The sequence below is a fragment of the Perognathus longimembris genome, chromosome 6 (assembly GCF_023159225.1).
Source record: "Perognathus longimembris pacificus isolate PPM17 chromosome 6, ASM2315922v1, whole genome shotgun sequence".
NCBI lineage: Eukaryota > Metazoa > Chordata > Mammalia > Rodentia > Heteromyidae > Perognathus > Perognathus longimembris.
Window position 1 is genome coordinate 78,885,132 of NC_063166.1, and position 70,606 is coordinate 78,955,737.

General features: G+C 51.9%; 1 protein-coding gene across 2 annotated transcripts; it reads right to left on the reverse strand.

Moving 5' to 3' along the window:
* Positions 1–9,023: 9,023 nt before the first annotated feature.
* Positions 9,024–54,914, reverse strand: B4galt5 (beta-1,4-galactosyltransferase 5). 2 transcript variants are annotated; one of them, XM_048349607.1, is made up of 9 exons: positions 54,765–54,914; positions 18,756–18,890; positions 16,394–16,507; positions 14,210–14,334; positions 13,343–13,459; positions 11,805–11,992; positions 10,595–10,717; positions 9,572–9,673; positions 9,024–9,368 (listed from the first exon to the last, which is right to left on the reverse strand). In XM_048349607.1, exons 1-9 carry the CDS (start codon positions 54,877–54,879, stop codon positions 9,221–9,223), a joined length of 1,167 nt encoding a protein of 388 aa, XP_048205564.1. In that variant the 5' UTR covers positions 54,880–54,914; the 3' UTR covers positions 9,024–9,220. The 2 variants fall into 2 exon arrangements, with proteins under 2 accessions (XP_048205564.1, XP_048205565.1); XM_048349608.1 differs by lacking the exons at positions 16,394–16,507; positions 18,756–18,890; positions 54,765–54,914 and adding exons at positions 14,876–14,877; positions 15,500–15,636 and having other exon boundaries at positions 14,210–14,396.
* Between the last annotated feature and the right edge of the window lie 15,692 nt (positions 54,915–70,606).

Below are 70,606 nucleotides of genomic sequence, written 5' to 3' on the forward strand. Positions count from 1 at the left end.
CTGAGCGCATGCAGGCTGCGCTGGCCACGCGCACACAGAGGCTGAGCGCATGCAGGCTGCGCTGGCCACGTGCACACAGAGGCCGTGCACCGAGGCTGCGCAGAGGCCTCTGTGGAGGGGGCTGGGCTCTGGGTCTGATAGCCTCATCACACTTCCAGATTACTTGTGACCAGCCGGGGTTCCTGATCACTCCGGGACCCTGCGGCTGCTTAGGCATCGAGGTGCACATAGCACCCAGACACTGAGTCGCACACAGTCAGCACTCAGTAAATTTGAGTCAAAGATCAACTGTCAACGGCCGGTGGATGCCAGGGTGGCAATCTCCCGAGAGCCGGGTGGAGATGAGAAACGAGCACCAGGCTGGGTGGCACTGAGGCGTCCTGTTCCCCCGGTCACCCAAGCCGCCAGCCCTGATTTCTCCAGACAAGCCAGATATGGCGAATGTTACAAGAACTCTCAAGTTTTAAGTGTTGGCAGCTGACTTCAAACGCCGAAGCACATTGTGGGCAGGATGTGGTCGTGGGCTGGCTGTTTAAGATCCCTGCTAAACCCCTTTCCCCGGGGGAGGGGGGAGGCCCAGAGTCGATGGGCGGCACTGGGCTAAAACCAAGATGTGGGCAGAGCCGGTGTGCCAGCCCTCCAGTTCCAGGGGATGGGGACGTTCTAGGAAAGAGGCCTTATGCCACTGAACACACACAGGTACACCACGTACACGTGGCACACACTCGTGTGCACATGTAAGATGTGTGCACGCACACACGTGCAATGCCTAAGAACAGCGGCACACAAGTACACGCGTGCGTACACAAAACGCGTGCACGATGCACACCACACATGTGCACACCTGTAAATGTGCACAGGAAACACATGCACGTACGTGCGCATGCACAGACACACACGGCTCCCTCCCACGCCGGCTGGGGAGGGCATGTGTTTTGCTGCTTCGTGCACGGCCCTGGCGTGGTAGGTGGCTCTGTGGCGGCGCCGTAAACACGTGGTGACAGCCTGTTGTTAGGGAGGGTGGAGGGCGGAGGACGGGGGGGCTGGCCAGGTGACTCAGAGGTGACCAGTGCAGAGGCAGCGGTTCAGGGAGAGCCGCCATGCGGGGCGCCGGGAGCCGGGACTTCGGCCCTGGCCTCCACAGCGTGGCTGGCATGGCTGCTCCCGGCCGGTCACCTCCCTTCCAGCTTCCGGGCGGACACACAGCAGAGGCGCGGTGGCCTTGCCGGGGTGGCCGGCCCGGAGCCCCTCGGGACGCCCTTCCCTGTCCTGACCCCGTGCCGGGCCGTGCGCGGCCGGCTGACCTGTTGGGCCCCGGGCAGGCGGTGGCCGGCAGGAAGGGGATTAGTCACCGGCGGCCTCTCCCACCCCAAGTCTCCCCCAAACAGGCTCCGCCGTAGGTTTCCTCATGGCTGAAGAATGTTCCGCCCCAGGCCTGCCAGAAGGAATCAAATAAATAGCTTTCCCACCTGGCCCGGCCGGGCCTCCGACAGCAGCGAGCAGCACATTCCCAACGTGACCCTCGATGGACCAGGCCACGCGGATGTCGGACACAGGCGTGGGGCCTGGGCACGAGGGCTGAAGGAGAAAAGAACGCCCAGAGACGGGGAGCCCGCAGCCACGAGACGGTGGTACCGGGAGCCCCTTCCACCAAGGCGGGGCGTTCCACCGGGGATGCCCGCCTCCATGCAGAAAAGAGGCAGAGCCCCGAAGGCTCAGGGCGCCCGGTGCCTGCCAGGCTGGGGAACGCAGACACCTCCCCCGAAGCTCCGTGGGTCCCCAGCTGGGCCTTCTGCCTCACCCCAGGGTCTCCCGCCCCCAGCCCTTCCCCCTCTCTGGCTCCTCGCAGCCCCTGACTTCCTCCAGCCTGGCTCCCCCTCCTCCCCCTGCGCCCCGGCCGCTTTTGCTTTTGTCAGGCTCCTGTCACCTCTGCTGCCACCCTAATTTGACTGCTGGCCGGGCCAGCTGTGCTCTGCTCTGCTGTGCTGTGCTTTGGCTCCGCCTCTTCTGCCAAGGCCACGCCCACGGTCATGGCTGCCGCCTGGTCACCAGCCTTGAAACCCCAGCCCACCCAGCCTCCAACCCCTTCCCCAACACCCACGCGTCCACCCGCCTCGCTGCTCCCGGGGTCTCCCGGGCTCTCCCTCCCGTGGGCAGTCCCGGCTATCACTGTCCCGTGTGGTGGGCTGAGACTTGATCCACGTAGGTGGTTTAGCTTAGCGTGTACCAGGCCCTGGGTTCCATCCCCAGCACAGACAGACAGACAGACGAGGGGAGGGAATGGCTGCTAAATGCAGCCAACCGCCAAAGCAAGGCTGTGGCAAACACTCCAGCCTCCCACACTCTGCTTCAGGAAAGTTCCAGGGCACGCTGGTTGGTCCTGGTGGGGGGCGGCGGGGGTTGGGCGGGTGGGGGGGGGAGCTGGCAGCACAGTAGTCTGTAATTCCAGCCATTTCTCTGCCCTAAAATTATTTCCCATCTGGAAATGGTTTCCCAGCTCTGCCAGGGAAAGAGTGGATGGCAAGGGAACATCTTGCTATTACAAACAAACTAAACTAAAAAAAGTCACCGCACAGACACTGGGGCTCGGCCGGCCAGGCTGAGCGCCAGCTGGGTCCCCTGCCCTGAAAGGGGGGGGGGTGTGGGGGAGAGGGGGGGAGAGTGAGCTTGAACCCAGGGTTCCGCACCCCGCTCTGCCTGGGTCACCGAGAGGGGCCGGGAAGGTCAGTCTGGGGTCGAGGGCCCACAGCCCCGGATGCCCGGGGAACACCAGGGGGCTTCTGGCCACGGGGGCCCCGAGTGCCCACAGGAAGTTCTTCCTGCCAGGAGCTCTGTGCTGGGGCTGCAAGCAACTCCAGGGAGAACACCCGCTCGCTTCTAGGTTCTCAGCGCCCCTCTAGCCTCTCACGCACGGGACGATGTGACGGAGCTGGAGTTCCCTTGCCCCCTCCTGTCTCTGTCACACACACACACACACACACACACACTATGCCAAGCAACAGCTCAAGAGCTCACTGCAGTAACTGGCTTTAGCTCTTACTACTATCCCGATTATTTCACAGACTTTCCTGCCTGGGCTGGCCTCGAACCCTGATCCTCCTATCTCAGGCTCCTGAGTAACGAGGATTATAGGAGCGAGCCGCCTGTACCTGGCAAACTTCTTTCTTTTGTGTGGCACTGCCACCAGTCCTGGGCGCTCGCAGCTCCCGCTCGCCCCCTTGTGGTCACTCCGTGGAACGACAGTACCACAGCAGGGGCCCCAGGGACCTGGGGAGGCTGGGGCCTCCCAGCATGCAGCCAACACCCCATGTCCTTCCCCCAACGCCAGCACTTGGCGAGCACCTACTACGTGCAGCGGACTGAGGGTGACTGAGAACAAGCGCCCCCTTCCAGAGGTGGAAGAGAAAGATGGTGGAAGATCCTGTCCCCATTGAGCACCTACTTACTGTGTGGTCCCAGAGCAGCCACAATCGCCTCCCTGGCGCCCGTTCAGTTATAGGCGCTTACTGAATGCCCACGGTGTGCTTGTGCCTGGGCTTAACTACAATCTGCTGTCAGAACGCAAGGCGGGGGCGGGGCGGGGGGGGGGGGGAGGCAGCTGGAGCCAAGAGAAGCTCACTAGCCTGTCTAAGGCTGCACAGCTTAGAGGTAGTGGCAGGCCTAGAACCCATGAAGTTCGGGTGTGAGGCTGGGACCTGTCGTGCTGGCTGAGCAGACCACAGTGGGCAAACAGACCACACGTTGGGCGGGGGGGGGGCAGGGGCCCTCCCCGACCCCAGGAGCTGCTTCCACTGACACATACCAAGAGCCAAACCGGCAGGTGAGATAAATGCCACGCGGGGAGTACCAGGACTTGAACTCGGATCACCGCTGGTGCTCTACCACTTGTGTGACGGCACCTCTTTGGGCTTTAAGGGAGAGCCCCGCCGACACCTGTGCAGGCTTGGCTAGGAACCTTGGTTCTCAGACTTCAGCCTCCCGAGTAGCTGGAATTACACCGGTGTCTTGCCCCTGTGATTCTTTTTTTTTTTTTTAATTTATTTATTTTTTATTTTTTTTGCCAGTCCTGGGCCTTGGACTCAGGGCCTGAGCACTGTCCCCGGCTTCTTTTTGCTCAAGGCTAGCACTCTGCCACTTGAGCCACAGCGCCACTTCTGGCCATTTTCTGTATATGTGGTGCTGGGGAATCGAACCCGGGGCCTCATGTTTAAGAGGCAGGCACTCTTGCCACTAGGCTATATCCCCAGCCCCCCCTGTGATTCTTGTGTGTAGAGAGAATGCAGTGCAACAGGACTCACTTGAAATGGCAGAGCCCCACCCCGGGTCCTGGGGGGGAGGGGGGACCCTCCCCACCAGTTGCCTCCAGCAGGGTCCCTCTGACACAGGAGGCTGTGGGGGACCTGGGTGGCTGGGAGCGGGGGAGGTGACCCCCACATGCGGTTGGCGGCCCCGGGGGTTGTAAGGGACACTAGGACTGGCGGGCCACTCCGATGGCTGTAATGCCTCCGGAGGCCACAAAGGGGCGTCAGCGCCCAGTGGCGGGAGTGGAACTTTGCTTCCCAGGTCCCTTCCATTCTTTGCACGTGATGTCATGTTCTTCTTCCTAATGGATGTGTAAAATTCCATTGTGTGCATACATGGCGCGTCTCTTGATCCATTTATCCAGCCGAGGGCGCTTGGCTATGGTGAAGAGCGCGGCAATGAACCTGATTGTGCAAGTGTCAAATCTGTAATCTGAGCTGCTAGTGGAGATCACAGTTCCAAGCTCAGGTGGGCAGAAAAGGGTGAGATTCCTATCTCCAATTAACGGGCAAAAAGCCAGGAAGGGAGGTGTGGCTCGAGCGGTAGAGCACCTGCCTTGAAGGACAGAGCCTAGTCCCTGACCCCAAACCCCAGAATGAGCACACACATACACACACGCACACGCACGCAAGCACATCATGAAACCTCCAAGGGTCCCCAGAACGGCCCAGGGGGTCCCCCAGGAAGCTGGGGCCATGATCAGCTCAGCATGTCTGTCTGTCTGTCTGTCCTTGGTGCCCTGCCCAAAGCTAAGTACATTCATGCGGTGTCCACACCCTTTCTACAGCCACTGCCACGGGGCCAATGCCCCACAGGATTAAGTGACAAGCTGCCATCTTAGCTGCCCTCCTCCCTTTGCTGTGTGGCGTCAGGCAAGCCCCCTGCCCTCTCTGGTCTACAGAAAGCGCCCATCCGCAGCTCACTCCCCACTGCGCTGCTTGAGGTCTGGGCCACCTGCTGATACGGGGTTCAACGGGAAGGACAGAAGGTACCAGAGATAAGCAAGGGGCTAGGTTCCTGTGGGTGGGGCAGAGCCCCAGAACCCAGCCCAAGATAAGCCCTTGTCTGACTGGCATGGCCTCCATTTGGGTCTTCTAAGTAGCCCACTAAAAACAAAGCAAAAGACTGAAGCTCCCAGTGCCTCTGGCTGCCCTCTCCAAGCTCTGACCCAGGCCCGGGAGGCGCCCTCTGCCCGCCCAGGGTTCCCTCTCTCCAGCCACATTGGGTCCCTTGCCCTTTTCCCAACCCAGGGAATTGGCTGATGCCTCAGGGCCTTTGCACTTGCTGTTTCCCATGTCTGACACTGAGCAGAGGCCCACCCTCCTGGCTTGCTCGCTTTCATAATCCTCAGCACAGTCTAGAACTCCTCCTTGCTGACCTGTGCCCATGCCCACCCCAGGGCGGTGGGAGACATGCCTGTTCTGTTCACTGCTGCCGAGCGCGGCCAGGGCGGCAGCCCCGTACCTGGGTACTTGCGTGGATGGATGGACATCAACAAACCTGTCACAGCCGCGCTCGCCAAGCTACCTTGGCTCCCCACTGCCTACAACACCCAAATCCAATTCTTGGAACCTTCAAAGTGTCCAGAGCTAGTTCCAAATGAGGTGCTCGTTGCACCCCCAGAAAAGCAGCAAGTAATGCACGCTGAGGCACTGGAAGACCTCCGGCCCCCAGCCTCCCCGCCTGCCGTAAGTCATCACGGGGCTCTTCCGGGCCACAGCAGGTGAATGGAGTGGGGGGGTGGGGGGGGAGTGGGAGGGTGAACCAGGGGCTGGAGTGACAGCTGCACTTGGAGGAGTTGAAGCAGGTGGGGGCTGGGGGTAACCCGGGCCTTTCAGGGTTCTGGTTTCCAGTGGGTGGCCACTGCGGGGGCAGGAAATTGAAACAGAAACCCAGCAGCCGGGCAGCATGCGGGGGCGGGGGGGGGGTGGGGGGGCGGGGGTGGGTGGGGTGGGTGGTGGCTCGCGGCCCTGGGCGGCGTCTCTTAGACAGCCAGCCACTTCCATCCTTGCCCTGGTGCCCTTTGTGTGCAGGTGGGGGTGGGAGCAGAGCTGGGAAGGGCTGGTGGCCCCATGACCTTGGGGGGGTGGGTCCCCCTGGAGAAAGGGCAAGTGTCCCCCTCAGGGGAGGTGGGGGCTCTCGGGGCTGTGGCGTCGGAGCTTGGGGGTAGCTTGTGTGAAGCCTCGGGCACCAAGAGAGAAGCGGCCGCAGCGATGGCAGGGCCGGGTCCCGGTGGCTCAGGGCCGGGTCCCGGTGGCTCAGGGCCGGGTGCCGGTGGCTCAGGGCCGGGTCCCGGTGGCTCAGGGCCGGGTCCCGGTGGCTCAGGGCCGGTGGCTCAGGGCGGGGTGCCGGTGGCTCAGGGCCGGGTGCCGGTGGCTCAGGGCCGGGTCCCGGTGGCTCAGGGCCGGGTGCCGGTGGCTCAGGGCCGGGTCCCGGTGGCTCAGGGCCGGGTCCCGGTGGCTCAGGGCCGGGTCCCGGTGGCTCAGGGCCGGGTGCCGGTGGCTCAGGGCCGGGTGCCGGTGGCTCAGGGCCGGGTCCCGGTGGCTCAGGGCCGGGTGCCGGTGGCTCAGGGCCGGGTGCCGGTGGCTCAGGGCTGGGTCCCGGTGGCTCAGGGCCGGGTCCCGGTGGCTCAGGGCCGGTGGCTCAGGGCCGGGTCCCGGTGGCTCAGGGCCGCCCGCCCAGCGGTTCGAGGGACCGTGGCAGATGGCAGCCCGGGCAGGAAAGTGTCTCATCTCCGATTAACCGGCAAGAAGCCGGAAGTGGAGGTGAGCGCCAAGCTCCGTAAGGGGCGGCACCCAGGCCCCCCACATCCTCCCAAGCCCGCTCTAATCCCACCCCACTGCCCCCCCACCAAACCCACAAAGAGCCAAGATGGGTTCTTGAATGTGTTTTTACTGAAAAAATCATTCATAAATTAACATACAAAAATGTACAAACACATGAGTAAATAATGTAATGACAAAGGACTACTCCTGTGAAAAGTGTTTAAAACATCCGTAGATTTCAGTGCAAAAATGTACCCCTGGCACCTCTTCACACGTAAAGGCAAGCTCCAACACTAGAGACGGGGCGAGCCGGCTGCGCGCGGGGGCTGCTCCCCCCCCCCCCCCGTCGGGGAAGTCCCTCAACAAGAACCCGGGCCTATCAGAACGAGGACTTTGTAAACACCCCCAAAAAGAAAACGTGTGAAGGGGCGCGCCCGGCCCCTGCGGCCCGGGCTCCCCACGGTGGACGCGAGGAGCCCCCGCGGCCGCGCCCACTCCCGCTCCTCCGCCAGCACCGACCCTGGACACCGTCGGGCTCCCCGAGGGGCTCTGGGCGGTGGGGAGGGCTCCCCTGGGCCCGCCTGTGGAAGCGAGGTGCCGGCCCTGGCCCCGCGCGGGACGGGGGAGGTGGGCAAAGGCCGGGCGTCCGGCGGGGTCACAGCGCCGCGGGCCGCGTGGCATGGGGGGGGACAGACTCTTATTGCTCTGTGCACCCTAAGACAAAGGAAAAGCGAGTGATGGTGGGGGCGGCCCGGGCCGAGGTGTTGGAAAGCCCGCGAGGCTCCCAGCGTCCTCAAGGGCGGCGCCCGCCCTCTCATCCCGGCTGGGTGGCCTTCCTGCGGGGCCGGGGCTCCGGGAGAAGCGCGGGGCCTGGCCGGTCCCTCCCGCCACGTGGGGGTCATACGTCCAGAGAGCGGCGCGCGCAGCAGGAAGCCCCGCCCGCCCGCCCGCCCGCGCCCGCCCATGTAAACCATGAAAATCCACAAGGTCCAAGGCAAACAAGGCAATTAAAAAAAATACGAAGCACTCTCCAGAAAGTACTCCAAGTCACATCGATAGCCTTACGGAGGAGGAGGAGGGGGATCTAGCATGTTCCGGAGTCCCGCAGGAGTGGGCTGACGGGCACTGAGGTTTGGCTCAGGGGAAGAGGCACAGGTTCGAATGCAGCGCAGAGTCTGACGTCAGAGGCAGAGGGCTCCGCCGGCCTCCGGTCGCGGCCGAGGCCCGGTCCCCGAGCAGCCGGCTCCGCCGTGTCACCTGCTGTCCGCCGGGCACAGGGCAGAGGACGCGGCGAAGGAGCGCTTCAGAAGTCGGAGGGGGACACGGGAGGGCTGGGCTGGGGACCGGAGAGTTCACCCCAACACCCCCGCTCTCCCCACAAGTGGGAAGCCCAGGAGGCAGGGTCCGCACAGACAGCTGCGAAGGCTCCGCTTTGTGGGGGGGAGACTTGGTCTGCATAGCCCGGGATGGCCTCAAACCCCCATCTTCCCAGCTCAGCCTCTGAGTGCTGGGATTCCGGGCATGCACCACCGCACTGGCTTCCGGGGGGCCTGACGTGGGCATTCTACGCGCTCCACGGCAGCTGCCTCCTGGGTAGGAGGAGGGGGATGAGAGGTGTGGCCGCAGGAGCAAGGAAGCCACAGGGGAGGCGCGAGGCAGCGCTGAGGAGGGAGGGGCGGCCCGTCACCTCTACCCCCTCCCTTTCAAAGGGACAGCCAAGCGAGCAAGGGCACCCTCGTCTCACTGCAACTGAATGTCCCTGCTTGCTAGCCAGATGAGTGACGGGATGTACAAATCTTCACTTTGAATTGGAGCCAGCTACAAAAATTAAATTTTACAAAGGCATTTTACACGCTTATTTACACTTAGACTTCTTCAAGAAGTGATTGTGATGTGTCTACTTGCCGCCCCAAGCCCTCCCCTCCCCCGGTCCCCACCCAAAGCAGGACATTCAAAAAAAAACGAGAACCAAAGAGCACACCGGAGGCGCAGAAGATGGCTGGCGGGGGGCTGCCGGGCAGGGTCGCCCCTGGGCTCCGGGCGCCCTCCGAGGGTCTGGGGGGGGGAGGCTCCAGGGGCCACGCCGGCCGCGCCCTGTCTCTCCCGGGCCGCAGAGGGCGTCCCCGCGAGCCCGGCGGCGTCCGGAGGTCGCGTCAGTAGTCCCCCACCTGGGCCAGCTCGGGGGTCAGGTTGACGGTTATGTTCTTATACAAGGCGTCGTACGTGACGTTTGCGAAGTAGTTGAGGTTGTTGAGCCCGTCCAGCGCCTGGCGCTCCTTGGACTTCCTCAGCAGCGCGTACCTGGGCGTGTGGGGGGACACAGCTGGGGCCGCCTCTCCCGCGCCCCCTGGCCTCCCCTCCCCGAGCCACGGCCGGCTCACCCCTCGCTTCCCGGGCTGCCGCGTCAGCTGCCCACCGCAAACCCCACCCGAGCCCCAAGGAAGTCCCGCCCACCCCGGCGGTGGGGAGGGGCGGGGGGGGGGGGGGAAGCAGTCGGTACCCACCTTCCAAGGAACTGCACTTCCCCGCGGTGGTGGTGGGGGATGGAGCGGTACTTCCCCGTGTCCCCTTCGGGCCGGCTCACAGAGTAGCCCGCATTCTGCACCCTGTCCACAAGAGACACACGTGGGACTGGAGGCGGAGAGGACACGCGGCAGGAAGGCAGCCAGAGCCTCCCGGGGCGCGCCTTCCGTCAGCGGGCGTCCCCTTCTGGGGGTGTCTAGCGAGGAAGGTGGAACCCGGCCCTCAAGGAGGTGCCACAGCTCAGCCTGGCTTTTCCCCATTTTACAGCTGTTTCTGCCTAGGCCGCCTTCAAACCTCGGTCCTCAGCCTCCTGAATAGCTACAATTACAGATTACGTACAGTGTCATTTAATTTTCTTTCTGCTTGCCAGAAGAGAATAAAAATAGCGGCTTTGGCGGGGTGTAGATTCTGTTTTGTTTCTAATGACGAGGTCTCATGACACAGCCAGCCTAGCCTTTATCTCATATCCCCCTAAATGCTTGGGTTACAGGTGTGTGCTATCGCTTCTGGCGCTATAGTTGTGGAATTTGAAAGACAAATCATATAAGTTACGTCTCAGAGACAGCTCATGTGAACTGGTTCAGCATCACCACTGAAACTGCACACACTGCTCAACACGTGTGTGTGTGTGTGTGTGTGTGTGTGTGTGTACCGACGTGCCAATCCCAGGGCTTGAACTCAGGGCCTGGGCACTATCTCTGAACTTTTTATGTTCAAGCCTTGAGCTCTTGCCATAGGCCACTTTTAGCTTTTTGATAGTTAACTGGAGATAAAGAGTCTCATGGATTTTCATGCCTGAGCAGGGTTTGAAACGCGACCCTCAGATCTCAGCCTCCTGAGCAGCTAGGGTGGCAGATGTGGGCCACTGGTGCCCAGCTCATTGAATGGATTATGAAACCCAACTCCGCCCCTCGGTTAAGGACACTCGGATGACACGCCCGGCTTCACCTTCCTGGCTGGCCTGTGCAGGAAGCTGCAGGCCACGGGGCCCACGGGGGCCGTACCTGTTCCAGAGGTCATCATCCTCTCCGCCCCAGCCCCAGAATGCATTGGGAAAGCCGTTGATCTTCCGGAACTGCTCCACGGTGAGGCCGCTCACTCCACCAAAGAACTCAGTGTAAGGAAGCCTGGAAGGGAAGACAGTGAGGCCCTGTGGAAGGACGGATGGGCAGCGAGGCCCTCCGTGCTGAGGGTGAATTTCCTGTAGCCACCCCCTCACTGCACACCCCCCCTCCTCCGCCCCAAGAAACTAACAGAATTCTCGTTTTCTTGGGTGCTAGGACGAAACCCGTGGTGTGCTAGGTAAGTGTTAAGCTATGCTCTCAGACCCTGGCTTTTGTGAGGAGGGAAGCAATACCGGGACTTGAAATTCAGGGCCTCGTGTTTGCCAAGCAGGTACTCTATTATGGCTCGGCCACACCCGTGGCCAGGGTTGATCACCAGGGTCGGAACTCGAGGACTCTTATGTGCTCAGCTCCCGCTGGCTTTCTGCTAGTTACTCTGGTGATGGGAGTCTCATCGACTCTTCTACTTGGGCTGGCCTCCAAACATGATCTCCCAGATCTCAGCTTCCTGAGCAGCCAGGATTGTAGGTGTGACCCACTGGCCTCTGCGCCCTGGATAATTGTTGCATGTGTGCCAGTCCTGGGCATTGTCCCTGAGCTTCTTTTGCCCAAGGGTAGTGCTTTACCAGTTTCACGTCTAGCTTTTTGCTGGTTAATTGAAGGCAAGAATCTCACTGACTTTTTTGACTAGACTGGCTTTGAACCACAATCCTCAGATCTCAGCCTCCTGAACAGCTAGGAGTACAGAGGTAAGCCACCAGCACCCAGCCCTAGGTGACTTTTAACAAGTTTATTGAGATAACAGCTACTCCATATAATTCACTCAATGGTCTTTCTTCACTGAGCTGTGCAATGTGACCATCATCATTAGGACACTTCACTCCCCACAACCACGTCGCCCCCACTCCATAGCTGCACCCTGAGCCATCCCTCTTCGACTTTGTGCCTTCATCTGCCGGCACACCGGAACCGCACAGCCTGGGGGCCCTGTGCCGGCTTTTCTCCTAGCAGCGTCTCCAAGGCTCACCCAGGGCCCCCGTTCTCTGCTGAGAGAACCCCACACCTTGTCCATCAGCTGACGACCCCCGGGCCGCGCACGCACCTCGTCTCGGCCACTGTGCCCTGCTGACGGGGAGGGTGTGATACTCACAGGTACATGTACTTGTCCAGTTTAGGCGCAAAGTGCCTGGGCATCTGCCCACACCCATAGTAGTTGCGATCGCTTTCTGGTATGTGGTCCACGTCATGGAAAATAAGACAGTCCCACTCCAAGTCCTTCATTGCTTCTTGGAAACCAACGTTGAAAAGCATGGCTCGGTTAAAGGGTTGGGTGCCAACCTACAAGAGGCAGAATTCTTTCTTCAGGTGATTTTTGAATAAAATCTTTGCGTCTCACCATGCCAAATCAGCACCTCCTGGAAGGGGCCCCTGTGTAGGTGTGTTTGGGCCCAGCCCCTCTCCGGGGACACAGCCAACAGGGTCACCCGCTCTCTGGCCTGGATGTCCTCGGATAGAGAACAGGGGCAAATCCGAGCTCTCCTCTCCATGGCTGCTAAGGCAGAACCAGAAGTGAGGCGCAGAAGTGAGGGGGGTGTCAGAGGAACGCTGGCCGCTTCCGGTCCCTGCCACCCAGCAACACCTGCCAGCCACTTCCTTCAGCCACTGACCAACGGTAACTTCTGCGGCCTAAGGCAAATCTAGTGTGAAGAGGGGTGTGAGCGTGAGGGACAACAGCACTGAGCTTGCCAGGACTCAGGCCTAGCGACTAAGAACTCGGCAGCTCCAGAAAGCAGCCCTCGCTAAGCTGAACTCTGGTCATTGTTACCCCTGCCAGTGACCATATAATACTCAGCCTAGGCGAGGCACGAGCACAGTGATGTTGGCTCTTCAGGGGCTCAAGCCCGGGGAAGCAGGAGCGGTGACTTCCACAGAGCTTTGGGGTGCTTCACCCCACTCCCAGATGCTCTCGTCCTCTCGCACCCCGCAAGCAGCGCAGAGAGCCTCCAAGTGCTCTCCGGAGGCAGGGCTGGCACAAGACCCCCACCGTGGAGCCCAGAGGACCAAGGGGACTCAGCCAGCTTTGTGTTCACCTGTGGAGCCTCTAGTTTGAGGGTCATGGGGTAAAAGTTGAACGTGTGCACACGAATGTGGCAGTGTGTGGCAAACCCCATCACTCGAGTTTGAGGATGGCCTGTACTGAGTGTAACTGTGTGTCACTAAACCAAGATAAATAAAAATCAAAAAGGAATACCAGGCACCAATGGCTTACACCTGTAATCCTAGCTACTCAGGAAGCTGAGGACCATGGTTCAAAGCCAGCCTGGGAAAGAAAGTCTATGAGGCTCTTATCTTGTTAACTACCAAAAGGCCAGAAGTGGCTCAAGTGGTAGAGCCTTGAGCATAAAAGCTAAGAGACAATGCAGACGGGCAGGAAGGCAGGCACACATGCACGCACACGGAATACTACACAGGACCAACAGCACCAGCACGGGCGGGAGGGGACGGGGGGACACACACAGATGTGCCCTGGACTCGGGTCTGCCACGTTGGGCAACACCGCACACCAAGGGCCAGCACTGCCGGTCCCCTCCCCACCCAGAGCAGCCTGGTGCTGCAGGGTCGGCCCAGTCCCCGCATCCCCCTGCTGCCTCAGAAGAGCAGGAGGAGGGGCAAGGGCCGCCTGCTCACCTGCTCCACCACGTAGAAGGCGAACTGCAGGCGCTGGCGCTGCAGCATGGGCAGCAGGTGTCGGAGCAGGACCGGCAGGTGCTCGTGGCGGTTCCGGAAGGGGATAAGGATGGCCACCTACAGCAGATCACAAGACCAAGCCACCAGGTCAGTTCCCTGCACCGCGTAGAGCCGGGCACCCCTGCAGAAGGCGAGGGAAGGCCTTGGGGAATGCCACATCCCGTGCTGCAGGCCTCGCCAGCAAGCCCAGCACCTCCCCGCCCCACTGCACTGCACTCTTCCCCACCTGCCCACCCCCGCCCCGCACGGCACACCCCATGCCCCATCCTGCCCACCGACACTGCCCCGCCCAGCGCACACACAGCACGGAGCCCAGCCCCACAGGCCCGCACACAGGACGCACCAACTTGCTCACACCGTGAGGTCTCTTGACTGAAGCCAGGTAGCACGGCCTTGAACCAACCTGGTGCTGAGTTGAACTCCTATCTATTCCATTCTATTCCTTAGCCTATGCACTTGTGATTTAGGGGTTTGGAACCCAGGCCTTGTACTAGACAGTCGCTCTACCACTTGAGCCACGCACACACACGCACCCACCCACCCCTGCGTGGGTCTTACAGTAACCTGGAGGACAAGGTACGCAGTGCCGGCCGTGGACCGACCCCGCTAGGCCTCCTAACCCCCCAGGTTTCCAAACTCAGACTCCTGCCCCATCACCAAAATAATGCAGGTTTCTACGGCAAGGGAAGAGCCCACGGACGCTACCCAATGCAAGTACAGTGGGGGGGCGGGGGGGGCGCGGTTGGGAGGGAAGAGGAGGCCTGATTAGGAAGTGGGCTTGCCGGCCCTGGGCCGTGCCCGACGCACCTTCCACCGGGGCACGCAGTCGGAAGGCCTCCAGTGGCCTCCGAGCTTGATGGTGGGGTCTCTGGAGAAGAGCTCGTGGATGCTGTCCATTCCGATTTCGCTCATGTTCACATCTATGGGGCCCTCTGAACACACAGGACAAAAAGGTCAAGGCGGCATACAAGGCCAGGCCCCCCCCTCCATCCCCCTCAGTCCCCGGGGAGTTCAATGCTCTCTTCGCTGGTGCTTTACCAGGGGCCAGAGCCACACCCCACTTGCTGCTGCATTTCCAGGCATCACTACTATCGGGTAAAGAAGCAGAGGGAGGGCTAAGGCCTGGGCCATGTGCTGTGCCGTGGGCTTTATTAGTGCTGGGCTTCTACACAGGAGAAAGTGGCAAGAGCAGCCAGCTTCTCATGACGTTAAGCAAGACACCAGTGCCGGCCCAGGTCTAAGGGCAGAATGCTAGTCCGTGCTGTCGGCCAAGAAGCAGAACCCGGACAGTGAATGGAGATTTGATAGCGCTAGCCTCAGTGTTGTCAAACTAAAACTGAGGCTGCTAGGAAGATGACAGAAGGATGTGGGGAGATGTGATGAAAGGGCAGGCCTCCAGCAGCACCTGCACGGCCACACCCAGGCATTCACGAGGGGCAGATGCATGCTCAGATACCACACACTGTGGCCAACCACTACTGACACTGGGCAAAAAGTCAACTTATTGGCCTTAAAAAAATGAAACACTCGGGGCTGGGGATATAGCCTAGTGGCAAGAGTGCCTGCCTCGGATACACGAGGCCCTAGGTTCGATTCCCCAGCACCACATATACAGAAAACGGCCAGAAGCGGCGCTGTGGCTCAAGTGGCAGAGTGCTAGCCTTGAGCGGGAAGAAGCCAGGGACAGTGCTCAGGCCCGGAGTCCAAGGCCCACGACTGGCCAAAAAAAAAAAAAAAAAAATGAAACACTCGGGCACTGGTGGCTCACGCCTGTAACCCCAGCTTCTCAGAAGGCTGAGATCTGAGGATTGCAGTTCGAAGCCAGCCCGGGCAGGAAAGTCCACAAGACTCTTATCTCCAATAAACTACTCAGAAAAGGCTGAAAGTGAAGCTGTAGTTCAAGTGGTAGAGAGCTAGCCTTAGGCAGAGAGGCTTAGGGACACCACCCAGGTCCTGAGTTCAAGCCCCAGGACCAGCAAAAATAAAAAATAAGGAGGGGAGGGAAGGAGAGAAGGAAGGAAGGAGGAAGGGGAGGGAGGGAGGGAAAGAAGGTGGGTGGGCGGCCAGGCAGGCACCAGTGGCTCATGCCTATAAAACTAGCTACTCAGGAGGATTAGATCTGGAGGCTCACGGTTCGAGGCCAGCCCAGGTAGAAACAAACGTCTTCAAGACTCCAATTGACCTGGCTACAAAGTGATAATGCACCAGCTATGAGGGAAAAAAAACAAACAAACAAGATTGCAAAGCCCTCACTTCAGGCCCTAGTACCAGCAAAAACAAAACCAGAAACAAGGAAGCGTAACTAAGCTGGTGTCAGTGGCTAACGCCTACAATCCTAGCTACTTAGGAGGCTGAAATGTGAGAACTGTGGTTCAAGGCCAGCCCGGGCGGGAAAGTCCATGAGACTCTTTATCTCCAATGAAATGGCCAGAAGTAGAGCTTCAGCTCAAGTGGGAGACCACTATCTGGGTGAAAAAAGCTTAGGGCCGGTGCCTGTGCCCTGAGTTCAAGCCCCAGGATCTGCACGAGGAGAGGAGGGGAGGAGAGGGGAGGGGGAAGGGAGGGGAAGGGAGGAGATGGGGAGGAGGCAGAATTAAGAAGCCGAAGTACAGAAACATCATTTGTTTGCTGTCACGTTTTAGATCACACATGGGATTCCAAACACAACACAGAAGGACGAAAGTGTGGATCTAGAGATTTTTCTTTTAAACAACAACAGGAATCTCTGTCCTATCAAAGTAGTTATCATCAGTGGTTTGTAGTTACAGACAAAGCTCCAAAGTTACAAAGGAGGGGCAAGTGTAAAGGATGGACTGAGGTGTAAACGGCAGGCAGGAGCGCAGCCAGCCTTGCAGAGTGACTTCCCAGACACTGCTTCTAGTGGCAGAGCGTCATTTCCACCCTCCAAGGAGGCAGAGATGCAGACAGCCTCCCCTTTCTTCTCATCAGAGACAGGCCCACTCCAAAGCCGAGGGGCAGCCTGGTACTCACTCATGGAAGGGAGCCTCTCTGGGCAGGGGTGGTTGGCGAAGTAGGTGAAGTCTTCAGGAAGGAAGGTCGTGGTTGGGGGGGAGATCTCGCTGTGGTTCAAGTCAAGAGGGTAATCTATGGAGTAAGGGACAGAAAACTCAGACTGGTGCGTGCCACCAGTTCCCACCGGCCTGCTGAGACCCCTCCCTCCCGGGTCCCCCTGGTGGGCTCTGGGTCGGGGCTCAAGTCATGAAGCCACGGAGCAGAAGGTAAGGGAGGTGCTGGGGACAGGGTTCTGGTCCACTCCCGGGCACCATGCGCTTCTGTGCACTGCACGGAAGGGAATGCTTCTCCTCCCACTAAGCACCGGTCTCCTCACGTGCCGGCTGCCCCAGCAGACCCGGTGCGCTTCCACGCACCTGCTGCCATGCTGTGCTGTCTTCTCTGAGGCTCTCCTCCCCTTCCTTCTCCCTGTTCCCATCCTCACCGCCCTCTTCTCTCCACACTGTGCTTGGACTAGCATCAATCTTTAGGATGACCACGCCACAGACACCGATCGCCTGGCACGAGGCCTCTGAGACATGGACTGCCACCAAGAATGAGGGCAGCAGAGTGTCCTCCAGAACTGGAAGCACACGGACTCCTCCCCAGGGAGACCCAGCTGGTCCTAGCATGAGGACATGTGAAAAGTCTCTCCCTCGCTCTCTGCAAACCTGAGGACGGACGGATCAAACTTATCAGCTGTTAACCACAGCCCTTTGTTGCGCAAAGCTGGCTAGCAGGACTAACTGATAAATAAGGATGTGGTCAGTTCTTTCAAGGATTTAACATCTGTCTTTTAACTCTTGATTTCCCAAGCACAAGAGTTAAGTTTCGGGGCTGGGGATATGGCCTAGTGGCAAGAGCACTTGCCTCGTATACATGAAGCCCTGGGTTCGATTCCCCAGCACCACATATATAGAAAATGGCCAGAAATGGCGCTGTGGCTCAAGTGGCAGAGTGCTAGCCTTGAGCAAAAAGAAGCCAGGGACAGTGCTCAGGCCCTGAATCTAAGCTCCATGACTTGCAAAAAAAAAAAAAAAGAGTTAAGTTTCATTTTCACAGCTCACAAACAGTATAGCAAAGTACTATACGTTGTTTTCTATGAGGTTTGGGTAAAAATCAGTAAGAAAAGGCCACAAGAATTAGGGAAATCACCTGTGCTTTCCAAATGTAATCTCAGAAATTCTCTCTCCCTCTCCCCCCGCCCCCCCCCCGGTCTTTCTCTCCCATCTCTGGTCAGGTAGGGAAAAGTGTGACAGTCGAAGCACTTATATACAGCTTCTCAGTCAAAAGAACAAAAGCCAAGTGTGGTGGTACACGCCTGTCACACTGGGACCCCAGCATCTGTACTCGGCAAGAGTTCAATGCCAAACAGGACTAAATAGCAAGACCCTGCCATAACACAACAAAGCAAGATGGGGGATGGGAGCAAGCTGTATAAGGAACAATTCTAACACAATGCTGGGCAGGCGACCTGCCATGCAACTTCTGGGTTCTCTCTTCCTTGTACACTTAAATGTTCACAGGGTAAGAAAAGCCACAGGTGTGAGTTCCAAAGACAGAGAGAGAAGCGTGTGCCTGTGTATCCAGCACTACAGGGGAGAGTGACATGGTCTAAAGAACAGCACCCTCACAGGATGAGTCTCGCACCTGCTAGGGCTTGGATCTGGGTGTCCTCCACCTGCCCCCGTGGGGGAGGCTTGTCCTCAACTCACACAATTGTGAAGCAGTGGGAACTTCAAGAGGCAGGGCCTAGGAGGTCTTCAGGCCCCTGGGATCTAGCTTCTTCCTCTCCTCCCTTCTGCTTTCTGGTCCTGAGGTGAGCAGTCTACCCCGCGTCCCCAAACAAGGGGCCATCTCACCACGGACTGAAACTCTTAACACTGTGAGCCAAAAGAGCCTGACTGCCACACCAGCGGCTGAGGTTAAACACCGAATAAACAGCCAGGATGAGCAGGAAGGAAACCCCTTCTTCCACAACAACTGCAACTTCTGCGTGTTGATTCCCCAATCACACGGTGGTTATGAAGTGGAAATCTGCTGTGAGATCCTAGCAAAGCATCCGAGAACAACATGAAGTCCTCCCCAGAGGCCACCATCGGCAGACCCTCTCTTCCCGAGCGGCCCCAGGGCTGGCTGGCGCTGTAAGCAGAACCTCCCATGGAGGACCAGGAATGAGGTCCGTGTATGCAGCCAGTCAGGTGAGCCGTGGACTCGTGGGCAAGACCGCTCGCTCTGTAGGCGGCGGCGGCAGCCAGGCTCCCCCTCTGTGGCCACCTTTCTCCTCTGCAAGGGACTCGAGCCACCTGAGTTCTGAGCGGACAGCCTGCCTTCCACCTACCTGAGTCGTTGAGGCTGCTGTTCCTCTTGGCGTAGGCACTGCGGACCACCTGCTCATACACCTGCGCGCCGATGGTCCGCACGTTGTCCCGCAGCAGGATGCCTTGGGCCTGCACCATGAAGAGGTAGGTGTTCACTGCAGAGAGAGCACAGGGGTGAGATCAAAGCCAGCACAGACAGACACATCCCGCACACAACCCTGGGGTTTTCCTTTCTGGCTGGAATTTTAGAACCTGCTTCCCGAACACTAATGCCCAGGAATGTCTGTCATTCATTACCAGGCAGCTGAAGTAAAGCCTTAAGCTTTCAAAGTTTCATCCTTTCCAATCTCCAAATAACCAATCTGATTCTAGAACTGGGCTGATCTAAAAGATCTTTACAGGTGGGTGCCAGTGGCTCACGCCTGTCATCCTAGCCACTCAGAAGGCTGAAATCTGAGGATCACGGTTTAAAGCCAGCCCAGGCATGAAAGTCCATAAGATTCTTAGCTCCATTTTACCACCAGAAAACCAAAAGTGGTGCTGTGTCTCAAAGTGGTAGAGCACTAGCCATGAGTGAAAAAGCTCAAGGACAGCAGCTAGGCCCTGAGTTTAAGCCTACAACTGAATAAAAAAAAAGAAAAAGAGAAAGAAAAGAACTTTTATGAGTAAACTGAAACATTGTAAAAGGTTTCTGCCCTCTTTAAATCCACCTTCTCTGCATTCAATGTACACAGAGAGCAGACACTGAAATCCTGCCTGTGCTGGCAACCTGTGCAGACAAAGCTTCTTGCACTTCCACCGGGAGTATGCAGAGAAAAGGAGACAGCGAGAAAAGGCAGGCTAGTCCTCACGCCCACCCAACAGTCTGGAAGTCCAAGAGATTAAGGAGCACATGGGCGGCTGCTCTGAACACCCGCTAAGCCGCCCCCAAACTACCATGCATCAGAAAGAGCTCTTGCCATCTACCTGCCGCCTAAGCTCCACGTGCGTGTGTCTGAGCTCCATCACGGAGCATTACGTGCATGTACCGCGGCACCACAGGGAAACCCTCTGCAACTGGCATATGCTAACTTAAAAACAGAAGAAAGCACTGGGTCACTGCTTTGCTGGAAACTGCAAAGCCACACACGGACTCACTTTCCTTCTCCATGCGCAAGAGGATGCCTTATAAGGCTGGCTCATTTACAAATCTGTGTGTGTGTGTGTGCGCGCGCGCGCGCATGTGTAATCCTCTGAACACTTGGCTGCCCTCCAACCTCGCTGCAGGCATGTGGACAGTGTCCTGGCCATTCCTGCGAGCAGAACACATGGCCTGGGGCTGTCAATTCTGGCTCTTTAAGAAGGTAAGTCTTGTTGATACTAGTCATTATGATCTAGAGTTCTGTACAAAATGAGCAGTAAATGAGGGCAGGCTGGATGGCTAGTGGATAGGCACGTGTGTGTGTGTGTGTGTGTGTGTGTGTGTGTGTGTGTGTGTGTGGAGGGGGGATGGATGATGGAGAGATGGTTGGTTAGATGGATGAATGGATGGATGAGAATATAAATGTATGGAAAGATGGATGATGGGTGGATGAATGGATGGTTGGATGAATGGATGAATTGGGTAGACCAACGTATGTATGTATGGATGTGTTCATGCATGTATGTATGTATGTGTGTATGTGTGTGTGAGTGGGTGGGTAGGTGGATGATGGACAGATGGGTGCATGGATGAGTGGATGGGTACATGGATAAATGGATGGACAGATGGATGGCTGATGGCTGGATGAGTGGTGGAAGGAGTCCTGCGGTTCACTGACTTCACTCAAGCGTGGCAGAGATGATGAGGGTGGACTTGGGGATAAACCAGCTGGCCCAGCTCTCGGGCCAGCAAACAGAGAGGGGGTTCCAACTCCTCCTCCAGGAGCCCTCGGGCCAGGTTCAGTTGCTTCCAAGCAAGGCACCTTCCCTGCTGCAGAGGACAAAGCTGACACAGCTTAGTCCAGAGTGGGTACTAGAGATGCTCAGAAGCATAACAAGATGGAATCCCTCAATGCCTGTGAAACAGTAACATCACCTTTTCCATTTCCAGCTAATAGCACCATGCCCAGTCATGGTAGATCACAGCCCATAAACATCTGTTAAACACAAGCCTCAAACTTCCTGTCCAGTTGCCGCTTTGCTTCTGTGGCCGGGCGCCTGGCCATCACTTGGGTTGTAAAGCTCTTCCTGTCCGGAGGCTTCCCTTTCATCTCCAGGCATCGCCACACCAGTCCTGTATCTGCATGTGTGCCAAGTGGCTCCCACCTTCTCAGGTGTAGGTGCCCATGAACGGTGCCCTCCCCCCCCCCCCCAGCCCAAGGCAGAGGCAGAGCTTCCTCCCACACCTGAATGTTCTCCAGAAAGGGCTCCAGAGGGCTGCCTGCTCTTACTTCCTGCCTTTCCCTGCCTTCATCCCCAGCTGCCACGGACCGGCAGCGGTCTGGGCTCTTTGCGTCAGGCAAACCCTGAGCCCACATAGTTCAGAGGAAGTCACACACGTCTTCCCCTTCCTCCAGCAATCATCACTAAGTCCGCCTCTGTTTTACTTTTATTTTTTTGGTCTGTCTGCTAACAGTGCCGCCTGTTAGACCATTGGGCATGGTCGGTGTGAACTAAGAAACTCGCTCCGATTACATATCACGAATGCTGTTTCTAATTACTCACGGGAATGAGCCTAAAATGCTGGAAGAGAAAGTAAATATTGCCAAACAGAGGAAATCATGACAAATCCACAGACGAGGCTGGATGGGATCCAGTGCTTCCAACTGCCCAGAAACAATTTCCAAGAACAGAGATCACAATCTGCAGGACGCGCTGCCATCTGCAAAGAAGATGCTACTTCAGGAGGAAGACGGTTGTGGAAGATGGGCTCAAGTTCCATCTTTGTGTGGCGGGCAGGTCTATGCCATATTTCTTTCCTAATGAACTTTCCTATCACCTTTATTAAATGAGAAGGAGGGAGGGAGGGAAGGAGAGGAGGGAAGAAAGGCAAGAAAATTCTGCTTTGGGTTGGCCCAAAATGTGTCCCGGTCTATCCCCCTGCAACCTTCTGCAGTCACCTGAGAACTTCACTTCCACGGGCCCCTCCCCACCCAGACTGTACTCTGTGCAAAATCGCCCAGCTGTCGGTCCTGGACAAAGCATGGTGGTGCCCATGCTGGCAGCGTGGGCGGGTACAACCACACAAGCTCAGAGACAAGCAAAACCACTAGCCGCCCTCTTCACCTGTTACCAAGTGACTGTCACCTCCGGCCCCTTCTAGAGTCCCAATGTGCAACAACTCAAGACCCAGAACCCCCCAGAATAGGGAGGTTTGGGAAGCAGCAGGTCACTTATAAACACCAGTTTTTGTGTGTTTTTTTTTAACTAGGTTTCAGTGTGGTCCAGATGGAAAGTGGATGAGAATGTAACGAATCTGAAAATAGTACACAGTTGTTATATCCCCCATGGCTTCAACAAGCTGGAGCTGAGAACCTACTTTGTGCAATATTAGGAGTGGTGAGAAAGCACACAGTGAGAATATAATGAGTCAGCACCAGGAGCGCACTCCTGTAAATCCTAGCTGCTCAAGAGGCTGAGATCTGAGAATCAAGGTTCAAAGCCAGCCTGGACAGGAAAATCCATGAGACTCATCACCAATTAACAAGCAAAAAGCCAGAAGTGGTAGAGCACCAGCCTTGTGTGGAAAAAGCTAAGGGATAGTGTGAAGCCTTGAGTTCAAGCCCCAGTACTGGAACAAAAGAAAGCACTAAGAAGACAAAACAGGAGTGTGTAAAACTCAGGAGAGAACTGCTAGCACAACGCCCAACACAAGTTCAAGCTTACTGATAATCTTCTTTGCATTCATTAGGCATTGTGGTTATTATCCAACCTTGGTGTCCAGACTGAGAGCTGGATTATAACCATAATCCAGCTGAGAAAAATAAGCCCAGTTAGGCTTACAAGCAGAAACCTCTCTCCAGATGCCGCCTCCTGCCCTGCGTTCACCTCTTGATAGGGCCTTTCTTCCTTTGGTCCTCGATTCTGACAGAGGAGCCTTGCTTCGGCCTCCACCAGCCTCCAGACAGCCTCCACTCCTTCCCAACCAAGCAAGGCAATTTTCACTGAGCACACACTTATAATCGCTATCATTATGACGGGAATCCCCCCTAAAGTAAGGAAATTTCACTTTCTAGATTACAAATAAAATAATTTGGCACAACAAACCCAAGAAAGAACCAAGAGTCTATGCACTGCAGAATTTAGGACTGGGCACCTGTGGCTCAAGCCTGAAATCTACTCAGGAGTCTGAGATCTGGGGATCATGGTTCAAAGCCAGCCTAGGCAGGAGAGAACCCAAAGTAGAGTTGTTGCTCAAAGCGGCAGAACACTAGCCTTGAGCAAAAGAGCTCAGGGACAGTGTCCAGACCCTGAGCTCAAGCCCCACAACAACAGCAACACCAAAATGAGGATTTTTATCCGAAATGTGTACATCCTTGTTTGTCCATCAGCCTGGGGGTAAAGCATCGGGGCAGCCTAGCACTGCCAGGCCCCCTTCCTAGTGTCTAACCCACACCTACACGGACACCCACCCTTATGCCTCTAGCCTTCTCTGCCTCATTTTTCTATGTAATATAATTTAAACTCATACATTTTTATGTGTGTGCTAGTCCTGAGGCTCTAACTCGGCGTGTGAGTGCTATCCCTTAGCTTATTTGCTCAAGGCTAGTGCTCTTTTACTAGAGCCACAGCTCCATTTCCAGATTTTTTTTTTTTTTGGCAGTTAATTGGAAATAAGAGGCTCATAGACTTTCCTACCCAGGCTGACTTAAATTGTGATCCTTAGATCTCAGCTTCCTAAGTAGCTAAGATTATTACAGGCATGAGCCACTGGCACCCAACAAAATTTTCCGCTAATCTCAGACCTCACAAAGCCTTATTAAAGAGTTCATGTGACATTAATTGTAACTAAATGTCCACCCAAAGGAACTGACTAGGCTCCTGTCCAGCAATGGCTGGAGACCGGAGCCACAGAAGGGCAGGGATCATTCCAGCATGCGCAGATGAGCCTGCTTGGCTCTGAGCCACCGCACAGCAACGCGACAAACTCTACTGCGTGGCCACAAGACGGGGGTCCCCTTTGTTACGTGGAGCAGAGAAGCCAGACACAAAGAGCTTCTGCAGCAGGGTACCATGAATACTGGTCCACATGTAGGTGCAGGGAATTTGGGGGGGGGGGGGAATGGCCGGTGGGGGCTGGCTTCTGCTGTCTTATCTCTTTACCTGGTTATTCTAGGAACTCCAGTGTGTAGAAATTCACCAAGCTGCCACTCACTTGCACACACACGTTTCAATGTCCACTATGCTTTGATAAAGTATGATCTATGATCTGTCCTCACTGGAGAGAAAACAGCAACTACTGAGGGGGTGATAAGTACTTACTGCCTAGGAGATGGGGGGAGGGTTACTATGTGCTCTTGAGTTTCTATAGCACAGCAACGAGTGATAATTAATATGTCCAGGGATAGGTAGAGGCAGGATGGAGAGGACTGAGATCTGAGTGGGCCTTACTGTATTAATTCCCACTTTAACAAAAATTGCAAGGGGTGTGGATGTAATATAGCTCAGTGGCAGAGCACTTGCCTAGCAAACACAAGGCCCTGAGTTTGATCCCCAGCAACACCAAAAGACAATGAAGGAACTACGAACACGGTATTCTAGCTGCACATTCCCGAGGACAAAAGGCAAAGGAGGGAGCAAGGGCAGACTGGAGTCTGGTTGCTAGGTCTGTCGCCTCAGGTTGTACTTGGTCACAGTCACGCATGGGCACGTACAAACGCTCAACCCCAGGTGAGAGGGGCTGGTAGTGACCAGGATACCCCAACACAGCTAGTGCCTGACATCACACACGCGTGTGACTGTCCTTCAAAGGACAAGGAAATTCTAGAAAACACATGTGGCGATCTCAAGCTCATCCATCAAGTCCATGCTTTCAAAATAAAAGGCAGGGAGGAGGGAGGAAATAGGAAGAGAACAGAAGTGGAACAGAAGGAAACTGGCCACTGGTTCTCACATGCTCATACCAGATATAACCAGAATAAGGGAGAACCAAGAATAAAACATGCCACAACAATGATGAAATCTGATTTTTTTAAACATAAAACAAAAACACCAACACTGATTTTTTTTTTTTGGCCAGTGCTGGGCTTGAACTCGGGGCCTGAGCACTGTCCCTGGCTTCTTTTTGCTCAAGGCTATCACTCTACCACTTGTGCCACAGCGTCACTTTGAGCTATTTCTGTTTATGTGGTGCTGAGGAATCAAACCCAGGGCTTCATGCATGCAAGGCAAGCACTCTACTAAGCCATATTCCCAGCCTTGCGTGGTCTTTTATGACTGATATTTTCTATAAAAACCTAGAACCCCAAAAGTAACTCTATATTCAAACAATCAGAGATTACTAGTGTTCTCTCTCTCTCTCTCTGCCCTGGTATTTCATAAAGAATGAATTCATGCTGGGCACCACTGGCTCAAGTCTGTAACCACAGCTATTCTGCCAGCCTGGGCAGCAAAGTCTGTGAGACTCTAATCTCCAATTAACCACTAAAAAAGTCAGAAGTGAACACGTGGTTCGAGTGGTAGAGTGCAATCCTTGAGCAAAAGCTCAGGGACAGTGTCCAGGACCTGAGTTCAAGCTCCAGGACAGGCACACAGACGGGCATGCATGCATACACACACCCATACAAAGAATGAATTCACTTGTTGTGCTTACAAAGAGATGGAGTCCTACAACAGAATGCACTTTTTTTTTTTTTTTTTTTTTTTTGGTACTGGGGATCGAACCCAGGATCTTGCACTTGCTAGGCAGGCGCTTTGCCACTGAGCTACATCCCAGCCCCCAGAATGCACTTTTGGTTTATTTATTTATGCTTCCAAAAACCTGTGTCCCCTCAGTTCACTGAGGTCACGGTCACTGACCACAGTTGACTCTGCACACAGAGCTTTGACTCCAGAGCCGAGTTTTCATCAGACACGCTGAATATCTCAGGGGTGGGGCTGGTACCCACGGCCACTATGCCTACCTCTGCCTACAGCTTCTGCAACCTCAGTCTTTACCCCCTGTATCTGATACCTGGTCTCCAATATTCCACATCCACATCGGTGGTGGGGGCTCAGAATACACCCTGATGCACCCTAACACCATGCAACAGGAACTGGGGACACTTGAAGCTCTAATGCCAGTCATAGCCATCTGTCTGCATGGCGCGGTCCTACTTAAAAGGTTGGGTGGTCACTGCACGCACGCACTGGGAGATGTTGAGATCCACTGTGGACACACAGTAACACGTATTTAAGAGTGAAAAGTGTGCATTTGTTGTCAAGAAACGGAATTTTTTGGCAACAAATTTGCACCTACTCTCACATCTATTTAAATGCTTTAAGATTGACTATGTGAGAATTTTTACACAAAAAAGTGTTTAAAGAAAACCACAGGAGGGGGGAGGGGGCTGGGAATATGGCCTAGCAGTAGAGTGCTCATCTTGCAGGCATGAAGCCCTGGGTTCGATTCCTCAGCACCACATAAACAGAAAAAGCCGGAGTGGCGCTGTGGCTCAGGTGGTAGAGTGCTAGCCTTGAGCAAAAAGAAGCCAGGGACAGTGCTCAGGCCCCGAGTTCAAGCCCCAGGACTGGCAAAAAATAAATTAAAAAAAAAAGAAAAAAGAAAACCACACGGGCTGGGAAGATGGCTTAGTGGTAGAGTGCTTGGCTAGCCCTGGGTTTGATTCCTCAGTACCACATAAACAGAAGAGGCCAGAAGTTGCACTGTGGCTCAAGTAATAGAGCGCTACCCTTGAACAAAAGAAGCTCAGGGACAGTGCCCAGGCCCTGAGTTCAAGCTCCTGGCGAGAGAGAGAGAGAGAGAGAGAGAGAGAGAGAGAGAGAGAGAGAGAGAGAGAGAGAGAGAGAGAGCGAGCGCGCCACAGAGCCAGGCACTGGTGGCTCATACTTGTAAACCTAGCTACTCAGGAGGCTAAGATCTGACGATCAAGGTTCAAAGCTAGCCTCGGGGGCTGGGAATATGGCTTATGGGTAGAGTGCTCAGGCCCTGAGTTCAAAAAAAAAGCTAGCCTTGGCAGGAAAGTCCATAAGATTGTCCAATTAGCTACCAGAAAACATGAAGTGAAGTTGTAGCTCAAAGTGGTAGAGTGTTAGTCTTGGGTGGAAAAGCTCAAGGACAGCACCCAGGCCCCAAATTCAAGCTGCACGACTAACAAAAAAAGAAAAGAAAAACATGGGTACAGTAACACACACACAAGAGTAAAGAATCTCTGTTTTGTGGGGGAAACTGGACCTGGACCTTGGCTAGTCCTTCCCACTTGAGGAAAAGCCCATCAGGTCAATCACACGTTATGCCATCTACTCTACTCTTATCATTCCCACAAAGCTAACAGCTAAAAACTACCCTGTAAACATTTGCAGATTCATTAGTATATTATCTGTCTGAGATTAAACCATGTAACTGACAGAAGCTTCGACTGGCATCCTTGACATACAAACATACAAACTCTAATTATAACAAAGGACTTAAAATTCCCAAGGGTGCCATCAAAGACCAACCTCTAGAAGTGCTCCCTCCAGCAACTGGGCTCAGCCACAGAGGCCCTGACTTCCACCACCCCACATGAACCAGCCCTGATCCACAGACCTGCAGGGTCCTCAGTGCCATCCACCCTGAGGACCTGCCTGCATCCATGATGGTCTACACCAGCCTGCCCGCGATGGGGGTGGCAGTGAGGGAAACCCCTTGCTGTCCACAGGTTAAGAGGCACAGGCAGGTGTCGGGACAAGGCTCCGCCTGCCTCTTCGGCCTCACCTCTGCCTGTCCTGGAGCTTCAGGTCCCCAGTACATCCCGAGGTGCTCACACCCTCCTGTGTCATCAGTGCCCTCTGGATCTACCTGGGGCCAACAGCAATTCCCAAGGGCATCTCTGGCTCCACCCCCTTGGTTTCCGGCTAAGTTTCTCTTTCATGGCCCAGTGTCAGGACAGTTTCCTTTCTCCCTCCCTTCCCTGCACCTACAGTGCACTGGGGATTGAACTTAGGCCTTGCACTTGTGAGGCAGGAGCTCTACGGCTCACAGCTCTAGTCCTTCGCTTTGTTCTTCCTAAAATGCATTTTTTTCTGATTTAAGTATGTTATTAAGGATTTTTTGTTTAAAATGTTCACTTAGAAATAATTTGACTTGCCAAAGCTGTAACAAATATAGTAAAGCTACCATATACTCTTCACCCATTTTCTCCCAGTATTTGTGTTTTACATAGCTAGAGTAAATGACCAAAAGCAGAAAATCCACATGGCTCCCACCCATCCTATTGGTTAAGTTACACTCCTGGCCTAAAGCGGCCATTCCTTCCTCTGGCCAGGCCTCCCTAGCCCACCACAGCCTACTGGTTTTGTCTCCTTGGACACAGACCATTATTTATTTGTTATTTTTAGTTTTCCTTTTTCACTTATTTTTAAGGTAAGCATATCACCGCAACATTAGGACACTTGTGATATTTCCATACATGCCCAGTGTGCGCTCAACAAATTCTCCCCCTCCACCACAAATCCTTGCCTCAGCTCCCTCCCCCACATCTCCTAACCTCCTACCCCACTGTACTGGCATCTGAACACTTGCCAGGTAGGGGCTCCATACCCAGAGCTCCTTGTGTTCTAGTTCATTTTCAAATAGGGTCTGGTGCTTATGCCTGGGTCATTAGGATGCTTGGGGAAGCTGTAGGCATTTGTGATCCGCCTTCATCTTTGGCCTTTTTTTTTTTTTCTTTCTTTCTTTTGCCAGTCCTGGGCCTTGGACTCAGGGCCTGAGCACTGTCCCTGGCTTCTTCTTGCTCAAGGCTAGCACTCTGCCACTTGAGCCACAGCGCCACTTCTGGCCATTTTCTGTATATGTGGTGCTGGGGAATCGAACCCAGGGCCTCATGTATACGAGGCAAGCACTCTTGCCAATAGGCCATGTCCCCAGCCATCTTTGGCCATTTTTATAAAACACAGACAAACGTTGCCTCCCCAGTGGCTTCCCCTTCCTTTGATGACCCCAAGCTTTGACCCCTCCTCCCTCCCGGGTTCCCCCCCCCCCCATGATCTCACTAGCCCACAAGCCCACTGCTTCTGGCTTCCAAGCCACCCTCCAAGCCTCGCTTGTGGCCCTAATGTTATCACTGCAAACTGTGGCTTGGGTCCTGTTCCGGATCCTCTATTGGAAAGGGGATTACTCACTGCGTCCTGTGAGGATAATACAAAGTAATCACATTATATTAACAGAGAAGACGGTGGCAGGCTAATGGGGTTTCCCACTCTGGGTGAATTATCTGCTAGCAGAAAGAAGTGGAGACAGACCCCAGGGCCTTGCACATGCTGGGCTAACACCCTCAACCACTAGGCAACATCCCCTGCCCCTCCCAGGTGACAGAAACACCTACATTTTCACCAATAAACAGATCAGAGCCATGCTTTACAGAGAAAGGTTAGAGATGGCAGAGAAAGCACTGAGAGAAAACCAGGTGCTGGTGGCTCTGTAATCCTAACTACTCAGAAGGTAGAGATCGGGAGGATGGTAGTTCAAGGCCAGCTCAGACTGTGGTGGCACCCATCTGTCAACCCGGTTACAAGGGAGACTGGGATCAGAAGGACTGTAGTCCCATGACAGCCTGAGCAAGAAAGGGTCACAAGACTACCTTCTCCATCAGTGGAAGAAGCTGGGCGTGATGGCACACACCCGAGATCTGGCTTCCACTGTAGGCAGATGCATGAAAGAGGAAGATGAAGCCCAGGCACTGTCTGGGACAAAGATAACCAATGAGACCAGGGCGTTGGGGGCTCACACCTGTAATCCTAGCTGTTCAGGAGACAGAGATCTGGAGGACTGCAGTTCAAAGCCAACCTCGGCAAGGAAGTTCATGAGACGCCTATCTCCAATTAATAACAACAACAACAACAAAAGCCAGAAGTAGAGCGGTGGCTCAAGAGGTAGAGCATTAGTCTTGAGCACAAAAGGTCAGGGACAGTGTCTAAAGCCCTGAGGTTCAGCCCCAGCACCCCGGCTAGGAGAAGAAAAAGAAAAACAGCAATGTAAAAAAAGGTTGTAGGATGGGCTTGGAATGTGGCTTAGTGGTAGAGTGCTTGCCTAGCATGCATGAAGCCCTGGGTTTGACTCCTCAGTACTACATAAAGTGGTACCACAAGTCGTGCTGTGGCTCAAGTGGTAGAGTGCTAGCCTTGAGCAAAAAGAAGCCAGGGACAGTGCTCAGGCCCAGAGTCCAAGCCCCAGGACTGGCAAAAAAAAAGGTTGGAGGAGAGGCTCAGTGGTAGTGTCTGCCTTACAGGCCCAAGATCTTGAGTTCAAACCCCAGTATTTCCCAAAAGCAAAAAAGTTAAACCATTTAGTGGCTATTCTATGGCCTCAAAAAAAAAATCATTATTTGGTTTCTGGAATCAAGAATTGTATTTATTGGCCAGACATGATGGTATACACCTAATCCCAGCCACTTGGGAGGTAGAGGCAAGATCTAAACAGTTTAAGGCTCAAACCCAGTATGATCACCCCCAAATTGCCTTCTTTATCTAAAAATTCACAGAAGAGCTAAAACAAAACAACAACAAAATTGTAACACCCCCTCCCCCACTCGGCCCAAGTCTCCAGATGGCTTCCCACTGCCTGCCCTCTCATGACTAGAACGAAGAAACCTGCCCCGGTCTCTGCCATTCATTTCTAGCCAATTCCAAACCACGCCCCAGACCACAGCTCCAGCTACCTAAGCTGAGACCGAGCCAAGAGGAAGAGGAAAAGGAAAATGTACCCGTCACCACAAAGCAGGAGCTTGGGTGGGTAGCAGGGAGGAGAGGGAAAGATTCCGGAGGAGACCAAACCCTGAGGTGGCCCCTCCTAGGACCCACGGGGGCCTGCCCTGAGGCTCTCTCCAGTTACATTTGTACTCCCACCGACACACAAACTATCCCTACTCAAAGCTCATGTTACTTAGACAAAAAAAAAAAAAGCCAATCTCCCATGCCTGGCCACCCCACAATCAAACTCTGAGTGGTTAACTGTTAAAACTTGGCCCAAAGATCGGAGGAAGCGGATTCTGTGCTGGCAACCATGTAGCTCTGCGATGCAACAAAAATTAAATTACAGTGCTCTGTAATAGATTCAGCAGTTTATTTTTAAATATTAACAAGCCTGCCAGAGGGAGTGAGTTTATCAAGGGATAAGAAGCCTACAGGACCTCTCCTTCACTCAGAGACCAATTAGCATTCCCCACACGTCTGCCAGCAGCCTCTCTCCAGTGCTTACCCTGCTCAGGCCTCAGTGGACGGGCTTCCTGCACAGGCCCTGCTCCCGGAGCCTGAGAAGATCAAGGCACGGGGAACCGCCTGCACTCTTACAGGAACTACCCTAGGAGGATGGCTATGTGACCCAGTCTCTCCTCTTGCTTTGCTCTGTTTGCAGTTATTTTTAAAATCAGCACAAGCATAACCGTCAGCAGCTGGGTCACAGCCCCATCTCTGTCAGCACAGAGCACATTTTTCAGCCCTAGGCATTACTTCTGCAATCTGGCGGATCTCCAAAGAGGTGGGTACATGCATCGTTAAGCCACTGGCTGCACTTACGGCTACCCTAAGACACCCCTGCTAAATTCAGGCACCCCAGAGAGCTGGGCTCTCATCCCAGGCCAGCCCAGGCCCACAAACAAAGCTCTGTGGTTTCTGGGTCACTACCCACACAACAGGCTCTGTCCACGGATGGGTAATCCTTAAGGGATTGAAATATTACCAGATGAGCATCAGTTGAAATGATATGTATGGCTATAGAAAAGATGTTAACTTATATGATTAAAAGACAAATTCACCCAAAAGGGGGGGGGGGAAGCCAAGAGCAAGCCTGTAATCCCAGTGCTCAGAGGCAAACAAAAAACAAAACACTAACTACCCAAACCACCACTCCTGTAACACATCCCTGAAAGTTAGGCACGCTTTCTAGAAGGGTCCTGCAGTTCCAGCACAGCACTCTTAAGAAGGCAGGATGGGAGACTGTATGCTGGGTCTCAATAGCCTGGCTCTGAGAGCAGCGGTAACCGTGCATGAGAAGTGAAGCCACTGACTGACACTGTACTAACTCCATCCAAAAACAAGAACAAGAGGCCTGCAGGACCCAGCTGTAGGGGGTCCTGCCAGCAGACTTCTCCCTGCTCAGAGCCCTCCGCCGGGGCTGAACAGGCCCCAGGGTCAGGACCGGGGCAGGGCAGGGCAGGGCATGGACGCTGCAAAACTGGCTGCAGAGGGAAGCATGGTGATGGGAGAGAAAACCCCGAGGCATGAGCTTTTCCAAAAGGCCAGGCTTCAGTGGCACTCAGCCTGGGCAATGAAGGTCAATGAGGAAGTCAGCCTGAACCAAGGAGTCCCCTCCCCACACCAGTACCCCAAGTCAGCTCTGTCCAGGCCCTCCCTGTTAAACATCATTATATTACTCCGACTTTGGAGAGAAGAATCCCAAGTATTCAGGAATACTATGGCTTTTTTGATTTTTCCTTTTCTTTACAGACAAGCTCTATCACTATACAGCCCATGCTAGCTTGACTCAGCCCCCCTGACCCCCAAGAGCTGGGACTACAGGTGTGTACCACTAACACCTAACGCAGTGTTCCAAATCTGTAATGGCATCTGCTGAGCAGCCCATTTCAGGACTGCACTACTCCTTAATCTTTGACCAAGGTGACCTATCTTTTATTTTGATGCCCTTTTGCATGGTTTAGCCTGTCAACACACCCAACCCCTAAGCCCAAATGCTAGGTGTAAACATTTACTAGAAAATAAATGTAGGGCTCAAGAATAAGTGGCAAAACTAACAGATGCTAATTTTTATAACATGGAAAAAAACTCAGTAAGAGTTGCACTTTAGGGGCTGGGAATATGGCCTAGTGGCAAGAGTGCTTGCTTCTTATACATGAAGCCCTGGGTTTGATTCCCCAGCACCATATTTGGAAAACGACCAGAAGTGGTGCTGTGGCTCAAGTGGCAGAGTGCTAGCCTTGAGCAAAAAGAAGCCAGGAACAGTGCTCAGGCCCTAAGTCCAAGCCCAGGACTGGCCAAAAAAAAAAAAAAAAAGAGTTGCACTTTAAAAAAGTGAATAAGGGCTGGGAATATAGCCTAGTGGCAAGAGTGCTTGCCTCCTACACATAAAGCTCTCGGTTAGATTCCCCAGCACCACATATATGGAAAATGGCCAGTAGGGGTGCTGTGGCTCAGGTGGCAGAGTGCTAGCCTTGAGCAGGAAGAAGCCAGGGATGGTGCTCAGGCCCTGAGTCCAAGACCCAGGACTGGCAAAAAAATAAAAAAATAAAAAAATAAAAAAGTGAATAAATGACAACCATTAAATCTGCTCCATGTATTTCTGAAGTGGAACTAACAGTACATGGAAAGAGTAGACATTGCTTTTTTCCCTTATGAAACTGACAGATAAGACAAAAATTACATGCAACCAAAAGCAAAATAACATAAGGATCGTGCCCTCCACAATTACATCAAATATCTCTTAAATCATACTTGACCATGTGCATTAGGGCATTTTCCACCTTAGGGTCCAGAGCAGATGACAGTAGCAAGGTAGACTCACAGGACACTAGGGAAGGCCCAGATGTCACAGGTCACCCAGAAAACAGAGTACAGAGGTCCCAATCCAAGCCAGCAGATGAAGTCAGAGCTGAGGGTGTCCCTCAGAGGCAGAGTGCTGGCCTGCCATGCATAAAGCTGGGGTCGATTCCCAGAGCATCATAAAAGAAAAAAAAAAAAAAAAAAGATGGAAGTCAACTTGGTTACAATATTCCCAAGCACAGGCCAAGAGAAGCTAAAGAGAAAAATAAAATCAAGCCTGGAATTCAAAACAGGACAGATGAACTGAGGCACGGCCCAAGTGGTAGAGTGCCAGCCATAAGCAAGAACACCAAGGAAGTGTGAGGCCCCGAGTCAAAGCCCCAGTACTGGTGTACACACACATGCACGCACACAACAAAGTGATAATCTTTGGCTAGACTTGGGTTTTGACTGGACCTAATTGGCTCACACCTATGATTCTAGCTACTCTGAAGGCTGAGTCTGATGATCATGGTTTGAAGCCAGCCTAGGCAGAAAAGTCTGACTTATCTCCAATTAGTCTCTTAATTGGAGATTAAAAACTTATCTCTAACAGCAAAATGTCAGACTAGAGGTATCGCTCCAGTGGTAAAGCGCCAGCTGTGAGCAAAAAGCTGAGCCAAAGTCCTAAGTTCAAGTCCTAGCACCCAGCCACCCCCCCTCCACCACCACAAAACCTAGCCAGGTGCTGGATGCTCACATCTGTAATCCTAGCTACTAAGGAGGCTGAGATCTGAGGACCAAGGCTCAAAGCCAGCCCAGGCAGCAAAGTCCATGAGATTCATCTTCAATTAACCACCAAAAAGCCAGAAGTAGAGCTGTCATTCAAGCAGTAGAGCACAAAAGCACTTGAGTACAAAAAGCACAGGGATAGCACTCAGGCCATGTGCAGAATGTGTGTGCGAGTTTAGGTCTTTCTTGTGTTTACTTCCCAACTATCCCAAGATTCTAGATGCTGTCCTTCTTGCAGCCACAGGCAAGCACTAGATGCAGGTCCAAAACAAGGCTGGTAATCAGCTGGCCAAGAGATCTAGATCTAGAAATTGGCTGCTAAGGCATGTCCAGTAAAGTATTTGATCACTGAGTCTCCGGAGTCATCTAGGAGCAAGCACAGGGGCTCTTAGAGGACGAGTGACAGGCCTTAACAAGGACAACTTTTCTTACTTCCTCCATGAACACAATGTAATCAAGACGAACACTGAAAGCTAAGGAGTCTTGATGAGGCAGGTGTTATTATTCCCATGTTCTAGGAGAAGCTGAGAGATCACTGCTCTGACTAAAGATTCATCTCTAAGGTAAATGGTCCCTGTGCTCACTCCGACAGAAGCCCCACCAGTACCACTCCTGCCAGTGGCAAAACTAAAGTCCTCATGGCTTCTGGAGCCCAAAGCAAAGTCCAGGACTATCACTAGCTGATTACATTTAGGGAGGGACCACAAGGCACCGGAGGAACGTCCAACACTCACCTCCTGTGCACTTGCACTGTAGCTGCCTGTTTTCACAAGCGCGGATGGCCCAGTGGATTACGGGAAATGATCTGAAAGGTCTTTGGACACCAGCTCCACCTTCAAAATAACCTCTGGCCTCTAACTGAACAACCTGCTCTTTAATTAGAAAGGTTTTTGCTTGATTGTTTTTTCCAACTGCCAGACCTGAGGTGAAGCTGAAATTTAATTTTCATTCTAGCCTCGCTCATTCTCTGCCAGCAGTGAAGATAGCACTGAGCCTTGCCTACAGGCCGGAAGGAACACTGGTTAAACAAAAGCCACCTTGTTCTTCGTCAGTCAGCAGAGCTTTTCTTCATGGACCTGACTGAAGCCCCAGAGAGCCAAGTTTCCCTGGGCACACCACTGCTGCTGTGGGGCAGAGGGCACTGGCAATTTAGGAGATACAGCAAATACCTCGTAGTTTGTTTCTCAATACACCTGCCTTAAGGTCACAGGGAAGCTTTCCACCAGGACTGCCTCCCGGGTTCAGCAGCCTGTCAATCAAGCAAGCTGTAAAATCATGATTTCCAAAAGACAAGTGGATTGTGGAAAACAGTCTGAAAGTTCTAGAAGAAAGCACCTGTTTTCTACATTTAGCTTGACTTCTTTTCCTGTTTTCTATTTCAAATGAAACTTATTTACCCTTTGATTATAAAAGCCATATACATAATACGTTGAAGGCCAACAGATCATGTTAGCCTGAGAGCAAACCCTCCAGCTACTTAACAGAACTGCTGCTGTTTCACCAGTAGTACAAGCAGCCTGGCGGGCACTTCAATGGGCTCTCAGAACTTCCGGACATGCTGACCAGAGTATTTGGAACAAGAGGCTGAGTTATGAAAGCCTCTTGTTTTTGTTCTGCCTCCCCCCGCCCCCAAGTCCTGGGGCTTGGACTCAGGGCCTGAGCACTGTCACTGGCTTCTTTTTGCTCAAGGCTAGCACTCTACCACTTGAGCCACAGCACCACTTCCAGCCCTTTCTGTTTAAGTGGTGCTGAATAATTGAACCCAGGGCTTCACGCACGCAAGGCAAGCACTCTACTGCTAAGCCACATTCCCAGCACCCTAGAAGCCTCTTTACAGTCACAAACTCCCTTAAAAATTACTCCATGCAAGAGGGGGATCAAAGACAAACTAAAAACAAGACATGCTGTCACACAGGTGAGCAGCCGTGTCCTTGGAAGTACACATGAAACAAGCCAGGCGTGACCTTGGCCATAAGACTCCATTTAAGAGATGAAGGGGGATAGGAATGTGGCTTAGCGGTAGAGTGCTTGCCTAGCATGCATGAAGCTCTGGGTTCGATTCCTCAGTACTACATAAACAGAAAAGGCCGGAAGTGGTACTGTGGCTCAAGTGATAAGAGTGATAGCCTTGAGCAAAAGATGCTCAGGAAGGGGTGGGGGGTGGGGATCATGGGAGGGGAGTGGATAGATCGGAGGGAAAAGTAACAAGATTCTAAGTGGTAAATGATAAGCGTAACCCAAGTGACAGAGGCTCTGAACAGTACCTAGAGTGGTGTGATGCTATGTAAACAGTCCTTACATTCTACATCCATTAAGGGAATGACAAAGGAAAAAGTCAGCACGTGTTCAGTATAGAAGTAATCTTTCCCCAGTGCTATATCCCTGGCAGATGGCAGCAGCCAGGAAATGTTTGTTAAATGCAGGTGAAGGAGCATATGTGACAAATTTGCTGTATCTAAGGTAAAAATCTACAATATCTACTCTAATGTGGGGGTCCGCAGCAGGGCACAGCTAATCTTTGGGTGCCCCTGGGTCCTCCCTGGGCCTTCATGAGCCTTCCAACTATAGGGAAAAAAGCAGGCACTTTTTTTTTTTTTTTTGCCAGTCCTGGGCCTTGGACTCAGGGCCTGAGCGCTGTCCCTGGCTTCTTTTTGCTCAAGGCTAGCACTCTGCCACTTGAGCCGCAGCGCCACTTCTGGCCATTTTTTCTTGTATATGTGGTGCTGGGGAATTGAACCGAGGGCTTCATGTATACGAGGCAAGCGCTCTTGCCACTAGACCATATCCCCAGCCCATAAAAGCAGGCACTTCTTGATATCAGGTAGCACTGTCTCTCCCCTTAAGAAGCTGCTTTTATATCTCGTAATCTCTGAACTGATTCCTGGGCTTCCAAAGACAGGAATACAGGGGTACAGCCTCATGGGTATCTCTAGTAGCTCTGGCTTTGCCTCAAACTCAGTGGGCAGGTTTGCCATCCACCTAAACTGGGTATGAGGTTTCTTCTTGTTCATGAGAGAAAACTGGCACCACCAAGACTGCAGCAAGGCTCTCAGCACAGGCCTTGGATGTGTTAGTGCTCACACCAGCCCTGAGAAAAGGGAGAGGCTTCAGAGTTGAGAGGGGCCGCCCTCCAGAACAGCAGATGCTTTGAGTACTTCTGTAAGGAAGAAATGGAGCTACAAGGCCCACAGAAGAACCCCGGCTCTTCTGCGGGTCCGCTCCAACTCCTCAGGGAGGAGCAGTGGACGGGAGGCGGCCATGCTGCAGGGACAGAAGTGCCTGCCTCACTCTCACTGAATGGCCTTTAACTTGTAAATGAAGGCTGTGACTACACAGGAAGCCCTTTCCTCTAGAGTAAATTTAGATTTCCAGAGAAGTTGTGACTATCCATTCAGCTATTCTGAGAAAGAGACAATTGCTAAGCTACCTTTAAACACCACAACAGTGACTCCTGAAGGGACTGACTCTCGCCTTATTCCCCCAGGTCAAGCACACCAGGTGTGCGCTCCCGTGCTTGTCCGCTGGCAGGTCATTCTGACCTTGGCTTAGCTGACCACACACACGATCCCAGGCAGACCATTCCACTCGGGGCCTGACGAAGGACACGGCCCTTGGCCCGTGGCCAGGAGACCACAGCCCCTTTTTTATTTTCTGCTTCCTTGTTAGGACCCATCTAAACCCAGCCCCAAATCCAGCCCCTCCAACAACCTCCAACCCCATGGGAAAGTCTGTGGCCCTTGCTGGCTCTAAACCAGCCTAGCCTGTTAAGAACCGAGTCCAGTCTATTCCTTTTCCATTCTCCTCCATTTTCCTAACAACTCCTGCCACTAGGAATGCCCATCCCTCTCAGGCAGACCTGCCACAGCAGGTGTGTAAGAGGCTGGAGGTCCTCACAGGCCAGCCCTCTCCCTGCTCATCATCACCTTCTCTGCCAAGAGCTTCTGCAGGGGCAAGAGGCGCCCTCTCAGATGCCACTACCACCATCCCAGGCCCACATGGGCAGGCAACGGGGAGAAGGCTGTGGGCCCTGTGGGCTGGAGGAGGAAGGAAGAGGGAGAGAGGGAGGGAGGGAGGGAGGGAGGGAGGGAGGGAGGGGATATTAGCAGCTAGGCCTGTCATTACAGATATTTGGGTATCGTTTTTAAAGTCTTTAGAAGTAAGAAACAAGCACTGGGAATGTGGCTTAGCGGTAGAGTGCTTGCCTTGCATGCGTGAAGTCCATGGGTTCGATTCCCCGGCACCACATAAACAGAAAAAAGGCTGGAAGTAGTGCTGTGACTCAAGTAGTACAGTGCTAGCCTTGAGCAAAAAGAAGCCGGGGACAGTGCTCAGGTCCTGAGTTCAAGCCCCAGGACTGGCGAAGAAGCAGCAGCAGCAGCAGCAAACATCCTCCTAATCAAAGCTTTAAAGTGTTTAAAGTGAAAAGTTTGTTATGAGACACACGTGCAGAAAACACAGCACATGGGCCCTGTAGAGCTGGGGAGCCCTACCTGACCCAGCTGCGGAGGCCAAATCTGCAGCCCCCGACACAGCATGGGATGGCCGGCAAAGGCTGGCAGGCATGGATGTTTGCAGAGTAAGAAAAGAGTACCTGGCCCCTGAGCTCTGTGTGTGTGGGGGGGGGGGGGAGGTGTCTTTATTTTTCTTGTCTTACATTTAGAAATCTCCACTGTCATGTTTCTAAACTTCCGTCCCTCCCTCTTTCCTTTCTTTTCCCCTCTCCTCTCCCTCTGTCTTTTTCTGAGGCAGGCTCTCACTATGTTGCCTAGATTGATCCCTGTCTTTTTCTCCTTTTCAACTGCTAGTTCTAGCCCTAATTCTCACCCTTTATGCCCTTCCCACGATGAATTCCACATCCCGTGTGTTGGCTTAGCATACTCACTACTCTTCAGAGGCCATGGAAATGCCACCCGATGAAACTTTAACCACCACCTAGACACCAGGAGACTGTCCTCACCATCCTAGATGAGGGAACACAAGGATCACGCTTGTTCAGAGGCCAGCTAACGGCGAAAACACCCACTTACTCTTCCAAATGGACGGGGGCAGCAGCACAGGGCTGTAATTCCAGTAGCTACTGAGCTGAGGCAGAGAAGCACCAGGTGTGAGGGAGGCCTGGGCTACTACGTATTGAGACTGTGTCTCAAAAAGAAAAAAAAAATCATGTCCAGGACAGTACCATCATCATCAGAAGAATTAACTGATGCTTAACGAGCAAGACATTGGCACATCTTTCAAGAACTGGACAGCTCTCAGCTCCCTCCCCTTCTCTCATCACTGTCACAGCAATGGGCAATTCTGCCCTGCAGTAGCCAGAACTTTATACACAACTGGTGACGTTTCTGACCAACATTTCATTATGAAAACTTTCAAACACTCAACAAGGCTGGAAAATTTTACAGTGGACTCCCATACTCAGCATCTTGAGTCCACCGTTAAAGATGATCACAAATACACTCCCCATTCATTCCAGCCATCAACCTGTCTTACTTCCTGATTCACTCTCAGGCAAAATGCAGAGCTGATCGCTACCTCAGCGTGTATAAGGTTAAGTAGGGATCAGCGAGTGCTTCCTTGGTTCCTGTTGGTGTAAAATGGCACAGCACACAAAGAACAAGAGCAGCACAAGTGCTGGGTGTGGACAGATGCACACACACCTGTGTGCCCCAATCCCTGACAGGATTGTCCCTGCAAGTTCCCACAAGCCCCTTCCCCACCCAAGTCCCAAGTGTGATATTTTTTTCACTCAAGTTCAAGTCAATGATGTATAGTCAATCTTAGAAAAGTAATATTAAGAGATAACTTTAATTACAAGTGCACTTACTTCAAAACTAAATTTGGTACCTATGCATGTAAAGAAGTAAAAAGTTATATCCTTAAATTCTTCTAAATGACTTAGTTATCAGTCTAATGGCTAATTTCCTACGACTACTAATAAACTAACATGGTATTTATCCCAAGGCACACTGCTAGGAATGGGCAACAGAAATGTCTTTATTTAATACCTGTTCTTAGTTCCTGAAGTGCTGTTTTTAGGCCTTCCCACCCTGATTTCAATGTATCCACTGCTGTATTTCCTTGAGTGCGTGCCTTTCTCTTCATATGACCAGATGGACTGACTGCTTGGAGAGAAGGAAATGCTGTCTTGGCAGTGGACAACAATTACCTGGCTCTACCTAGCGAATACAAATTAGCAGAGAACAGGACTTAACAGACAGGAAAATAAGGTCCACATAGCAAACGTTCAAAGTAGTTGGTGTGGGAGCAGGGTTGGTGAGCAATTTATGATGATTTTCATTTGAGACAAGCTACAGTACTGCCCTGACTCATTCTGATAAGAACAAGGCACACACAGAAAGACAAATACTATATGCTCTTCCATGCAGGTGTAAGCTGCAGTTGACCTGTGATGTTCAGGGCATGGAGCAATGGTTAGCAGACCCAGGAAGGGTGAAATGGGACAGAGGATGTTTTTAACTGGCACAGGGGAACACTAGTTGGAAGCGTACATTCTACAGCATAGCATGGCACAGTAATGGTGCCGACAGCAATTAACTGGAACAGTTCAAAGTATGGAGTATTTCAATGTTAAACACAAGATTGCCAACTGAGCTGTGAGCGAGCCAATTACCTCCATCTGTGCACTGTAAGCACGCATGTACTGAAGCACCACACCACACCATGCCCCACCCTGGGAATATGTATGTACTACCACAGTGTCAACGGCAGTTCAGGCAGCCACTTTGTCACTGCTCCTTTAAAAGCTGCCTGCAGAGCAGGCTCCATGGGACGGATGGGTCACCTTTCCTCAGAAGACTGAAACTCTGACCATGACTTCGACAGTTCATAGAGTTGTGCCTACAAGGTAAGTTCAATTATGCTCAAATACAAGGCCAGAATAAAACAGCACCAAAATGTCAACAGGCAGTCTTTTTATTTGTTTTGCTGTTTTCCAAATTTATACACTACTGCTTTTTTAAAATCCAAAGTAAATGAAGTTACTGAGGAAAGACCAAAACCAGTTCAGTGTAATGACCTGTAATGACCCCAAATGAGAGATTTTATCACACTCTGATTATGGCCCTACACAACACCCTTTGTACCGTACCGGATGAATCCCCACTGCAGCTCCAGAGCCTGGTCTCCCAGCAACAAAACTGGAGAGCACTGATCAGTCACCTGGTCTTTTGGTTTTGTGGGGTGTGTTTGTGTGTGTGTGTGTGTACAGTAGTAGCAGCAGCCCAAGGCTAGGCTTCATTCATGTGTTTTAAAATGATGTCTGCTACAATTACTTTCTGACTCTCTTCAGTGCAGTGTCCTGATAGGTTTCCTTCAATATACTGTGAGGCCTGTACTGTCAGAACAGGCACACTGAGTACACTGGTCCCCACCCTCAAACAAAACCCCAGGCTCATCCTATCACCATTATTGCTCTCATCCAATACCATCCCTCTGGGAAGCCCTGATATCTGTCCCTGATGAGACTCCTTCGTCTAGCAGCTAGATGGGAGCCAGGTCGAGTCTGGTACTGCCTAGAAGGCTAAGTGCAGCCAGTGACAGCATGGAGACCCACTTCCCCATCTATGAAGCACAGAGGGAAACCCACGAATCTTGAACATGCTCTCCCTTTCAAATCCTGTCATACTCTACTTCTAGCTGTCAGTCACCCTAAGCCACATCGAGGATCCACACCTGTGAGGCAGAGTCCCAGCCCTGCAGCAGGTACCAGCGGCTCAGTCTGGCAGCAGTCCATTTGTCTGGAATGGGTACCATCGTAGAGACTGAGCCACACCCTTCCTGGAGGTTTAAAAAAAAAAAAAAAGGCACCTATCCCCTGAGGAAACTGAGGTAGAAAGAATACAAGTTCCCCAGGTCACAAGGCCTGCCAGCTGCAGAGCTGGGACAGTAGCACAGAAGGCTGTGGGCTCCTGAGTTTCAAAGGGTGTTCAGCCCAGGGCTGGGCAGCAACAGTTCCCTGCCCTTCACAGGCACAGCACAGTGACATTCTGAGGATGGCTGTCATTACGCATCATCACAACCAGCTTCCTATCCAAACCACTGTGTGTGTGTATGTGTGTGTGTGTATGTGTGTGTGTGAGTGTACGTACTGGAGTTCAAACTCAGGGGCTCTGGCTCGCTTTTGCACTCACGTCTGGTACTGTACCACCTGAGCCACAGCTCTACTTTCGGCTTGTCGGTGGTTTATTGGAGGTAAGAGTCTCACAGCCTTTCCTGCTTGGGCTGACTTTGAACCTCGATCCTCAGATCTCAGCCTCTTGTCAGCCATGATTACATTAGGATTACAACCTAGCAGCCCCTCAGCACCAAGCAGGCTCCTCTCCCAAAGGACAGCTCTCAGAGCTTAAAAGATCTGTGGCCATTGCTTCACAGCCCCCCACAGACAGCAGCCCTTCTCATGAACTTCTGCAGCAAACACAGGAGCTCTGTCAAAGAAGCTATACTTAGGGCATTTTCCAAGATGTAAATCTGTGCTGCCGTGTTTATTAGGGTCCCCTTTTTTCCCCCAATGTGTCACAAATGAAGGTTGCCAAGGGGTATATACCTCTCCTTTGTAGACAGTCCTGAAGGTTTAAACTTTAGGCCTCATGCTTGCTAGACAGGTACTACACTGCTGAACCATGCCTCCACTCCACTAACCCATTTTTCCTCATAATGCAGTGGTTTTTAGGAATACTTACATGATGCTATAGCAAAACTATGTTTAGAGAAGCCGGGTACCAGTAGCTCATGCCTGTAATCCTAGCTACTCAGGAGGTTAATATCTAAGGATCATGGTTCAAGGCCAACCCAGGCAGGAAATGTCTGTGAGACTGTTTTGTTTTTGTTGCCAGTCCTGGGATGTGGACTCAGGGCCTGAGCACTGTCCCTGGATACTTTTTGCTCAAGGCTAGCACTCTACCTCTTGAGCCATAGCACCACTTTCAGCTTTTTTCTATATATGTGGTACTGAGGAATCGAACCCAGGGCTTCATGTATACGAGGCAAACACTTTAACACTAGGCCGTATTCCCAGCCCCTCTGTGAGACTCTTACTTCCAATTACCTACCAAACAGCTGGAAATAGAGCTGTGGCTCAAGTGATAGAGTGCTAGCCTTGAGCAAAAAAGCTCAGAGACAGTGCTCAGGCCCAGAGTTCAAGCCCCAGGACCAGCAAAAAAAAGAAAAGAAAGAATATTTTAAAGAAAACATGATTATGAGTAAGTTAGAGTCATTTCCCTTTATCACTCTTAAAAAGTTGATTTAATAGTTTAGAATACTGTTCCACAGAACAAGGCTGGTGAGATTGTAGATCCTAATTGCATATGACTCATTCTGTAATGTCTGATGACACATCTCCTGCCAAGAAAGCCCAAGATTCACAAGGAAGAGTCTGTTCTTCATGCTTACAACACATCCTGAAGCTACAGCTCCAGTCCATGCGAACTGTTTTCATATGTTAATTATGCAATTAATAAACTAGTAGACCTACAATTCTAAATATTCTTAGCATGTAGCATTTAATTTGTGGCTACTGGGAATTGGTCCTAAATACAAACCACAACCTCTACCCAAATCTGCCCTGCTCAGATAGATAGATGCCTTTTGCCATCCTTGCCCTGAAAGCACCAAATCAGCTTTCATCAAAACTGACGTCAACAGCAGTAGGAATAAGCAATAGATTTCTCAGAAGAAAAGGCACAGGGAGTCAAAGGACACAGGTCCTGACAAGCGAGCAGTGCTCCCTGAGGGCCCCTGGGCACCTAGGGACCCCCAGCAGCAGCAGCAGTGTCAGGAGCCCAGGGACCTGCTCTTTCCACTAGCTGAGCAGCACCTTCCATGTGAGGCCAGCACCAGAAGGGCACATCCCCTGCAACTGTGCGGCTCAGGGCTGGAAGGGAAGGGACACCTGTCTGCTGAGCACTGATTAACTGGTACTGGGCCCTGCAAACGTGTCCAGTAATTTCACAGTGCTCCGGTGAGTTTACCTGCTGCTTGTCATCCTCCCCACAGATAATAAGGTCTGGCTCAGCAAAGTCCAAACCACGGTGAATCCCAGCCACACCACAGGAAGGGGAACATCTGGATCATACTTGGCCTCCTTGTTCTCTTCCCCTGGTCCTTTCACACTTCATGACAAATCCCAGATGACACCAAAAAGCTACTTCTATCAGGGCACTGGTGGCTCACGCCTGTAATTCTAGCTACTCAGGATCTGAGGATTGTGGTTTGAAACAGAAAAGTCCATACAACAAACTACTTAGGAAAAGCTGGAAGTGGCACTGTGGCTCAAGTGGTAGAGTGCTAGTCTTGAGTACAAAGAGGTTCAGGGCCAGCACCCAGGCCCTGAGTTCAAGCCCTAGGATTCACTTACAGGGGTCCATTATCCGATTCACCTTTCTGTATGCTTATATATTCTATAATAAAATTATTATTAAGGGGAAAATAATCCCCTTAACAAAAGCCAATTCAAAGAAGTAGCTTTTAATCATGAGCTCATTTTTACTAGTCACAAATGAAATGCAAATAAATCCAAGCTTTAAGATCCCTAATACTTTAAACCAGAATGGAAAGGAGCCACACATACCAAGTTAACAATGAAACAAAACTAACCCAAAACCAAAAGCAAACACCCAGTTTCCTCCCCTCCCACACTGAGCCCCCAGCACAGGCCATGCAGTGAGATTCCAGCAGCCCCTCCAGCCTCCCTTTCCTTAAAAATACTATCCCTAGCCAGGCACTGATGGCTCAAGCCTGTAATCCTCCTGGCTAAAGTGGTAGAGCAAAAGAAGCTCAGAGATAGTATCTAGGCCCAGAGTTCAAAACCCAGGACTGGCAAAAAATAAGAAAAATAAATTTAAAAATTTTGCCAAAGGGGCTGGGGATATGGCCTAGTGGCAAGAGTGCCTGCCTCAGATACACGAGGCCCTAGGTTCGATTCCCCAGCACCACATATACAGAAAACGGCCAGAAGCGGCGCTGTGGCTCAAGTGGCAGAGTGCTAGCCTTGAGCGGGAAGAAGCCAGGGACAGTGCTCAGGCCCTGAGTCCAAGGCCCAGGACTGGCAAAAAAAAAAAAAAAAAAAAAAATTTGCCAAAGGACCTAAACAGACATTTCTTCAAACAAGTGTACAAATGAACTAGCAAGGTATGCAGACAATGGAAAGGGGGACACTGACCAAGATACATTGCACTTAATGAAGTGCCAGACTTTGAAGTCAGGCCCCACTTTACCACGTGAACCCCACTTTACCACGTGAACCTGAGATAATCAGGCCCTGTGAGCAAACCCAGGACAAGCTTATTAGGGCCCAGCCGGTCAAGAACTCTAACCGCTGGGAATGCTTAACTCTAACCATCCCTAGAATGCCTCGAGCCCTGAGCCAATCAGATTTGTACTCATGTCCGGGTCTTGCTTGCTTGAACACCTGATTGCTGTAACTTTGTTTTTTTGTCTTGCTTGAACACCGAATGGCTGTAACTTTGTTCTTTGCCTTTATAAGCCCTGTGTAATCGCAGCTTGAGGCTTCCTCCTAACCTCCGCTGTATCGGTGGGTAGGACGAGGCCTGAGTTGCAGCTCGCTTGAATAAAACCTTGCCTTGCTATTGCATTTCAGCACGTCTGAGTCTCGGTGGCCTTCTTGGTGGTCGTTTCGCGACTTGGCACAACATTACAAACTGATTTGTTGATTGAAACCCCTGTATACAACTAGACAACCCTGCCCTTGCTTCGAGTCCTGCCACACCCTCCTGCACCCAGTCCTTAATGCTATTCTCAGTGGTCACCAGGCCGCTCTCCACTCTCTAAGCTGCTGGTAATGGATGCAGAGTCCAAAGGCAGCCCTGAAGCAATGAGGAGGCTCTCTGGTGTCTGGTCACCCCTGTTACCTGGAGAACAGGAACAATACTAGGGGAGAATAATTGCTTATTCAAAGAACCGGAGGAGAAAGGGAGGGGCAGAGAACTGGAGAAGAGAAGGTGCCCTGAATTATTTAGTGTGGCGCCCATGCTTGGGAAAACACTGCCGCCGCGGGCAGATGGGTGGATTCGCGGCCGGCAGATGGGTGGATTCCGAATGCTCCTCTGGAGGAAGCCACAACAGAAAAGAATTGCTGGGTCAAAATGTAAAATGCATTCGCCCTGACCACCCAACTACTGGAGACCCGGCTCTTCTACTTGCTGCTTAAAAGCTCAAGTGCAAACTAGAGGACAGGAGCAACTGCAGATTAAGCCTAAAAGGATTGCCCTGAGCACAAAACAGTCTAGAAGAGAAGGAAAAGGGGAGAATCTCCTAAGGTCTGCAAGATAGGGTCCCCACACAACTCCCTCCACGTTTTCCCTTTGCCCTGACATCACACATTTCTTCTTTCCCTCTTTGTCACAGACTTGAGTGCAGATGTTCTACATTCTGCGTTCCAAGGCCAATATCCTAAAAATGTCACCATTCCATCCTCAGCTCCCACTGCTCCCAACCCTATAACCAAGACCCAAAAGGGACATGAATGTGTGCTACAGTCTCCGTTACCTAGTTATTGCAAAGTCCACCTGAAGACTGATCCTGACTCAGTCTCACAGCATCAGAGCGGGAAAACATGGCCCAAGGAAAGATACAATAGATCTCTGGAGCTCCGTGCCAAGTTCTTTTAGGTGCACATTCTACTCCATTCTCAAGCACCCTGAGCAGAGCAGTCTCCTGCTACCTGCCCCTCAGTCGGGGGGAGACAAGCCCACATCTGCCTGATTTCTCAGCTAAAGCTCCTTCTGATGCTACAGCCCTGACTCTGCGCTGGTAGGAGGGTCCTTCCTTTCAGTCTCCTACCACAGGCCCCCACCCTCCCACAACAATCCAGCCAACCAACACCCGAGCTCATCCCCGCCTAACAGCCTTTAAATGCACAGGTGTCTGGACCTGCAACAACTTCCTCCAAGAGGCTCCCCATCGTTCCCAAGGCCATCTACATTTACCTTGTCTATGATCTCACCACCAGAATAAAAGCAGAAGACGAAATAAAACCTCCCACTAGAATGAGCGCTAGGCTAGCAGAAAGCCTCTGATACTGACTTCTGGATTACAGCGCGCGCACACACACACGCACATGCACACACACACACGCACACACTCCCGCACCCAAAGTCTATCAGTCAAGATGAGGTATCTAAACAAATAACTCTCCACTGCCCCTCTCCTGGGTCCGAACCCCCATCCTACTGAGGGCCACAGGCTTCATGCTGCTGTCATCTCTGCCTCCTGTGACAAGTCTTGTCTTTTAAACTACAGCCTGCACCTTACACGTATCTTAGTAATTCTCAGCTATGGACAAGTTAATGACTCGGCCTGGACTTATTTGGTCTCCTACAGCTGAAACATGACACTCAAATGTCAGAATATTGACCCACAGACTTTCATTTCTTTACAATGATGTACAGACACACAGCAATGCTGGAACAGGAAGAAAAACGGGCTCCCCATGAGCGCCTCCTCTTCCCTCTCCCCTTCTTCTTCCTCTTCTTTTCTCGTCCCCTAGGCCTCCAGGACCATGTAGGCCCACACCTAATCTGCTGACTTCAGATTAGCCTTATCTTCCTGACAGTGAACTCCACTTCCCTCCACTTCATGACAGGCCTCAGCTCCTCCCAATACAAGTATGTCTGCTTTATGTGTCTGGGTGTACCCAACACTACAGAGGGAAGGGAGGCCCCCCCCCCCCCACTGCTTTTTAGTCCCCTTTCCCAAGAGCCCTACTGCCAGAGGTATGGTAAGACAGGCCCTCCTTCCTGGCCTAGCCTGCTCAAGGGCGAAGAAAACAGTCAGGAATGGACACAGGAGTCACTACTGACAGCAGTATTCAGGTCTCAAAATAGTAAGTGGAATGGTTTGAATGGCTAAGAACTGTCCAGAACTAGCTAAAGAAAATCTCAAGCCAATACCAGTGGTTTGTGCCGGTCTATTCGGAAGGTGGAGGTCAGGTTGGAAGCCAGGGAAAGGTTCTCAAGCCCCATCTCGAGCCATAGCTGGGTGTGGTGGTAAGCACCTGTCATCCCAGCTATGGGGAAGATGAGGCTGAGAAGGAGCAAGGTTCCAGGCCAAAGTTTACAAGATCACCATCTCAACAGAAAAAGCTGAGCATAGGAGCACTTCCTACCTTACACCCCAGCTACAGTGGGAAACATAAAGTGGTCCAGGACAGCCTGGGCAAATAACAAAACCCAATCTCAAATATAATTTACCAGCCAACCTCCGATGGCTCACACCTATAATACTAGCTACCTTAGGAGGCTGAAATATGAGAATCACGCTTCAAAACCAGCCTAGGTAAATATATCCAAGACTTTTATCTCCAGTTAATTACGAAAAATCCAGAAATGGAGCTGTGGCTCAAGTGGTAGAGCATTAGTATTGAGCAAAAAAGCTCAGTGACAATACCTGGGCCCTGAGTTCAAACCCAGGACCAGAACACACACACACACACACACACACACACACACACACACACACAAATAACTTAAGCAAAAAGGGCTGGAGATGGCCTAGGAAGAAACCAGCTTTGAGTACAAACACCAGAAGAGCAAACAAACACCCAAACCCAAGATCTCGCTTCCAATACAGGAAGAACTGTAGCGGTCACGAAACATCCCCAAAGTCTTATTCAACTGTGATGCTGCCGTTTTTTTCACTTCAACCTGTTCTTCAAATACAAATTCTAAGAAACATTAAATATATGAACCCAAGTGTGGGGATGACAGGAGAAGAAGGTGTTCTTCACAAGATATCACAGTACTGGGGCTTGAACTCAGGGCCTTGTGCTCTTGCTTGGGTTTTTCCCACTCAAGGCTGATGCTCTACCACTTGAGCCACATCTCTGCTTCCAGCCTTTTGCTAATTGGAGGTAAGGGTCTACCAGACTTTTCTGCCTGTGCTAGCTCTAAACCACAATCCTCAGATGTCAGCCTCCTGAGTAGCTAGGATTGCAAGCGTGAGCCACCAGCACCAGGCTGAGGATTTTTCTTTTCTGTAATGGCACTAGAGTTGAACTCAAGGACTTCTTGTGAGCCACACACCCTTAGGTTTCTAAGGTGAAATAGTCCACATTTCCCACATGTACTTCATTCTAGAAAAGTTCAGGATGAAGGCATAACAACACAAGGTACTGTCCATGCTGTACTTGACTGAAAGAAGTCTGAAGCTTTCTGTATCTCATCATGTAAAACATGTGCCTTTTCTAGGATATTAAGTCTCATATCTCGGGCTAGGAATATGGCCTAGTGACAAGAGTGCTTGCCCCGTATGCATGAAGCCCTAGGTTCGATTCCCCAGCACCACATATATAGAAAATGGCCAGAAGTGGCGCTGTGGCTCAAGTGGCAGAGTGCTAGCCTTGAGCAAAAAAGAAGCCAGAGACAGTGCTCAGGCCCTGAGTTCAAGCCCCAGGACTGGCAAAAAAAAAAAAAGTCTCATATCTCTACATAATACAAACCTATTACCAGCCTTCTGTACACTAAGACATTTCACTCCTGTTATTGAGGGATGGCTTATTTTTTGTCAGTAGCAGGGCTTGAACTCAGGGCCTGGATGTTGTCCCTGAGCTACATCTTTGTGGTCAAAGCTAGCATTCTACCAACTGAGCCACAGCTCCACTTCTGGTTTGAGTGGTTAGAGATAAGAATCTCACAGGGGACTGGGAATATGGCCTAGTGGCAAAAGTGCTCGCCTCGTATACATGAAGCCCTGAGTTCGATTCTCCAGCACCACATATACAGAAAATGGCCAAATGTGGCGCTGTGGCTCAAGTGGCAGAGTGCTAGCCTTGAGCAAAAAGAAGCCAGGGACAGTGCTCAGGCCCTGAGTCCAAGCCCAGGACTGGCAAAAAAAAAAAAAGACTCTCACAGGGAATTTTCTGCCCAAGCTGGCTTTGAACTGGGATCCTCAGACCTCAGCCTCCTGAGTAGCTAGGATTACAGGCATAAGCCTCCAATGCCCGGATGTATGGCTTTTTAAAACACTCACTTGCTTTGCAAGCAGCTTTGAGGTTTTTTGTTTTGTTTTTTTAAGCATCAAGATGAGAAAAATCATGTGACTTTCCCAAAGTCAGGTGGGACTGGAATGAGAGGTTCCCACTCAGCGCTCTGGAGGCCGAGGCTGGGGGATCTGGGTTCATATCCAGGCCGCCTCAAAAGAAACACCACCACCACAAAAGAATTGTGTCCTGCCTGCCAGAGCGAGCCCTAAATCAAACTTTTCCTAGAACTGAGCAAGCCAAAACGGAAAAAACCATTCCTCGTTCCTTTCCTCAGCAATCAAAAGAAGAAAATGTCCTTTAAGGGGACAGAAATGTAAATAGTAAAACCGTTCAGTAAAGCATCAACTATTATCCACCGTGTAGCAGCACCTCTCCAAAACCAGTCCATTTTAACAACCTCAGCCAGCAACCTCAGCACGCCCTTGACCACCACGGAACTTACCAAGGTATGTTCAAAATCAGCACATCAGGTATGGGTTGATAAAGAGTTCACTTGTTATCTTTCAAAAGACCTAGTCAGACTGGAATATCGGGAGCACTTTGAGCTCTTACATTTCTTAAGTTAAAGGTTATAAATAAATTGTTTTCCTCTGAGCCCTGAATGGAAGAGAGATGTTTCAACCTGGCAGGTCAAGGAAGGAGATGAGCCCAGGCTGCACAAAGCTGGGAGGAACAGTGCCACATTTTATCACTTTGTTCAGCCTTTTTCAACACACCCTTCTCTCCCACTTCCCACCCTGTCTTCTGCTCTCCTATCTTCAAGTTACTGATATAAATGCCACTTCTGCATTAATAACAAAATATAACATCCAATGGAGCCATATCTTTAAAAATATTAACTGGATTGGGGAGAAAATGTTACAGTAGCTAAAAGGACTTTATAGACACACAGTCATGTTTAGGAATGTTTCCTACACTCCAATTTTTAGGTCTCCTTTCATAAATGACCCTCAATCCAAGAAAACTGTTCTTTGCTCTTAGATTATAAATCACCAAGATTAAGAAATAGCAGCAGAGATGCGCACGGGAGGCTTGTGACTGCAATCCTAGCTACTCAGAAGGCGAAGTCCCAGAGAATTGTGGTTTGAAACCAGTCTGGGAAGAAAAGACCATAAGCCATGCCCTGGTGGCTCACATTTGTAATCCTAACTACTCAGGAGGCTGAGATCTGAGAATTGAAGGTTAAAGCCTGGAAAGTCTATGAGACTCTTAGCTCCAATTAACTGCCAGAAAAAGCCCACAACCAATAAGAAAGAAAGAAAAAATGGGAAAGGAGAGGGAGGGAAGGGAGAGAAGGGAGGGCGGGAAGGAGGGAACATAAGCTAAAAAGTCTCGTCTTCAAAATAATCAACAAAAACCCACGCTGGAGGCATGCCTCAAGTGGTAGTGTGCCAGCTGAGTAAGCAAGCTGTATAAATGAGAGACTCTGAGTTCAACGTTAAAAAAAACGAGCCAGGCATAACCCTAGCTATTCAGGAGGTTAAGATCTAAGGATTGCAGTTTGAAGCCAGCCCAGGCAGAAAAGTCTGTGAAACTCTGAACTCTAATCACCAAAAAAAGCTGGGAATAGAGTGCTAAAATCTCAGGGACAGTACTCAGGCCCTGAGTTCAAGCCCCAGGACTAGAACAAAACAACAAAAAAGCCACCTAGCAGATCTCATAAATAATAAGCTAATGGTCAGGTTGAGGTTTTGTCTAGGCCCATCTGAACATTTAAAAGGAACACGATTATATCCTTGTTCCAAATTTAAGTCTACCCATTTCTGAGCAGAGTTGTGATGCCCACTTGGCACTGCCAATCTCATTAGCCCTTGAGTATGTAATTACAAAGCAAATCAAAAGCAAGAACTGGAAAAAGTTAAATCTGGGAGTAAAGTCTGCCACTTCCCATTTGCCAGAAAACAGACTTGTCATTATCTGGAAATGTAGTGGAGACTGAGCTACAGTTGATACACAACTGTTTTTGACCTACAAATATGAGTTTCATATGGTTAGACCTAATGTTATTTTCTAAGTTCATCATCTAAATAGCTGTCTCAAATAAGATCGTCTTAGTCCAAGACACATAAAAATCTGTTATTCTCTGAGCTGCTTTAACTTTTGGAAAGGATTTGCCACCCCACCATCCAAAGCTAGTAAATATTTGAAAATTTAAATTCATTAACGAGAAAACCAAGATGCGGGGCTGGGAATATGGCCTAGTGGCAAGAGTGTTTGACTCCTATACATGAAGCCCTAGGTTCGATTCCTCAGCACCACATATATAGAAAATGGCCAGAAGTGGCGCTGTGGCTCAAGTAGCAGAGTGCTAGCCTTGAGCAAAAAGAAGCCAGGACAGTGCTCAGGCCCTGAGTTCAAGCCCCAGGACTGGCAAAAAAAAAAAAAAAAAAAAAACCCCAAGATGCTAGATAGCTAAATGGCTGTGTTGTATGAACCCCAAGACTTCACCACACCATTCACCGTCCCCCTCCCCTTTCTTTTGGCAGCACTAGAGCTCAAAAATCGGCAAGCACTGTACCACAGAGCCACTTGACCAATCCCATGAATAGACACGGGGTCCTCAACAGACCTGATCGTTCAAACACATATAAGGAGACAATGATAAAAACTGAAGGCTTATGGGGACTAGCGGCTCATGCCTGCAATCCTAGCTACTCAGGAGGCTGAGATCTGAGGATCCTGGTTCAAAACCAGCCAGGCAGAAAAGTCTATAAGATTCTTACCTTAAATTAACAAATAAAAAGCCAGAAATGGTAGTGTGGCTTAAGTGATACAATAGAGTATGAGCCTTGAGGGGAAAAGCCAAGGGAAAGGATGAGGCCCTTAGCTCCAGTGGGAACATGAAAAAAACATAAAACCTGAGTTCACATCTTTCAGTGACCCAGGATGATTCTAACCTTAGGTTCTAACATGAGCATTTTGAACATGGGCTTCACTGGCCTATCATAATTAAGCTGACAGATTTCATTTCTGTTGGCCAATGTGACTTCTAACTGCTCTAATCAAAAGGGTAATTATCTTACCAGTGATTTATTTTTCCATTTAGATCTAGCTGATTTATGAACAGACCAGAAAAACGTGTCACTTTTAGAAATGGAGAGAAAAGGGGTTACAGTTCTAAGATGCTTCTCAGTCCAAACCCATCACTTTACACCCACTTTTATGAGACTCTAATATCCAAGACACTAATGAGTTCTATTCTCAATTAACTCCAGTAATTAGTTATCCATTCTTGTTCTGCCAGAATTCCTAGCCTTTTATCCTTCTATGCTCTATGAATGAAATCCAGAGAACCACATTCTGTACCTCCCTCGAGGGGAGGGGTCCTTAAGATGGCCGGGGCAATCTGATGTTTCCTGTTTCATGTTTCCAGATCCAACTTGTGGTACCAAATATCAACATTAACCATCAAGTGAAACTACACAAACAATCAAGACATCATCCCCTGCTCTGACTAGAAATGATTCCATCGTGCCAAGTTAACAGAGACTGGCACTGGTTACCAGGCATGCACAAGAGGCCTATTTCCCTATGGCCCACACATCCTTTTGCATACATCCAAATACTCTATAGATTTTACAGTGGCGTCCCAACCATCCTACTCAACCCCTCCCTACCCCCACGGCAGTAGTGGGTCCATTATTCACCCTTAACCCAAGTTTCTTCAAGAGCTCTGTGGTCATATCAAGCCAACAACGTGTATTCCCTAAATCCTCCGCCACCCCCTTTCCTGGGAGTTACATAGAACAGCTGATGCTATTTCTTTATTTATGAAACTATGCATCAACCATAGCAATGTGCTTACATGTGCATGTGCTTAACTTTCATTCTTTAAAACCCTAAGCACTGAGATTGGTAGCCCCCATTTTACAGAGGAGAGAAGCTGAGGCTTAGCAACCTGCCCAAGGTCATACAGGACAGGGACGGGAACCCGTCTGACCTCAATGACCTCTGCCCTTGACCCCCTCCCCCCTGTCTTCCTCCAGTGTCCTGACCGGTTGTGTGTGCGGGAGATTCTTTCTATCCCAGGCCGCCTTCCCTTTAAAGGACAGGCCTCTGAGATGCACTATCCAGGTCCATCTTTCCCGCACCTCCACCTTCCCCCGCTTCCGCCACCCCCCACCCCCCCATCAAAAGCCCGGCACCGTTTCCCCAAGGCCCCCGGCCCGGTCTCTCCCTAGGGCCCGCTGGAACTTCCCTGGAGCCGCCAGGGCAGGTGGCCCGGGACCCAGGGGAGCCGCCTCCACGTCCCCGCTAGCCCGGGGAGGCGCCGGGGAAGGAGCGCGGGCTGCGCGGGCCGGGGCCCCGACCCGGGAGGAAGCCGGGCCCGGAGGGCCGGGGGGTCGGGGTGGCCAGGGTGCGCCCCGGGGGCCGCGGGGAGCGGACAGGAAACGGCGGAGTCACGCCGGGGCGGGAGGGCGGGCGGGATGGAGGGCGAGAAGAAGGAAGGATGGACGGAAGGACCGCCCGGGAGAGGGAGGATGGGGGCCCCCGGGGCGCGGAACCGGGTGCCCGGCCGGGGCTGCGGGGGCCCGCGGGCGGGAAGGCGCGCCGCCCCCCGCCGGGCCCGCGCGGCCGCCCGCCGTCCTACCTATGCCGGGCGCCACATAGACGAAGTAGAGCAGCGACGACGACAGCGAGAAGAAGAAGAGCGCGGCCAGCAGCGAGCGGCGCGGCAGCCGCCGCAGCCCCCGGCGGGCGCGCATGCTGCGGCCGGGCGGCCGCCCCGAGAGCCGGGCCGGGCCTGCTCCCGCCGCTCCGCCGCTCGCGTCCGCCCGCCTGGGCCTCGGCCGCCGCCTCCCGGGCCCCGCGCCCCGCCGCGCGCCGCCGCCGCCGCCCGGGCCCCGCGCCCCGCCGCGCGCCGCCGCCGCCGCCGCCCCGCCGCTCCCAGCCGCCGGCCGGGCCACATGAGGCGGGCGGGGGCCCGCGGCCGCGCGGCGCAGCGAGGGGGCGGGGCGGGCGGGGCACGGGGCGGGGCCTGCGCCTCGGGCACCGTCGCTAAAGACCCGCGCGCGCCGACCGCTAGGTCCCCCACCCCTCGCCGCCAGGCCCCCGCGGCGGCGCGGCGGCCCGCGGGCAGGGTCGTCAAATGGCGACGGCCCCTAGCCCGGCGCGGCCACCGCCCCGTCAGTCGTGCGGGGAGAGCGTCTCTGATGTTCAAGTGGTTTCCGCACTCGGGCGCCCCGCACGGGGGCTGAGGGGCCGTCCGCCGGGTCTGACCTGCCGTGCAGCCCACTGCGGCGGAAGGGCCGGGCTGGATCGGCCGGGCTTGGGAGCCGGGCCCGCGGCGCGCCTCCTCCATTCATTCCTGCCGCCTTCACCTTCCGCGGCCCGCCGCGTCTCGGGAAGGTCTTCCCGGGGCTGCCACCCTGTGGGGGAGAACATTAGCCGGTCCTGGTGGGTCCTAAGCCCGGGGAGGCAGAGCAGGCCTCTCGGCCGTCGGGAAGGGCGAGCTCCCGGGTGGGGGGGGGGGCGGGGAGCAGCGGCAGGTGCAGAGGTCTGGCCTGGATCTCCCCCCACCCCCCACCGCGTGAATCACGGCCAGTGTGGACAGAATCCAGCCAAGCAGCCCGGCGCCGGGCACACCCGTGTGCTACACACCAGAGAGCCCCAAGTACAAAAAGTTGCCAAGGATACTGATGGTGGGTCACATCCCCCACCCGGCAGTCCTGAGACAGGCGTTATCCTTCCTGTATGGGACGGGCGAGGAAACTGAGGCTGTGGGAGCAGCATGGCCCCTGCGCCTCTCAGTACAGCTCGCGGCTGTCCCCCCCGGTGCCGGCCCTGGGCACACCAAGGGCAGTGGTCATTAGCCTTCACTGTACTGTGGGCCGAGGGCTAACCTGATGGTAGAACACTTGGCTTAGTATCACTGAAAAGAGGAGAGAGAGTGGGGGAGGGGAAGAACCAAGAGAAATAAAAGAGATGGAGGGAGAGGCTGAGGAAAGGAAGGGAGGGAGGGAGGGCAAACAAGCAGGGCAGCTGTGGTTCATGACTTGAATCCTATCTATTCAGAAGGCTGAGACCATCAGCACCTGGCAGCATCCTCCCCCTTTTTTTCCCCCTTCTTTCCCTTTTGTCTGTTTTGGTGTGTGTGACAGACACACACACACACACACACACACACAGTACTGGGGCTTGAACTCAGGGCCTGGTCACTGTGCAACACTCAAGGCTGGTGCTCTGCCACTTGGGCCACAGCTCCACTTCTGGCTTTTTGGTGGTTCATTGGAGATAAGAGTCTCAACAGATTTTCCTGCCCAGGCTGGCTTTGAACCCCGACCCTCAGGTCTCAGTCACCTGAGTAATTAAGATTACAGGCATAAGCCACCAGTGCCCGACTCCTTCCTCCTTTTTTTCATTCCCAAATTAGATTGCTTACTCCAGCATTCATTCACTTATTCACTGGGCCATTCAGTCCTTCAAATGCAGTGAATCAAACTCACTGCATTGTGACCTGGCTCAATGCTTTGCTTCCCCCAAATCCTTTCCTCGGAAGCAGCTTCCTTTTCCTTCCCTTCCCCACATCCTCCCCCAGCCCTATTATTCTAGCAGCTCTGACTCTCCCCAACATTCCATGATATGGGCATGTGTTGATTTGTTCATTTTTTTGTCTCCCAGGTCAGATTGTCACCTCCACTAGAGCAGAAATTGGCTACCTTTTCTGCCATGTTTGTGCCCAGGGGCCAGTAGGTGCCCAGTCACTGTTGAGGCTTGCTGGAAAGGCAGCTGGTACCCTGAGCACGCTGGCGGAGACAGAAGGAGAGGCTACTGAGTGCAGGCTACCAGGAAGGTGAGGAACTGGAGAGCATACGACAAGGTGGGACTCAGGATGGCTGCAGCAGGAAAGAAATACCACGGAATGCTAGTGGGCCTTGAAGAGCTTTAGACCCAGGTCTGCTGGAACCGTGGGAGGTCAATCCCGCTGAGTAGCTGAACTGTGCCAGGGAAAGAGAGGTGGCTCACACCTGTAATCCTAGCTTCTATCCCTAGGCTGAGATCTAAAGATCATGATTCAAAGCCAGCCGGGCCAGGCTATTAAACTATTATCTCCAATTAACCGGCAAAAAGCCAGAAGTAGGGGCTGGGGATATGGCCTAGTGGCAAGAGTGCCTGCCTCATATACATGAGGCTCTGGGTTCGATTCCCCAGCACCACATATACAGAAAATGGCCAGAAGTGGCGCTGTGGCTCAAGTGGCAGAGTGCTAGCCTTGAGCAAAAAGAAGCCAGGGACAGTGCTCAGGCCCTGAGTCCAAGCCCCAGGACTGGCCAAAAAAAAAAAAAAAAGCCAGAAGTAGAGAGGTATGGCTCAAGCCGTAGAACACCAGCCTTGAGTAGGAAAAACATAAAAATAAAAAACAAGTGAGAACATGAGTCCCTGAGTTCAAGCCCCAGTACCAGCACACGCATGCATGGCGTGTGCGCGCACACGCGCACACACACACACTGAAACTGAACTGGACCATCCCTGTGATGCAGTGGGGCCCTTGAGTCAGACAGATCTGAAAAGATCTGTGAGGCAATGGGCCTCACAGGGTTTCTCCCCCTGGAGTTGCTGCTGAATATAGAGACTGGGTCTAAGCCATGTGCCTTGTCCTCAGGGCCATTCGGTACCTTGCTGGGTGGGGAGGGCTTTCCACCCAGCTCAGAAAAGCCTAGAGGTGAGAGGGGCCATTCATTGAATTGCAGATGTCATGCTGTATAGCCCTAGGAAAGCTTTGCTGCAGAGAAAGCTCTGATTCTGCCTCATTTATCTCCCTAAACAGTTTGATTCCCTCTGAGTGTCCTACTACAGAAGTTTAGGCTGACCCCTAAGCTACTTCCTTAGATGGAAAATTCTGCTTGCACCTGAGTATTCCCATATAAGGCCTGCTTTCGTTAAGGCACCCTCTCCACCCCACGCATGTGGTTTTTGTCTTTAAAAGCTTTGTTCAAACTCTGATTCTGGGCTGTAGGTCTTTGAGACAGGAGTCCACGGCAGACACCGGCTCTCCAGTAAAGACTCCCAATTCTACCTCTCAAAATGTGGCTTCTCTGTTTTCTCTTGGGACAGAGTTCTGATGCAATGCTATAATGGGGACAGGGGCTCTATAAAGAGCCAAGGTGTTAGAGTGGGTGCTCAGTGCTGGCCATTGTTCTTACACTTTTTTTTTTCTGCAAGCCATAGGGGCCCTTGCTGGTTCTACAGCAGAGGAGTAGCCTAAAGAAAAGAAGGCCACCACTGTTGTAATTATTTTCAACATGCCATGTGAACTCGTACTACTTTTTTTTCTCTTTTTCCTTGTCTGTTTGTTTGACTGATTGGTATGTTTAGTTTTGTTTCTCTTGTACTCCCTTCCTGTGGCTGTACCCTTGCTACCACTGTATCATATCTGAGTACCCTGGATACTATTTATACGGGTATTAGAATTGGGTAAGAAGGGCTGGGGATATAGCCTAGTGGCAAGAGTGCCTGCCTCGGATACACGAGGCCCTAGGTTCGATTCCCCAGCACCACATATACAGAAAAAAACGGCCAGAAGTGGCGCTGTGGCTCAAGTGGCAGAGTGCTAGCCTTGAGCGGGAAGAAGCCAGGGACAGTGCTCAGGCCCTGAGTCCAAGGCCCAGGACTGGCCAAAAAAAAAAAAAAAAAAAAAAAAAAAGAATTGGGTAAGAAAAAGAGAATACCAAAATGGAGAGACAAAGAACAAAAAGACAAACCATTCAAAAAGCAACACTTACAAACCATTTGGTGTAAACCAACTGCGCAACTCTTGGGGGAAGGGGCTGGGAATATGGCCTAGTGGTAAAGTGCTCGCCTTGTATACATGAAGCCCTGGGTTCAATTCCTCAGCACCACATATATAGAAAAATGCTGGAAGTGGAAATGCTGTGACTCAAGTGGTAGAGAGCTAGCCTTGAGCAAAAAGTAGCCAGGGACAGTGCTCAGGCCCTGAGTCCAAGGCCCAGGACTGGCAACAAAAACAAAACAAATAAACAACTCTTGGGGGAAGAGGGAAAGAGGGAGAGGGGAGGGGGGAAATGAGGGAGGAGGTAACAAGTAGAACAATAAATTTAAAAAAAAATTATGAACTTCCTAAAAGTAAAATAAAATAGAGTCCTATAGTTCCACATTTTAATAAAAGAAAAGAAAAGAAGGCCGCTGGATAACTCTCCAAGGAGCACAACTAGGGCCTCTCTTCTTGACAACACTCAACTGCAAGATGGAAAGTCAAGACTCAAAGATCCACAGCCTAAAGGAAAACAGTGATGCAACATGGTGCTCTGCCGACTCCCTAAGAATCATCTAAAGAAGGTTCCAGAAACCTTCCCTGGGGAGCCATTGCACAATCCACACACAGAAAGAAGAAAGATAGCATCACCAAATGGTGAATGCCACAGCACAGATCCCAGCAGTGATACCCAAGTAAACGGCAGGGGCCAGCCCAGAACCACGCCCTCCAACCTAGGCGCCTTTGAGTGCTTCTAGTGCCTGAAACTCCTATAGCCTGAACTTCAGCTGGCTGAGACTCCCTAGCAATGCAGCAGTGATTTCACAAGCCCCTTTCAGGACACCGGGGGTGTTTAGGACAGACACTGCTGCAGTGAACTGTGTGTCTGTGTCTGTTTGTGTTTGCTGGAGCCAGGACTTGTTTTCTCACTTGGCTTTTTCCTCTCAAGGCTGGTGATCTACCACTTGAACCATGCCTCTACTTTTGGCATTTTGCTGGTTACTTGGAGATAAGAGTCTCTCAGATTTGTCTACCTGGGCTGGCTTTGAATTGTGATTCTCAAATCTCAGCTTCCTGAGAAGCTAAGGGGGCAGGCATGAGCCACTCCTGCCTGATGGTTCAAAATGTATTTCCCAATCCCCTGATCTTCTAGAACTTCCCTTGGCTTTGAATCTGGGTAGGATTCTAAATTGCTCGTAGTCGAAACAAGCAAGAAGAAATGATTTGGCCTGCCTTCTAAGGAATCTTAGCCTCTGATCTGCTGTTTGGGACTTTGAACCATTGTGCTGAGGAACCTTGGGCCACATGGAGAGGCTACGTGGAGAGGCACGGGTAGACGATGCTCTGGTCAGCGGCCCTTGCTGAGGTCCCAGTTGGCAGCCAACATCAACTGTGACACCAATGAGAAGAAACTGCTAGAACCTCCATCTCCAGGCCTCCTCCCTGCCGCCCCAAGTGTGTTTCCAAAGCCATGAGCAAGAGGGACGGCTGTGTCCTCAGGCTGCTAGCCTGGGGGGCAGGGCGATAGGTAGAAGAGGGTTCAGAACACAAGCAAACGTGAAGCCAGGAAGGGGTTCCAGCAAGGTCTCCTGGATTCTGCCAAAAGGAGGACGATCTCCATGCCCACTGAGGCTGTGCAAGAAGAAAGGTCTAGAAGCAGTCCTGGACTGCACACTCAGGAAGAGGCTTGATCAGGGCTTCAGGGTGCTGTGAGTTATAGCAGGCCCAAGCCTGACAAATTTTATCTGGTGAAGGCAAGCTGGTGGACAGACCTGGAGTCTGCAACTATTTCAAGTGCATGTAAAGACACCTGAGACCTGAGTCAGCATTGACTCCAGAATAGAAAAGTCAGCTGCAGGATTGAAATTGAGCAATGTTTCACCAGAATAATGTAAGTGGAGTGTCAGCAGCTCACACCTGTCGTTCTAGCTACTCAGGAGCTGAGATCTGAGGATCAAAGTTTGAAGTCAGCATGGGGAGACAAATCCATAAGACTCTTATCCCCAATTCCAGCCAAGAGCTGGGAGTAGAGGTGTGTCTCAGATGGTAGAGCACCAGCCTTGAGCAAAAAGAAGCTAAGCAAGAACACGAGGCCCTGAGTTAAGATATAGTAAAAATCTAAAACTTAAAAAATGTAGTGTTAGGCCAACTGGCCACCTGCTTCTGAATTTAGATGTAATGACATCTATTTATATGTAGTGGAGGAGGATGGTTTTGTGCTTCACAGAATGTGAAAGGCATTAAATGTCACACTAGAAGCTGAGGAGATCCTAAACCGACCCCAGAGGAGGAAGTCGCCTGGAAGCCCCACAGGACACACATCCCGAGTCACCTGCTGTCCCTGCTCCTGCTCAACTGCAGGACCAGGCACGGATGTCCCATGCTGGGCTTCGTTGATTCACTGTGGGGCAGAGAATACCCTGACTCTCAAGAGATGAACTGGAGCTGAGAACCAGTGGTTCACGCCTATCTTCCTAGCTACTCCAGGGGCTGAGATCTCAGGACTAAGGCTCAAAGCCAATTTAAGCAGAAAAATCCACACAACTCCATCTCCACTTCACCAAGCCAAAAACTTGGCTGGAGGGCTGGGAATGTGGCTTAGCCGTAGAGTGCTGGCCTAGCATGCATGAAGCCCTGGGTTCGATTCCTCAGCACCACATATATAGAAAAGGCTGGAAGAGGCTCTATGGATCAAGTGGCAGAGTGCTAGCCTTGAGCAAAAAGAAGCCAGGGACAGTGCTCAGGCCCTGAGTCCAAGCCCCAGGACTGGCAAAACAAACAAAAAGACTGGGCTGGAGGCATGGCTGAAGTGGTGAAGCACCATCCTAGCAAGCAAGGCAAGCGAGTATAAGGCCCTAAGTTCAAACCCTGCTGGGGGAGGAGCTGAGGAAGCCTTCAGTGTCACCCACTGACTAGAGGAAAGGGCATGAATTCGGGCCACTGTGGGAGCAAATTAGTAAGCATATCCTGTGAGGAGGCAGGTGTGGGATTACTGTGATGTCTTGGGCTCCGGAAGCAAGAACAGCTGTTTCAGCTTCTCTTCCTCTCTGCCCCCAGCATCCCAGAAGCTCCAGGGAGAGAGCTTGGAGCCTTAGCCCCAACTGAACCCCAGGGTCAGAGACAGTTGGCCAAAAGAAGGGAGAGAAAAGTCTGAATCCTGGGTCTTTATGGCCCACAGCCCAGTAGAAAGCAATCAAGCCCACAGGACACTAGATGAATGCAATTACTGCCTTACAGGAGGTCTCTAGGGAGAGGGCAGATCCGTCTCAGCCCTCTCTTCTTCGGCCCTGTAAACTGGACTGGCTGACAGTGGACTGAGTACAACCATGTCACAGCTCCTGTGCCGTGGGAGCTACACGCAGGACAGCGCCCAGCCATGAGTCACCCAGTGGGTGAGTTTAAATGCTGCTCAGGGCTCAAGGAAGGAAACAGGGCTGGGGGATTCAGGGATGGGATGGCGGGGGAAGCAAGTTACAGGAAAGTAGAGGTGGGTCAAGAGGGGTTGTTTAGAAAAGTATGCTACAAAGAACAAAGAAAAACAGCCTTTATTTATTTAAATTTCGTTTATAAAGGAAAAAAAGTCTATTTTAGAGCTTTCCTTGTCTCCTACGCATTTTTACTTCTGTCAGTCTTGGGATTTGAACTCAGGGCCTGGGTGCTGTCCCTGAACTCTTCTGCTTCAGGCTAGCACTCTACCACTGGAGCCACAGCACCACTTCCAGTGTCCTGGTGATTCATTGGAGATGAAAGTGTTCACAGACTTTCCTGCCCGGGCTGGCTTAGAACCACGATCCTCAGATCTCAGCCTCCTGAGTAGCTAGGATTATAGGCAGGAGTCACCAGCACCTGGCTCATAGGCCTTTTTGTTTGTTTGTTTGTTTGTTGTTTATTTGTACTGGTACCAGGGCTTTAATCCCAGGCCTCTAGGGCCTCCTACTCTCACTAGGCTTTTTTTCCCCAGCTCAGAGATGGTGCTCTGCCCCTGGAGCCACGCTCCACTTCCAGCTTACTGCTCTCATTGGAAGTAAGTTTCTACCCTGGATTGGCTTAATGCGGTGATTCCCAGATCTCAGCATCCTGAGTAGCTATGACGGCAGGCATGAGCCACCAACTGGTGCTTGAAAAAAAAGGATTTGAAAAGGCGCTTTGATGAGAAGAGAAAAGCAAAAAGGGAACAGGAAAAGGAGGTCAAGGTAAAGAGCAAGAGTAACTGGTTCCTAAAAAGCTGAAGGACGGGGCAGCTAGGGGAAGGACAGAGCAGCTGGGAAAAGGACGGAGCAGCTGGGAAAAGGACGGAGCAGCTGGGAAAAGGACGGAGCAGCTGGGAAAAGGACGGAGCAGCTGGGAAAAGGACGGAGCAGCTGGGAGAAGAATGGAGCAGCTGGGGGAAGAATGGAGCAGCTGGGAGAAGAATGGAGCAGCTGGGGGAAGAATGGAGCAGCTGGGGAACTCATTGGTGACTGAAGCCACCGCTAAGGAAGGACAGAGCGTCCTCAGGACACGCCACTTGCCAGGCCCCACTTATCCTCACCAGAGAGGACAGGTGACAACTTCTCCAGAGCCCCACCTAAGACAGGGATAGAAACAGTGACCAGCAGGCCCTCCATGGCCAGGACTCTGGAGTAACTTGGCATGCTCCCTCCCTCTGCCCCTGGTTCTCTGTGCTCTGAAGGCAACAGGAGATGGGCCACAGGACCACTTCCCCTGCTGCCCCCAGGTCAGGTGATAAACCCCACTTCCAGGGGGTCAGAGTTGGTATGAGGAACCCCAGGAGTCTGGGTCTGTGGTCTAAGACCCTGAGTTATTAAGAAGGCAAATACAGTCAGAACCAGAGATGAACAGAAATGCTACTTCCAGAAGAGACACCAACCACGTGAGCATTTGCAGAGGCTAGAAGGGAGTAAGCCGTGGAAACCACAAGTTGAATTCTTTATGAGAGGAATAGGCAGCTAAAACATGTCTTTGTCACCCCATGGCATATGATACAGGGGTGAAAATGAACTAAAACTCTTCTATCAACCAATACTAGTACAGTGACGCATAGAGCAGATGACCTTTGGATGAACTGCAAAATACAAAAAAAACAAACAAAAAAAAAAAACCCAAGGAGGTTGGCAGTATTAGAAGAAAATATGGAAGGGCTTTCTAACTATGATTCAAAATAAGAAACTAGGAAAGAAAAGATACATTTAGTACATTTAATCCCTGCACAGAGGGATTAAAAAAAGAGAAGAAACTACTTTGTGATTAAGAAAGAAAGGTCAGGCCAGAGTTCTAGCCACAGTACCTAAAGAAACAAAGGAAAACATTAGAACCAACCTAAGTTTGTATCAGAAAACTAGCTTTTCTTATCTGTCTTGAGCATGAGCAAAGGAGGCCTTCTAAGGAACAGAACACACACACACACACACACACACACACACTACAAAAAAATACAAACTACAATGGGTGGGGGGGCGGTGTGTGTGTGTGTGTTTTCCTGGGACTTGAACTCTGGGCCTAGGCGCTGTGCTTGAGCTTTTCTACACAAGGCTGGTACTCTACCACTTGATCCACGGCTCCACTTCCTGGTTTGGGTGGTTAGTTGGACATAATAAGCAAGTCCCATGAACTTTTTTGTCCAGGCTGGCTTCCAGCCACGATCCTCAGCTCTCAGCCTCCTGAGTAGCTAGGACTACAGGCAATATTAACTGTTTAGTATGAGTTGGTGATGCTTCTTTCCGACCTTGCCTTCCGACAGCTTTTGGCAGCCTCCTGGAGGGCTGGGCTGGCTCCTATCTCCTCCGGCACCTCCCCAGGCCCCACGGCCTCGGTTCCCTTGGAGCTGCTATAACAAAATGCCACCAGCGGAGCAGCTTATCAGCAAACATTTCCTTTTCACACGTCTGATGACTGGGAAGCTCCAGGTCAAAGTGCTGGCGGATTCCGTGTCCAGCAAGTGTCCACTTCCTGGCCCACTGATGGTGGAGAAGGGAGAGGCAGCTCTGTGGCTTCTTCCGTGAAAGCCCCGACCTCGCCCATGTGGACTCCATCCTGTGACCCGCCACGCACCAGCTTCCCTCCCCAACACTTTGTCCCATGTATTAGAAATATGTCACTTCTAAAGGAACAGGGAAGGACAGTCTCTGGAACTTCCTTCCAAGAAGAAAGGCAACTTGCTGGGTGTGAAGGCTCACACCTGTAATCCCAGCTCTGGGGCTGCTCAAGAGGATGGAAGTATAAAGCTGGCTCTCGGTAAAACCTGGAGATTTCACCTGGGCAGCGGTGGCTCACATCTATAATCCTTGCTATTGAGAAGTCTGAGAGCTGAGGATCCAGGTGAAAAGGAAGCTGAGGCAGAAACGTTTGTGAGACTCTTATCTCTAATTAGCTACCCAAAAGCTGGAAGTAGAGCTGTGGTTCAAGTGGTAGAGCACCAGCCCTAAGTGGAAAAAGCTCAGGGATGGTACCCAACCTCTGAGTTCAAGCCCTTAGAAGTGGCACCGAAATCAATCAGTCAATTAAAAAAACTCAAGACTGGGGCTGGGAAGGTGGCTTAGTGGTAGAGTGCTTGCCTAGCATGCATGAAGCTCTGGGTTCGATTCCTCAGTACCACAAAAACAGAAAAAAGCCAGAAGTGGCGCTGTGGCTCAAGTGGTAGAGTGCTAGCCTTGAGCAAAAAGAAGCTCAGGCACAGTGCTCAGGCCCTGAGTTCAAGCCCCAGGACTGGCAAAAAAAAATACTCAAGACTTTAAAGACTTTATTGGAAAAATAGCAAAAAGTTCAGAAGGCTAGGGGCCTGGCTCAAGTGGTAGAGAGTCTGCCTAGCAAGAGGAAAAGTCATTGAGTTCAAACCTCAGTTTCACAAAAAAGTAGAGACTAAGGTCTCCACCCATCTCGATGGACTTTCCTCTGTTCCTTGACTGAGAGATATGATTCATAATGCCCCCTTCCCATAGCTCAACATCACCGCCTCCTGGACCTCCCCCCCACCCCGCAACACCCCCCTCTCCAGACTCTACTCCAAGAAGCAGCTCAGGTCATTTAAACTCCTACCCTCTGTCTGTAGGAAAGAGCTAATTTCTCCTACTTAATCTGGGTGTGGTTAATTCTTCTGAGAAAACGTCAGAGATTGGAGAGAATTTCCCATTTCCTCCAGTTTCAACGTAAGCATTTTGGAGACACAAAAACACCCTGATAAGAACATTCTTTCCCAGTCCCTTCCCACTAAATTCAGGTCCTCTTCTCATGGAAAATACCCTACCGCAAGGCTGGGAATATGGCCTAGTGGCAAGAGTGCCTGCCTCGTATACATGAAGCCCTGGGTTCAATTCCTCAGCACCACATATATAGAAAAGGCCAGAAGTGGCGCTGTGGCTCAAGTGGCAGAGTGCTGGCCTTGAGCAAAAGGAAGCCAGGGACAGCACCCAAGCCCAGAGTTCAAGGCCTGGAGAGTCCCAAGGACTTTCCTGCCCAAGCTGGCTGACTTTGAACCATGATTCTCAGATCTCAGTCTCCTGAGTAGCTGGGATTACAGGCATGAGCCACTGTCACCTGGTAGTCATTATCTATTTTAGTCATTTCTCTTCTCCAACTTTACTACAGCACACAGAGAGCAAACCACACCTTCAACACTCGGCTCAGAAATGACTTCAGGTAAGTATTTCATTTTATTGCTCTCCATTCTCCCTTCTACCATGCATGGGGACACGAACATAATTCAGTGAGGCTCACTGCCACTTTATGGCGAGGATGGCCTTTCTTCATTTCCAGTAGTGTATGCTTCATGGAAACCACCCTAACTGATCGCAGGTCCACCATTGCCTGGCCTGGCCCCCACAGTGGTCTGAGCAGTCATCCCCAGCTCTCCTCCTTTCTCCCTGGCTCTCACCACCCTCTTCCTGCCCACTCTGCGCTAGGCAACGTAGCTTTTCATCCCACAGACATCAAAACTCTTCCAGCCTCCACCCATCACCGAGGTTGCTTCTACATTTGAAACCATTGTTTCAGCAGAAAGCCTCCCTCATCTCTTAGAGCCCATTTTCAGCCTTAGCCCTTTTGAGTGACTAGGGTGGATTAGAAGCAACAGACACTTACCCTGAACTACTCTGCTCTATTTCAAAGGATAGGAGAGATTTTCAGCAACAGAGGCCAGGTCCCCAGGTTTACTTAAGAAACAACAGGGCCAGGCACCGGTAACTCATGCCTATTATCCTAGCTACTCAGGAGGCTGAGATTTGAGGATCATGGTTTGAAGCTAGCCCCAGCAGAAAACTTCATGAGACACTTCTCTCCAATTAACTACCCCCAAAAAGCCAGAAGTGGAGCTGTGGCTCAAGTGGTGGAGCACTCGACTTGAGTACAAAAACTCAGGGATAGGGCCCAGGCCCAGAGTTCAAGCCTAGGACAGACAGACAGACAGACAGACAGAAGAACTTAAAAAAAGAAATGATAGGGCAAGGGTGTCACTCAGCATGGATTACACAACCTAGTACAAGGCTGTGTGGGTTTGAAGAAGAGGAAAATGGAGAAGAAGGAGAGGAGGAAGAGTAAGAGGAGAAGAAGAAGAGGGGAAGTGGAACTGTGGCTCAAGCGGTGAGGTATCAGCTTTGAGCACAAAAGCCAAGCAAGAGTGCAAGGCCCTGAGTTCAAGCCTTAGTCCTGGCACAAATAAAGGGAGGTTGGAGGCATGGCCCAGTTGGTGGAGCACTAGCCAATGAGCGAAAGTGTCAGGTACCACGTTTGAGTTCTGGTCTCAGACAAAACAGAAGAGGAGAGATAACAATAATGGCAGGTAACATTCATTGACAATGTATCCTGTGTCAAATTCACCACAATATCTTAGCTAAACCTCTTAACAACCCTGCTTATATTTTGTATCCTCATCATGCAGAAAAAGAAACTGAGGTACAAATTGACCCATCACACAGCTGGTAAGGGAAATGGCTACTGGAAGGCACAAATGGAGGAGATGAAGAAGAGGTGTATGTGTGTGTCTGTGAATGTGTACTTGAACTCAGGGCCTGGATGCTGCTCCTTAGGGCATCATTTTACTTTATTGTTACTATAAAGGTGATGTATTGAGGGATTACAATGACATGAGTCAGGTAAGGAGCGAGTACATTTCCTTTCATACAGTGTCTTCTGTTCCTTCCCCCTCTCACTCCCTGAGCTTTATTACTCAAGGCTGGTGCCCTACCTCTTGAGCCACAACTCCACTTCTAGTTTTATGATAGTTTATTGAAGATGAAGAATCTAACAGACTTTCCTGCCTGGCTAACTTTGAACCACAATCCTCAGAGCTCAGCCTCCTGAATAGCTAGGATTACAGGTGGGACCCACTAGCACTTGGTTGTTTTGTGATTTTTGAGACAAGGTTTCACTATGATGTAGCCCAGACTGGCTTCAAACAGCAGATCTTCCTGCTGAGCAATTTAATCCCTGTGATAAATGAGTAAGGGGAGTTTTAAAATTGTCTCATAGGACCGATGCAGAAATTTGTCCCCAAGTGCCACCCTAATCACCGTGCCAGGCTTGGAACCCAGACATGGACTTGTCCATTTCCTGACCTGCTAGCTTCTGCCAAACCAGCCCACAGAGGGGCTGGGGCTGTGCCCGTGCCTCGCAAAGCCCCTTCACACAGAGAGCTGGATGGGCACTTGGGGACCTCTCTTCAGGCTGGGCCCGGGGGTCCTTCCGTGGAAGAGACACACATTCCTGGAAACCCTTCCCTGAGGCTGACGCAGCCAGCCCCACCTCTTCTTCTAAGCCCCCACCTTCCTCCCACTCAGAGCCCCAGGGACAGATGGAGCCAGAGAGAGCCAACGCCCGGTGCAAAGTGAGGCAGGATGACTGGATGATTGGAAGCCAACCAGGGCCAGGCAGAGCTTCCGGGAACCCCGGGGAAGGCCTCTTCTCCCAGGGACAATTGAAGGTCGCTGGGGCAACCCAAGCATGCAGGCCAGAGAGGCCTGCTGCCCACTCCCCAGCAGAGCGGCCTGCATGCGCCAGGCTGGGCTCCAGGGGGAAGAGAGCCGGGTAGGGCCCATGCAGCCCTCTTAGCGGACCATGCAGTAGTCCTGGCTCCGTGAGGAGCTCCATGTATCAGGGCAACAGGCAGGCCATGTGCTGGAACATTCCCAGGCAGGTCTCAGGCAGAGACAGTGAGCGAGGTCCAGCCTTGAAACAAAGCCAGGAGACAGGATCCCTGAGTTCTACCCTCAGATTCTCTCTCTCTCTCTCTCTCTCAAACACATACTCTCTCTCTCTTCCTTCCTTCCTCCCTTTCTCTCTTTCCTCCTTCCTTCCCTCCCTCCCTCTCTTTCCCTTTCTTCTCTTTCTTTCCTTCCTTCCTTCCTTTCTTATTTGTGCTGGCACTGAGGCTTGAATTCAGGGCCTTGCCATGGTCCCTGGGCATTTTTGCTCAAGGTTGGTGCTCCACCCATTGAGCCATACCTCCGCTTCTGGCTTTTTACTGGTTAATTGCAGATAAGAATCTCACAGACTTTGCTGCCTGAGCTGGTTTTGAACAACCGCCTTCAAGTCTAAGTCCCCTGAGTAGCTAGGCACCCAGGCACCGGGCTGTCTTTGAACTTCTTTTGAACGTCTACTTCAAATGTGTCTCTCTGCCTCTTCTTCACAAAGCAGTAGCGATGAGGCCTCAATGGTTTTGTTTGTTTTACAAGGCAGGAAGCTGAGGTTCTGGGAGGAGGGGGCATCTTCCAGTGTCACACTCAGTCAGGTGGTGACAGGGTTGGAGTCACAGGACACTCCCGTCTCCCCCTGTCCACTCAGTCCAGCTTCTTCATGCTGCTAGCCTGCCCAGGGGCCGCCATTCCTCCAGGCAGTCCTGCCCAAGTGGTCTTTGGCTTTCAGTGTTGGCACTGGGCAGTCCCTGAGGATCTCTGCTCCTCCAGCCACCCCACCCCCCCGCAGCTTTCCTGAGCAGATCAGAGACTATGCAGGCTCTCCCAGTAAAGAAAACCACTTCAAAACGATTTCCTCAAAACACAAGCTCTTCAGTCAGCACACCAGGTTCAAACGCTTCGTCTCCTAGCTCCATGGCCTTGGGCAAATCATGCAAGGACACTCTGTCCCTTAGTTCCCTCTATGATATGAGGACGTAGTGTCTGCTACCCTCCAGGACTGTCATAAGAACTGACATCTAAATCTTCACTCTTTTCTAACATGGTCATTATAGAGGTGATGTACAGAGGGGTAACAGTTACATAAGTCAGGTGACGAGTATGTTTCTTTTTGGACAATGTCACTCTTCTCCTCTTTCCTGGTTTTCCTCTTCTATCTCTACCCTCAGCTTGTATAGTTAATTTTCAACATAGTGTCTGATAAGTACTGTTGCTGCATTTGTTCACCCTTTGTCCTCCATTTCTGTGTCCCCCCTTACCCTCCCAAAGACAGATAACTGAACAAACAAGACAAAAAGAAAGGAAAACAATAAAGAAAAAGAACTTGTTTCCATTTCTAAATCGATCATCTTGTTAGAAATAATAATTACAGCTAGGCGCTGGTGGCTCACACCTGTAATCCTAGCTACTCAGGAGGCTGAGATCTGAGGATCATAGGTCAAAGCCAGCCAAGGCAGGAAAATTTGCAAGAGTCTTATCTCCAATTAACCACGAGAAACCAGAAGAGGTGCTGTGGCTCAAGTGGTAGAGTGCTAGCCTCGAGCTGAAGAGATAGCTCCTGGCCACTGAGAGTTCAAGTCCCATGGCCGACAAAGA

Bases quoted from the DNA above. Each gene is read 5' to 3' on its own strand.
- B4galt5 (XM_048349607.1), bottom strand. From the start codon at position 54,879: ATGCGCGCCCGCCGGGGGCTGCGGCGGCTGCCGCGCCGCTCGCTGCTG. The intron at 14,335-16,393 runs GTGAGTACCAGG...CTGTGTGTTCAG, and splicing joins AGAGAGGCTCCCTTCCATGA to AGGGCCCCATAGATGTGAAC. The intron at 13,460-14,209 runs GTGCGTCGGGCA...GATCTGCTGTAG, and splicing joins ACTGCGTGCCCCGGTGGAAG to GTGGCCATCCTTATCCCCTT.